At 42.7% G+C, this 72089-nt stretch overlaps 1 protein-coding gene across 1 annotated transcript; it reads right to left on the reverse strand.

The window, feature by feature from the left end:
* Positions 1 to 7857: 7857 nt before the first annotated feature.
* On the reverse strand, positions 7858 to 16905 carry LOC130077743 (E3 ubiquitin-protein ligase TRIM35-like). Its single transcript, XM_056243079.1, has 7 exons — positions 16365 to 16905; positions 15279 to 15374; positions 14851 to 15081; positions 14711 to 14733; positions 14519 to 14629; positions 8890 to 8897; positions 7858 to 8419 (listed from the first exon to the last, which is right to left on the reverse strand). Exons 1-7 carry the CDS (start codon positions 16758 to 16760, stop codon positions 7875 to 7877), a joined length of 1410 nt encoding a protein of 469 aa, XP_056099054.1. The 5' UTR covers positions 16761 to 16905; the 3' UTR covers positions 7858 to 7874.
* Between the last annotated feature and the right edge of the window lie 55184 nt (positions 16906 to 72089).

A 72089-nucleotide genomic window follows, 5' to 3' on the forward strand; every position in this document is an offset into this window, starting at 1 on the left:
GTAATTTAACGATGGTAACGTAAACATTGTGTAAAGAGTAATTGTATTTTGGTTATTTATATTTAAGTAAGCATTTTTGTATTTCTTTTTCAGTTTCACAAAATAATGTAATATTGAGAGACAACATGCACTCAAGTAAAGAAGACAATTTACATCCTCTGAGTGGTCATTAAAGCCTCTTCATTACGTTATAAAATGTTTAGCTATCTGTATATGCATGCCCAACGCACGCATGTAGAGGACAGAATACTCCCAGACATCAAAGGTTACCACGTCCTGATACGTTCGGACAATACATCAGTGGTAGCTTATCTGAACCGACAAGGGGGACTCAGATCGCGCCCTCTATCCAGATTGGCGCATCAAATTATTTTATGGTCCCAAGGGAAAATATTATCTATAAGAGCAATATATGTCCCGGGGGTTCAGAATCAGGGAGCAGACATCCTGTCGAGGCAGGGGCTGAGGCCCGGGGAATGGAGACTCCATCCAGAGGTGGTGGAGTTGATATGGCAGAGGTTTGGACCAATGGAAGTGGATCTGTTTGCGTCTCGAGGGATGTCCCACTGTCCACTCTGGTTCTCCCTCACTCATCCAGCCCCACTGGGGTTGGAAGTCATGGTACAGGCCTGGCCGAGGCTTCGCCTGTACGCTTTTCCCCCTATCGCTCTGCTCCTGGAAGTCCTGGAGAGGGTCCGTCAGGAGGGCATCAGTCTTCTTCTGGTAGCCCCGTTTTGGCCGGCCCGAGTATGGTTTTCGGACTTAATTTCACTCCTGATAGCTCCGCCATGGCAAATTCCTCTGAGGAGGGATCTGTTGTCTCAGGCGGAGGGCACTATATTCCATCCTCGCCCGGAGCTGTGGAAATTGTGGGTCTGGCCTCTGAGGCTCAGTACCTAGATGCTGATCTATCATCTGGGGTGGTCGGAACCAGATGTATCTCTCAGGCTCCGTCTACTAGGAGATTATATGGCCTCAAATGGAATGTTTTTCCACTTGGTGTAGAGAACATGAGTTAGGTCCAGTTAACTGCCCAGTGGCTTCAGTTCTGGAGTTTCTTCAAGATCGTTTTTCTGCGAATTTCTCCCAGTCCACACGTAAGGTGTACGTGGCTGCCATTGCAGCGTTCCATGCACCATTAAATGTTGGGCCTTTGGGAGGCACCAACTGGTTATAATATTTCTCCATGGTACATGGAGGATGAGACCAACAGTCAGATCCAGGGTTCCTTCCTGGAACCTGGCGGTGGTTCTCGAAGGGCTGTCCCTGGCTCCCTTCGAATCCCTCCAGTCGGCTTCACTTAGGTCCTCACGTTCAAGATAGCCTTTCTCTTAGCTTTTTCTAAAGAGATTGGGAGATCCCCAGGCTCTGGCATTAAAGCCAGCTTGCTTGAGGTTTGCTCCTGGCAGAGTTAAGGCCATCCTGCGTCCAAGACCCAGCAATGTGCCTTAAGTGCAATTTTTAAAGGAGCACTTCACCCATTTCAACATTAATCTTTATTGAAAGTGGGTCATATATGTAGTCGAAATGTAAAATACATTTTGAATTTGGTGCCCTCTTGACCGAGAAAAGACAGAAAATAACTTTTGGGCGCATTTGTATGTAAGACAACAACTCCCACAATGCACCACATTGCACAGCTCCGCAAGCCACTCCCACTAATCCAGAACAGCAGCGCAAACATCACAAATCCCTCTTCCGTCTACAAGGCTAACGTTAGCTGCCACCAGAGTTAGAAATTCATTTCACACAAAATTTATAGTTAGTTGGCTGTGGCGAGCAGGACGAGGGCGAGGGACGTGAGAGGACGATGGCGCGAGTGATAATGAATGACACCTGTGAGACGCGCCGGTCTCTCTCGCATCTCTCACGAGGAGCGGACGCATAAAACGAGGAGCGACGACAGGGCAGATCGAGAGAGGAACAGGCCTGATTTTTTGTTGTGTTTTGTTTCTGTTGTGTGTGGCCAGCAGTGAGGGGCTGCTGGCTTATACTTTTGTTTTGTAGTTGTTTATTTTACTATTAAAATGTTTAAATGTTTGCCGGTTCCCGCCTCATTCTTCCCACAACAACGAACCCCGTTACATTGGCAAACTCATTAGTGAATTACTCCTCGTTTGTATTTCTTTCTATATGGTGAATTATTGCATGATACCTGGATGTTCCAGTCAGAACATATGCGTTGCGACACTAGGATGGTTCACATCACAACACAAACGTCCGTGTGCTCGTCTGATTCAGAGATTTCGTCCAGGAGAAATTGCCGTCGTTGAAATTCTCTGCAGCAGACGGACTCTATCTGTGTCCATAGCGCACAGCGAGAGCACAGGCACCAGCAGTCCGCCCAGCTCGAGCCAGTCCGGGCTCCTCGTCCGCCTCCTGTTCCTCCATCAGCCTCAGCTGCTCTTCACTATATTGCGGCTCGTAAAGATAGCCACGAACACCGGATTCGAGTAGCAGAATTTCAAAATCCTCTTCTTCCATATCATGTTTAAGTTAGTTTCTTCCGTCATTGTCGTAGCTTCCTATCTCCACAGCGCTTGTTAGCTTAGCTTCCAAACAAGATGGCGGATATTGCTTTCTGTATCTGCAAGTGAAGTCCCACCCACTGATCTGTGATAGGTCTGTAGCGTGAGTGGGTCCCACACCCTGAATAAATGATGAGCTTGTGTTTGTAGTCTCTACACTTTTCAATGAAATGTGACTTCCTGCTTATTGTGACGCAAAATGACGATTTTTACGTCACAATAAGCAGGAAGTAAAACACTTAAATCCTTATTTCTCCCATCTCAGGGAAAAATAAAGGAAAAATCCACTATCATTATAATATATGACTGGGTTTCTAACAATACAAAGCTTAATGCAAATGGGTGAAGTGTCCCTTTAACATGGTTAGGTCCATGGTCCTGCAAGCTTTTCATCCTCCACCTCATGTGTCGGCAAAAAGAAGAGGAGAGGTAAGTCCCGAGTATTTACCTTGATTTACTTCTTGGAGGAGGTCGGAACTACTGTAGTGTGTTTTGGGTCACCTAATAAGGGGCTCCCGGCTAAACAAACCATAAGTAGGCCTACAAGGTGCGCAATTTGCCTTCACCTTTGGTCGTAAGGGCTCATTCTACTAGAGGTATGGATCCTCTAGGGCCCTCCTCTCGGGAGTGCCCCTCCAGGAGATCTGTGAGGCAGCCGGTTGGGCTACCCCACACACTTTTATCAGGTTTATAGTCTGCACCACCCTTGTACGCTTGGCGCACATGTGCTCTCGTCCAAGCAGAGTGCCTGAGATCAGTTTCACTGTAGGGCAGGCCTTTTTTGGTGTGTGGCCTAGTGGGCATTCGTTCCCCAAAGAGTCGTTTTCAACGACGCAGTGTTGAGTTCCCTACGATAGGGAACGTCTCGGGGGTTCTCTGAGGAGGGAATGAGACACTGCGTCGTCTTGCCACGCCCCTCGATGCCTAGGAGCGGCTTGCTTCATCACGAGGCTAATGTGTGTGTGTGCCGGCGTCACTTTTATGCATCCGGTTATGCCGTCACATGTTACGTCAGGATGCAACACCAATCAGGATTGGATTAGTTTCATTCATACTTCAGAGGCGCACGCTAAGGGAGCGTCCCCAAAGAGTCGTTTTCAACGACGCAGTGTTGAGTTCCCTCCTCAGGGAACAAGGGTTACAGTCGTAACCCGAGACGTTTTTAGTTAATGTTCAAATGTTGTTCTGAAGTTGTGTTTTCTTGTGTGGTTTGGTGGGTAGCAGTTATGAATTGATATACATATCTGTAGTGTTGACTCCTTATGTCATTTGGTTACCAGGTGTCTCTGGAGTCTCCAAATGGCCTTTTTTATAAAAAAATTTAAAAAGCCTAGACATTTCTTGAATAAAAGCTTACAGAAACTACATTTTTGGGCGTATCATCCTCAAATTTGAATGAAAACATGGTAAGACATTCAGTTTTATATTTATGGTATTTTCAGGCCTTTGACATCAAAGTCTCATCCATTTTCCCCTAAGTAAACCCCCGTTTAAATAACGGTTTGAAAGTATCTAGTTTGTTGTGTTATTCTGTCAATCATTATGCATGAATATATAAACAGCTGCTAGTACATTCAAATGTTTCTGAACTTGAGTTATAGGATAATATACATATGAACAAATGAAGATTTCACAGGCAAGAAGATTACTAAAATGTGTTGACACTTTATCTTGTCTTACATATTGAAAACATGAATTTAAACATACTTTCATTATTTTATGACTTGTTTAATGGTTACATAAGTATTGAATATAAAATAATGATAATTACTTTGGGATTTACAATACAATAATTTCTCTTTATCAACTATTACATGCACAAATACAATTTTTAGCACACAAACCTCACAGCAACACAAACACAAGTATTACACAATTATTTATCCAATTGACTCTAAAATGCAGAAGCAGAAAACAGGAAAAAAGCGAGTATTCAATTTATAGGCCAAACCTGAGAAAACGGCACCATCATTTTTTATTTTAAAGCCTTACCAACAGAACAAAAGCCTATTAACAAACACTGCATCATTTTATTAAATGGCTCTGGGATAAAAAGAAATAGCCAGTTTTAAAGGGTTTCAATGGGGACATTTTTGTCCTTAACCCTCTGGGGACCAGGGTGTTTTTGGGGCCCTTGGGATGTTTTGACATGCACTGATATTTGTGCTTTTTTCAGTTATTTATAAACATGTTAATGGCAAAGGTGAAAATTCACTCTATATAGCACAAACGGGGCTACCATGATCTGTTAGCAACATGTATGTACTTGTTTGTATTTTTGAGAGAATATTATGTATGCTTGGTTATTGAAAAAAATAAAAATGAAAGTTGCTGAAATAAGGCCACAAAACACATATTGATCATTTCTTCACAAGACTTTTGAAAATTGTATCACATAGTCTAGAATATTTGCTCCAAAACTATGTGAGAATCATCCTGACTACTCATTCAGATAAGTCAATAAAGTCTTTTACATTTTTAATGACGTGTTTTGTTTGAGAAAGCTTTATGCAAGGAGGCATGATCTCTCATTAATATGTGTGGCATTCCACACCAGAGAAAGACAAAGACCCTCCCATAATGGCCCTATTAGGTGCTATCAGGCCATATCATTATAGGCTAAGCCTTGCACAAAGAATGAGGAGATTTAAAAAAGAATGGCTTTTAGATTGTTTGGATTTATCTACAACACACACACACACACACACACACACACACTGCTTAGAATAAGTGAACACACCCATACTAAAGTTGACTAAAAAGAGGAATACAAAATCTTAATGCCTTAATTAAAAAAAATGAGGAAAACTCCAACCTTTAGGAACATGAATAATGTCCTTGAATTCTTTGTGAATGAATAATGTATCGCAAATACTTAAATGTTCTTCTTTAAAATACAGGGTGCATATGTCTGGACACTTCTATCACACACCCTTCACCATATAGACATGGTTTTATTTCAGTTCAAAGTTAGAGTTGGAAACATCTTGAAAAGAAATTTGTCTTTTCCCATAAATGTCTTAGTTTGATCATACATATTTCAAAGTTGAGGATTCATTATTTTGATATAGCTTGCATTGGAACAAACACTATAACATCTTAGTTGATTAGTTTATTGACAAAATAATACTATATACTATAATATAATAACTATAAATACTATATATTTAACATATGAGCAGAAACTGCTAACAAAAGCTTATTTGATTTCTATTTTAGACTAAAAACTTTATCCAAAACTAGTCGAAATGTTGTCTTTTATTTAGTCTGTAACAGTGCGTATCTGTACGTTCATTCATTCATTCATTCACACACACACACACACACACACACACACACACACACACACACACACACACACACACACACACACACACACACACACACACACACACACACACAACATGATTCACATTTAAACAGTATGCTATTTTTCCGTTTACAGACACTAACGTTATTCTATATCGCGATTAGAACAAAGCACTTGCATAAAACACTTACTTCTCAGCTGAATCTGTTGCAAGTCAAAATAAACCAGCACTTGTTCTGTGGTAAATGTCCCAGGATTGTTCCTCATATAGCCGCGCAAGACGACAGTAATCTGACTAAAAAATATATATGTTTTCAGAGTTTATGGGCGTTAACGCATCTCAATGTGTTGCTTCACATATTTGCGTTTGAATAGCGCGTGCTCTCCGTGGGCGTGTCACATTACCAGAATAATGAGCTGAGAGAAAGATAATGAGACGGGCTGACACATCTCTCTTTTTATATAGATGACATCAACGAATAATATTTATTTTAGTTTTGAATCGGATCATTTAAAAGTACAAACTCAAATGATTTAAAAGATATATTGCTTATGGCTGGGTGAATAGTATTAGCTGAGTTGTGTTGAAGATTAGAGACGTGCTCCAGAAAAAAAGTTCACGGTTACTGAGAAGCAGAACGCACACCCTGTTTATTTTTTTTAAAACCTGTTTACGAGTTCACATCTACATATAATTATTATGGTAAAGGTTATGCGTACTTGGCGTGCTGTCCGGGTGGAGGGCTCCGAGCTCGGGGTTTCTGCCCAAACCCAGAGTACTCCCCCTGTTGGTAAGAGTAGATGGAACTAGAGATGGAACTAGAAGTGTGGAGATGGGGTGGAGGTGGGATGATGATAAACTGACAAGGAACAAAGGAGGGTTATGCTGTTATTTATCTTGTCCTGAGTTGATCTCCACTTGTGCTGATTGGGTTAATTATCTGCACCTGCTCCTCCCCAACCTTGTTAATAAACATATGAGTCATGTTACAATACAATAATCATATGTTATATGATATCATATCGAACAATAATCGCTCGTATTACTGCTATACCTTACTGCGTCTGTATCACTGCCTGTGGGTATGGGAATCGGCCTTGTTCTGAGTGCAATATTGAATGAAGCCTTGTTTCAAATGGGTGTTACTAACGTGGCTAGCGTTGCTAACAGAAGATAACTAAAACATGAAATAAAGTGAAAATTTTAGAAGTTCAAATGGCTGTGTTTTGATAAGCGCCTGGTACTCGGCCAGTGTTACCATAGCAACAGCTTTCTGGGTGGTGTCCATGTTTTTTCTCCGACTCGGACGCGCAAAACATACCAGAACGCTTGAAGTGTAGAAGTGACGTCATATACGAGGGCCGAATCGGTTCGTTGACAAAAATCGGTTCGTTGACATAATAGAACGCAGTGTTATCTCTACTCTATCCTGTCCAGCGAGCATGGGTCTCCCAGCAGACACAGCATGTATCTATCTTCCCATTTCCTCTGCCTCACTGATGAGTCCTGCTGACTTCAACATTCACAGGAGACTCTGTACATAAACATGGTAAAATGAAAAATCAAACACCTCGGAAATGTACTATGGACAGGTATGTACTATGTTTCAGGAATGGCACAAAATTGTGTGACTGTTCAAGCCTCTGTCTTTAGATCAGTGTGTAAACAAAGTTTACCCCCCCCCCCGTTTTCAATAATAACATTGTGCACAAAACCCGCATAAATACGCCGTGAGCGCCATCATAACTATGCCAAACCTATGGGGGGCAGTGTAGGGAGAAGGATAAATCCATGCAAGCCAATCATAATCCTCAGAATCGACAAGAGAGAACCTAAAACCCCGTTTCTCCCAGTTGACACGGCAACACATAACCAGCGTTTTCAGAAATCTCCACTTTGGCCGGAGTTTTTAGAAATAATCGTTTTCTGTGATAAAAAAACTGAGTTTTCGTGTAAATGAGAGGCCAAACCGCAGGGAAATATCTGCGTTTTCCCTTCGTGTAAACGGGGCCTTAATCTAGAAGCAGAATCAGATTTAACTGTGATTTTCTTCTGTAATAAACAGTTTAACTGGTAAGATCCTCAGAGGAGAAGTTGTGCAGTGATTATATAAGAATGGAAATACAGTTTCTGTGAAGGATGTCCTGAATGTGAGTAAATGTGTGTTAGTTACAGGATCAGAGAATGACACCTTTCCTCTGTCATAGTCCAGCTGAACTCTCACACGCTGGAGCTTCTGTTTAACAGTAAAGACAGTCTCGGGTTGCTCTGGGGATTGTGAGCTGTATTTGCTGTTTATGAACCACACACACCAGACATTAGACTTAAAGCAATCCTCTCCCTTCCTTTGGATTGATGCTGTGGTTATTCCAAGACCCCAGTATGTATTGTCTCCAACCTCCACATCCCAGCAGTGTGTTCCTGAGTTAAAGCCCTCAGATCCCAGGACACATGGATAATAGTCAAACCTCTCTGGATTATCAGGAAGTGTTTTAACTTCATCACTGAGCGACACACTGGTCAGATCAGCAGAGAGTGTGAGACGAGGATTTGCTGTGTTTGGATCCAGAGTCAACGGAGCTGCAAAGAGAAGAACATCAGATTAGAGGATGAGATATGATGTATTAGAAATGTAAATGTAAAATACATATAAAGACTTTGTTGAAAGAAATCATAAATCATGCTATCATAACAATGGTCTCTCAGTTACTGTCAGAATGGATTGAGACTCCAGGTTTAATATCAGTATTCAATAAACACTATTGTATCGTAATACATAAACATAGACCATGAGGAATAGACTTTTCATTATGAGTTTGCTCTATGATCTGATGATTTTCTGAAATACACTTCAGATTCACTTAGTAATTTAATATGATATTTATTAGGTGTTTAAAATTTTCTGCTATGTCCAATTTTGTCCAAAACCTACTTTCGCTAACTAGTCCCTGGTTTTTCGCCCGGTCGGAACCAGACCAGTCTAGGACAATTCTCTGGACTCTCTAGATCAATAATTATTGGAAAAAGTTGAACTCTGCCCTTTGGTTCACTGTAACAGGGTCATTTAGAAAAGGGGGCGTGTCAAAATACACTCAAAAGCCTATAAATCATAAATAAAAACTCAGAACTTCACAAAAATTGATGAGCACATGTGTAATAACATGGTGAAGAAGCATGCAAAGTTTAATGGAGATCGGACCATAGGTGGCGCTATAACTGTCAAAAAGGTCGCCTATTATTAGGTGTTCAAGCCCGAAGTGCTGAAAACCTATTGTAATTGCTATAAAAAAATAAAAAATAAACCTAAAACGCATCATGCAGCCCAAACCGTAAGGCCTAGAGACTTGAAACCTGGCCAGGTGGTAGCTCCTCAGTTTGGGGAGAACCTATCAGAGTATGACCCCGATTGGCCCATAGGTGGCGCTACAGCAACCAAAAATACTAAATTTCTCATAACGCCTAGACCGTTTCACTTAGGATCAAGCTTCTTACACCACTGTGATCCTTGGCTCAAGGCGGTCAAAATGTATATTTCCAAAATCGATTTATGTCCAATTTTGTCCAAAACCTACTTTCGCGAACTAGTCCCTGGTTTTTCGCCCGATCGGAACCAGACCAGTAGTGATGGCCGGTTCGTGAACGAATCGTTCTTTTGAACCGGTTCTTTTTAGTGAACCGGTCAAACCAGTACACTAAATTGGACTAAATCGTTGGAAACAGTTCGCGTCTTGCGTCAGCGCTGATCCACAAGTTAAAGTTACTCACTTTCAGACAAGCCTGACAGTCCCTCCGAATCAAAATAACCCATATATTTATATATATAACCGGTATATTTTACTCCAGTAAATCCAACAGTTCACTGAACTGAGACATGTTGTGCTGAGAGAAATGATGAGATTGGGCACGAGCAGCTGATACCGCGCATGCGCGTTCTACTAAACGCACAGGTACACAGCGGATTATCACTGTATTATTTTAAAGTTTGGAAACACAACGAATGGATTGTAAAACTGTCAAACTAAACATTTATTATTATACTAAAATAACATTTTCAGGAACAGCTCATTTAATTTCTAAGTACGTTGATATAAATCTTTGATGTAAACTCTTTCCAAGGTTTTAATGGTGCACTGCTTAGTAAATGTTTATAATGTGTTAAAAACGTAACGTATTAAACAGGAGACATGCATCGATTTTTTAGTTTTGTCGACTGTATTCTGGTTTCAGCAGTTCTCAGCTCAGCACACACAGGCCTATGACGGTTCTTTAGTCAAGAACTGGTTGTTGCAGTTCTTGAATCACCAGTACAGAACCGAGAACTGTTTCTTTCGGACACGTTCGATACGGAGAACCGATGAGCTGGAGATACTGCGCATGCGTGATAACACCGTCTCTAAACAAAACTTTATTTCGGCCAACTGATGCTGTGCTGATACATGAGCACGCAGCACGGGTGAACCGAGGACTTAAATGAGGGGCCGAATTTGGCAAAATGTAAGTTTATTTAATAACAAAATAGAATGATGATCTTTAAGACATGTAAAACATCCGTGTTTGCACATCGCCTGTAGGCTGGGTTCGTTTGCAAAACGTAAATTTAAGAAACTTATCCAATATGATTATGACGATGAGTACTATTATTTACACTATGAGTTATGATTTCAAATGCCTTTAATTTAAAGTATTTTTATCCACCGGGATGATAGAATTGACGTCATTACGTGATGACGTAAAAGAACTGGTGAACCGGTTTTTTGAACCGGTTCATTGAAACGAACTGTCCGAAAGAACCGGTTCGCGGAAAAGAACCGGACTTCCCATCACTACAGACCAGTCTAGGACAATTCTCTGGACTCTCTAGATCAATACTTATCGAAAGAAAGTTGAACTTTTTTATTTTTCGCATGGTATTAAATGGTTATTTAGAAAAGGGGCGTGACAAAATGCACCCAAAAGCCTATGAATCCTAAAGGAAAACTCAGAACTTCACAAAAATTGATGAGCATATGTGTCATAACAGGCTGAAGAAGCATGCAAAGTTTCATGGAGATCGGACCATAGGTGGCGCGATAACTGTTAAAAATCTTTAAAACCATATATTTCCTATGGTAAATTGCCTGTATTGGCTGTAAATGGTGTTTTCCATCTATGATCATATAATGTTCATATCATAATGTTCTAAACCAGTGCAGTACAATTCTCTGGACTAGATCAATAAATATCAGAAAAGGTATAACTTTTAAGCTATTAAGCCAATAAGTGGTATTCTACTGCCCCCTGCTGTTTAAAATAGTATTTTTGTCATAATGGTAGTATTATTGTTCTATAATTCATATTTAGATTTTATAAAATCACTATTTTAACATTGACACTCACATTTAGTAAAAATTCATTGTCACATTGACAAATGTGAACCCTGAATGAGACAGTTTAATCTACAATAGAATGTGTGTGTGTAGTCCCATGTTTCTGTATAAATTCTGAATAATCTGATTAATAGCTTGCAAAGACATGAAATGCTTATAGACCATTAAAATATATTTTCATAATGACTTTGTGTGTGTGTGAGCAAATGTCTACATATGAGTGCAAAAGCACCCGTGAAACCACTTTATTAATAAGTAGAGTGGTCAGCAGAGGGCAGTAGAAGACCACTTATTGGCTCACTCTCATTTTGACACACTTGATTTTCACCATTTTTCTGCACTTAAGTCAAACCAGTTTTTCCATGTTAACTATTATAACACAATCATTTTTTATCAGAGTTTAACATTTTATTTTTATTGGCACTTCACATCAATGCAGCAATGTGGGAAATCATGGTAAATCACAATAGAAACATGGTAAATCATAGTAAAAAATACTATTACATGGTGTATCATGGCAAATCATGCTAGCAATGTGATGAATCATGGTAAATCATGCTACAATCCTAGTAAATCATTCTAGAATGTGGTGTATCATGGTAAATCATCCTATAACATGGTAAATCATGGTAAACTGTGGTAAATCATGCTAGATTCATGGTAAATCATACTGGAACATGGTAGATCATGAAAAATTACACTAAATTTGGTATTGTCACGGGTTGTGGTGCGGGTTGAAGAAGAGTCTGAGGCAAGAAGGCTCCAATTTAAACATTTACTGATAACAAACTAAAAACAGGTACAGGCAGGATGACAAAACTCACACTACTACAACTATACATTGACGACGACCGACCAAGACTGAATGAACAGAAGCAAACTAAATACAGAGACAAATGAACACTAACGAGGTGAAGACAGGTGACACAGATGATGATGACGAGGGACAGGTGGATAATGAGGGAGTGAGTACAGGTGTGGAGACAAGGAGGATTCTGGGTAGTGTAGTGAAGATGACTAAGACAGACAGGTGCAGACGAAGACTGTGACAGAACGCCCCCCTTCAACAAGGCGCGACCTCGCGCCGTAGAACATTAATGGGGTGGGGGGGCGGGCGCCCTGAAGGCTGGCCAGGGCGTGGCCAAACTGGGACGGGAAGCCTCCAGGGCGGATCAGGAAGTGCAGGCGGCCAGGGCGGAGCAGGAAGTGAAGGCGGCCAGGGCGGAGCAGGACGTGGCCAGGGCGGAGCAGGACATGGGCGTGGCCAGGGCGGTGGAGACCCTTCGGGCGGCCATGGCGGTGCGGACCCTTCGGGCGGCCATGGCGGTGCGGACCCTTCGGGCGGCCATGGCGATGGAGGCCCTTCGGGCGGCCATGGCGGTGCGGACCCTTCGGGTGGCCATGGCGGTGCGGACCCTTCGGGTGGCCATGGCGGTGCGGACCCTTCGGGTGGCCATGGCGATGGAGGCCCTTCGGGCGGCCATGGCGGTGCGGACCCTTCGGGTGGCCATGGCGGTGCGGACCCTTCGGGTGGCCATGGCGAAGCCCTATGGCCCCCCCCCAAAAATTTAATGGGGAGAGTGACAGAGTCATTACTAGTCTCTGGGCTGGACGGAACCAGCGGTGAAGGGGTCTCTGGGCTGGACGGAACCAGCGGTAAAGGGGTCTCTGGGCTGGACGGAACCAGCGGTGAAGGGGTCTCTGGGCTGGACGGAACCAGCGGTGAAGGGGTCTCTGGGCTGGATGGAACCAGCGGTGAAGGGGTCTCTGGGCTGGACGGGACCAGCGGCGAAGGGGTCTCTGGGCTGGACGGGACCAGCGGCGAAGGAAGCTCAGGGCTGGACTGGACCAGCGGCGAAGGAAGCTCAGGGCTGGACGGGACCAGCGGCGAAGGAAGCTCAGGGCTGGACGGGACCAGCGGCGAAGGAAGCTCAGGGCTGGACGGAACCAGCGGCGAAGGAAGCTCAGGGCTGGGTTCATGGGCTGTAATGCATGTGTGTGCTGCCCACACACACAAAACAGCCATGGATCCCACAAGGAGCACTGCGTCCTCCAGAGCTGGCTGGACGGTCTCTGGCTGGACGGTCTCTGGCTGGACGTTCTCTGGCTGGACGGTCTCTGGCTGGACGGTCTCTGGCTGGACGGTCTCTGGCGCAGGACCGTGGAGGATGTGAAGCTCTGGCTGGACGTGGCTGACGTGAAGCTCTGGGCTGGACGGGACCAGCGATGAAGGCTCGGCTGGGCAGATGACAGGAACTGGCTCAGATATTTCTGGATCAGCTGGTGTTACTGTGAGGGAAGAACCACAAACCCACAGAGCTCTGTCCATAAATTCAGCAAAAGAAAGATTTAAGTCTTCTAGCAGCAGTATCTGGGTTAGTGGATCATCCAGTCCTCTCCAGAACCGCTGCTTTAAGAACTCCTCCTCCCAGTAAACGTCCTGATGCAGATGCAGGTAAACTGCAACAAATTCCTCCAGAGAACTCCCATTTAGATTAAATAGAAAAGCCTCCATAGCGTCCTCCATATTTTGGTCGGTTCTTCAGTTATTTTGTGGTCGGTCGTTCTGTCAGGGTTGTGGTGCGGGTTGAAGAAGAGTCTGAGGTAGTGATGGCCAAATGAAGCTTTTGTGAAGTACTGAACCACTTGAGCCAATTGGTTCGAAAATGGGTTCATTACTCGAAGCTTCAGTTGCAGCGACCTCTCCTGGCGAAAAGCAAGGCTGCAGTCAAATTAATCAGTGAGCAGTATTGGCAGGGGCGTAATTTGTGGGGGGGATGGGGGGGATATAACCCCCCCAATATTTAAATCTATGCATTACAACCCCCCCATTATTTATACCATAATCACAATATCAGGAGGCATACCCAAACTTCAACCCCCCCAATGTTCAAACCAAATCTACGCCCTTGAGTATTGGAGAAACTACTTTAGTTCTGAAGCATCTTTGCTAAGATCACCCTTGGATTTTTAACTATATTTCCTTTGAAAACTCTTTGATGCACACGCTAATACTGAGCATAATGTTCTATTTACAAATAAAAATTGATAAATGTATGTTTTGTGTTATTTAGGAGAGAGTGCTGGGAAAATATGGCATAGGTTGGGTGTGCTTGTGTAACCATGGCAGGGGGTGATTTTTGGGATGGGGAACACTCAAAGATTTTTATTGAGGTACATTATTTTTTCAACAGTTTTTGGACTGAGTCGGTTTCTTTTTTTGCTCACAACCTCTCCAGACTTGGAAAACACTCGCTCATAAGGAACAGATGATGCTGGCGAACATAAATTTTTTTTAATGACTTTGTGTTGGACAGTTTCCAGCATCTTCTTCCAGACTCTGAACGGCAGGTTACCCAGATAACGCCACACATGAATCAAAGCTCCAGAACTCATCTGTGGATCCGGCTGTGAGATCTGGACTCTGAGGAACATTCAGGAGTCAGAACTGCAGTGAATTTGAGTTCAGATCCACTGAGAGAAGAGATACGAGCAGCTCACTTACCTTTCCATCGAGACTTTATAGTTCTGGAAAATATAGAGTTTGAAAACATTTTAATATCTTATCAAACACTCTCACTGTCAATGAGTCTCTCTATACAAGTTGTTTTATGCACAGAGAATGAAGCCAGATTGATTTGTAACCTTTAGAAACGAGACGTCATTGTCTTTCATTATCTCCTCCATGTCTCTGAGTGTGTGTGAAAGAGCTGAGATGTGTGTGTTCATCTCCTCCAGCTTCTCCTTCATCCTCTGCTTCTTCTGCTCCTCTTCCTCCCTCAGTGCAGTGATTGTAGCTTCTTCTTCGTCTCTGAGAAACTGATGAAGCTTCTCAAACTCTTCTTTAATCTGACGCTCTGTGTGCTCAGCTTGAGACTGAAATCAAATCACATTCACTTCAATCATCTCAATCAAGACAAATCTCAGATACCCGACATATAGCGGATCCAGGAGCAGAAGCTGCTTGTCATTTACAGAAATAATCAACTTGAATTAATTATATTAAATATATCAATTCATAATGGTATAAAGTGATCCTACAGCTGTAATGAAAATTGATTCTGTTTCCTCACATCGATGTGTTGAGCTGTTTTCTCAAACTCTCCTTTCTTTTCTTCTTTGTGTTGAAGTTTCTGTTGTAAGGACTGCAGTGCTGTATCGAGCTCCTCCTAGAATTGAACAAAAATACATTAAACACCATATTACAGTGAAGAGAAGAAAATACAGTGATATGATCATACAATACTGGCAAAATTATTTACCGCCACCCTGATATCTTCTGTTTTTGTTTAAATCTCATGCTAAATTGATAATGTTGTTCAGCTGGACTAAACACAACCAGTCCTGATCACTGCAGATGTTCAATCAAATAAACACTTAAATAGGACTTTTTCAACAGCATGAAGTTGTTTAAAAGGTCTTAAACAGTAACACACTATAACAAAGGTGAAAGAAACTCCAGGAATAATGATGAAGAAGACGGTGATTGAAATACATCCGTCTGTGATGGATTACAAAGCTTTTCCAAAGGCTCTTGGACTCAAAGAACCACAGCGAGAGCCATTATATCCAAATGGAAAAAACTCAGGACAGAAGCAAACCATCCCAGAAGTGGCTCAACGTCACCAAAGGCCAAGAACAACATCGTATAAACTGTTTTTTCTGCTTTCTATCAGAAAATGCTAAAGGACAATATCCTATCTCTAGTCTGCAAACTGAAGCTCAAGCAACAAGACAATGATTCAAAGAATAGTGAGTAAATCCACCTCTGAACGGCTCAAAAAAGCACAATTACAGTTTTGGAGTGGCCTTGTCAAAGGCCTGAGCTGAAACCAATTGAGAAGATGTGGCAGGACCTTAAACAGGCAGTTCATGCTTGAGAACCCTCAAATGAGGCTGAACTAAAGATGTCCGCTCAATTGTGCTCATTTTTCCTAAATAATGATATCTATGAAAATGTTCAGTCTGGATTCAGACCTCCCTATTTAGTATGAGACACAAAAACATAAGAAATCAGGATGGGAAAATAATTTTCCCGCACAGTAAATGTCATATAAAGTTTAAAATGACATTGAAATAGTAATGCGTGAATGTGATGATATCTATGTTTATGACTAATTATTGTTCTTTACATGTGAAACAAGAAACATTTGTCTTACCTTATATAATGAAACCACTTTACTGATGGGTCTGAATTTATGATTGTCATGTTTTTGTGAATTAATACACACTAAACACACTGGCTGTTTGTCCTCCAGACAGAAGAGTTTGAGTTTCTCACTGTGTAAACTGCAGATCTCCTCAGATCCTGATGAACGTTTCTCATTTCTCTCCTTCAGGAACGACTCGCACAAGTTTTTTAACACTAGATTGAATGGAGGTTCACCTTTTGAGGATCTTCTCCTGCAGACAGGACACTCCTGAGTTTTCTTAGTTTTCCAGAACTGTTGTAGACACTCTTTACAGAAACTGTGACTACAGGACAGAAGAACAGGAGCCTTGAAGATTTCATAGCAAACAGGACAAATATACTCATCTTCAGCTGCTGAAGCCATTTTCACCGTTTGAGTCTTGCAAACTAAACTTTACTTTCACTTTCTGAACGACGGTTTTCAAAAGTGAATCACAATAAGAATCAAAGATCTGCTGTCTGTTCAGAAATGAACTTCACAAAAATCCTTCTGTAAAGTTTTCCTCTTTGTTCTTGTTGTGGCAAAAATGAATCTCAAACAAACATCACTGCGTAAGAGACACTCAGAGTCAAATTATATAAAATAGAAGTATTTATTCTTGCAAGAATAGGAGCAGTCTAATACACAGTTGTTACCCTGTGCAGAAGAGTGACACACCCCCAGACAGACTGAACTAGCTTTTATCTTAGTTTCAAGGCCTTCTTCCCCCCAGAGCCTTCCTCCCAGTAGTTTTCCATAGACGTCACTAGTTGGCCCACTAAGCTCCCCTGCACCAAATGGCCTTCTGACATCTAGGTCAGAGGTCCTTGTTCGTCTGTTCTCTGGAGTGTCTCCCTCTTCTGCCTCCCCAGGTACATAAACAGAATCTTCTCTCACTACAAGTGAGAGACACACATGTGACATTCTTTGAATCATCTATATTTAACTAAAGATCAATGAATATCATTAAAATTGCCACCACAACTCCTCACTTTTTATCATTCTGATTACCCATAATCACAATAATAAACAATAAGACAAATTTTAAGTCATATCATCACACTTATACTCTTCATCTCTGATTTTTGCATAAATGATCACTCTCCTTCAACCTGTGAAGAAAAGTTTAGAATGAAGAAGCATAAGGCTGTTTTTGTGGGGGAAAGGCCCCGTAATATTTTAGCAAGCAAGTAAACATGTTTACGGTGCCGGGCTAAGTGAGAAATCACTGTTCCTGCGCTCCTGTAAACAGACCCTCAGTCACGCCAGTAAGGAAAAAGGTAGTTATAACATAGTAAGGAAACAAACAGATAAAAGTATAATAAAAATCACTCAGTTTCAAACCCTATCTTTGTACACCATCTCGTAACACGGATGACCGCTGCTTTTAACCCTCTTTAAATCTTTTGCCCTTAATCTTTCTCAGAAAATAAACAAATAGAAGAAAAACAAACAGAACATACATTTAACACATATCTCACTGTAGCTCCCGCTACCTGTATCGTCACATAATTTTGTTCATCCTTGGGATAGACTGTCATTTTCACCAATTGAACAGACAGCATGTTTCACCTGTCACTGTTATCATATTCACCCATGAATAACAAAATTATTAGAATAACAATCCTAACTCCTATCATTAAGCCTTTTCCATTAATCTACGCCCATCTCCATATTTCACCTCGGTTTTCCTAACCATATTGTGTTCACTTCTAATTCAATTTAGTAAGCTCTATTTAATGCCATATTTAACAAAATCTAACCAGAGAAGTCTTATAATTTTATCCATTATTCTAACCAATGCAGTTGTTCAATATTAACTCTAATATTTCCATTACAGACACAATCAATATATTTTCTACATTTACAATCAAATCAATACCTAGTTTGATTCAATCAAACAAAATCATCACAAAAACAGATTCTTCTGTTAAACTTAAACCATCAGTTGTGTTGATCATCTCGTTCGCCCCACGGACGTTCCCTGTTCTTTTACCTTTAACTTTTAATTCAAACATGCTGTGGTTCTACTTAATAAGCTTCAACAATTATCCCTATAATTTACATTAATTAATAGATCTTCTCTTCCCAAAAACATTTTCCTTAAATATTTCCTAATGAATAAGTAACCAATCAAATCTTTTGATCTACTGTATATCAATACTAAGCCCTATTTTGATTTAATCAAATAAAATCCTCAAAATAATCACAAAACCACATTCTTAAACCATTAGTTGGTTCACATCCTCCTCCAGGCGTGTTGATCATCTCGTTCGCCCCATGGACTATGGGATGGTTGTGGTCTGTTGGTGTAGGTGAGAGAGGCTTGGACCCAGGTGTCACACTCTCCAACCATTTTCTGATCCTTATAAGGTTTTCCCTTATATCACGACCGCACCCCCACTGGAGTGAACTGTCACCTGTGAATGGAGACCTTAAGTATTTTGTTAGTGACCGCTTGACAGCCCCTCGTCCCCTTTGGTGTGACCTGTGGAATCAACAACCTGAAACATTATCTCCGGATAATTTCTTGCTCACTTAATAGCACTCGGGGTCCTTTTACCCTGAAAAACACTCAACCCACTTTGCTCATGTCCACACAATATTTATACATTTGGAACAGAATTAGTTCTGTTTGATCCAATCCATCCTGACATTCTGTAAAAGGAAAATTTTAAGTTATGCGCTGCGCAGGTGTAGCACCTTTCTGCCACAATAATAACCCAGGCCAGGACAGTTAGCCAAATTCATCCATAACCATTATTTTATTGGCACATTTTGCCCTGTCTCCCAATCCTGCATGCTCTCTGTAAAGAGAAACAAATTTCGAGGTTATTGTCAGATAGTAAAGTACGTAGTTTCTTTTGTCTACTGTTCTCCCGTGTCCTTCGATGCCCTGGCGTTTCCTGTTGAAACAATCTTTGTTATTGGTGTGTGTGGCACACTCACAGACATCAATTTTGTTAGGCAGAAAAAATGGCTTCTTTCAGGGCTTTTATCAAATTACCCCTAGTGCTCTCCCAACATTTATTCAGCAAATGTGAACCCCTTAATAAACCATATTTGGCAATTGTTATACCATCTCCCTCTTGATGCACGACACAACTCGAGCATCAATTTAACATAACATTTAACATAGTGTTTTTTATAAAGTTTGCCATCAACACTAACCCAAACGTTGTCCTTCAGACAAATTTCTCTGCCTCTGAAACAAAAATATTACATTCTTCACTTAAAGCCACAATCTCATCTTCTTCTCGAAGTATTTGAAAGGCAACGGCCCTCAGTCTCACAGCGAATCTTGCTTTTCAGGCCTGTTGTTTGGTCTCTCAAGTCAGTCATCTACAAACATTTCCAAAGTCATCAATTGTTTCTATCAGGTCAGGTCGTGCTGTGCAGACTTGGTCAATGTCAGTCAATCATTTCTCCCCCTTTGTTCACAATAATCATAAATGTGAGGGGTTCTCTTGATAATTTCATGTTGACTTAGCCAATATGTCACTTTGTTGTTTCCCTCAAATCTACAACATTTTCATTTATCTCAGCCCATGCCAGATGGTGATCTACAACTACACAATTCCAATTTACTGATCTTCAAATCTACATTATGTATGACAAAATTATTACTACCAGACAGAGCTTGATGGCCAATCAACTTAAAGCTTGTCCCATGTTCTGTATTGTCTTTTCATCAGAATTATCAGCTTCTTTAAAATTTGTCATTTGCCTTAACCCATCTGTAATGATAAACTCATTCCAGAGGTTAATGACGCAATATACACACCATTCAGGCGGAATATTAGTGCCCCAAACTAATACATACAAGACATAAAGTGCTGTCACCATCACACACACTCGTACTAGACACACATATGTTAACTGCTCATTCTCAATGTTCACTTTTCTTTATATTATTGCTAAAAGATTTAAATTTTAAATAAGATTTTAACCTTACCATTTTTCCTGTAGCTTCTACCTAATTTTACATGGTATCTTAACCACTTTCAAAGCACGTCTTGTTCATTATTCATTTGATTTTTAGACAAGTCAGCTGGGTTGTTTTGTTTCATTATCATTATTTTGCTTCAGCTTGCTCAGGCAGGCCGATAACAGAAAGACAGACACAGTTACCATCCCTTCCTCCAACGCAGGCAGTCTCTCTCACTATAAACAAATAATTTTTCCACCAGCCTCCTAAGGCTGTAACTTAGACAAAATTTGTATTCATTACAATAACCTTTGACCATTCACCTTTGTTATCCAGGCTTTTCTTAAATCAAAAGCTGTCTTCATCTTTAGCCACCACCATGTCTAACGACCTTCAAGAGTTAAAACTATGTCATAGACCTATTAGTTCAAAATCAACACTATGATTTTCCTTGCCCATAAGGCAACCAGTACATAAAAAGTTTTGCTACTGTCTCCACAACAACTAATGGGAATCACTTCATGGCCTCAGCTGGCTCTTGAAAGCCCACTCCTGTTAGCCCTTTATCTATAATCTCCATCAGGGTGTTTTCCCCTGGCATATTTGCAGACGCTTGTCACAATAAAAAAAACCAAGCCATACAACTAATGCGGTTTCTTGTGATTGGTATAGAGGAACATTCACGTTTCTGGGTCAGACTGCCTGTAACTCCTCACAGCTCATCCGCCCTAACGATAAAGGATGCTGCTGGCCTCACAGTCATCCGCTCCACTCTCATACCTTTCTCACATAAACACCTCCATCTTGAGATGCCCAGTGACTTTACGTGATCCACTCTGGCTTGGGTTGCCCCCTGTCTGGCCAAAGAAGGTCTTACCCGTCATAGAGATGGTCACTCGTGCCCACTGGTGACCGCTCTTTCCAATCACACAATCAGTTCTCTTCAACATAACTCAGCTGTTTTCTGGAGCTTAGGAAAGGCACGTTCAAGAGTCACCAGGGCCATTCGGATTGCCTAGTAGTGTTCACACAGGGAGACAGGTCAATAACAACAGTATTTAATCACTTAAATCCATTAACTATCTTAAAAGCAGCAACCTAGCTACTTGGATTATACTCAGTGAATTTAGATCACAACCATACATTCAGTGTACTTCATCTGTAGCCGGAGCCATCGGTCCTGAATGGTGGAGACTAAATGAGACAAAGAAGTTACTGGTCCTAAAATAAGCTGATCAAAATGTCATCTCTATCTGTATTATTATTTTAAATACTTCTTTAAAGTCATTCAGTTTTATTTTTAAAACATCTCTGTGTCTATGATCCTTCAACTGAAACACTGTGCTTTACTTATTATCACAGATACCAGCTTTTAGCTGACTCATTGAATGAGAGAGACTCTGAGACTCTATTGGATGGTACACTGCTATCTCATATACTTCTAACATCAAACTTTTATCTATCATCTTTTAACTCTATCCCAGCTGAAGGCATCTGTGCCAGAAATTACATACGGTTTCAAATAAACATATTATTTATATTTGTCTTTTGCCCATCTCAGGGAATTTAGACATTACAAATTTCCACTCAGATTGAGTCTCTGTCGCACTGGCTGTTTCAGGCACAGCACACATCAGATTTTAGATAAGCGAACTGTTTCAATACAGCCCATAACAAACTTATCTTTTGAAAGCAAAACATCAGCTTCTAGTTCTTTCATGGTCAACTTTTCAAGCTGTTTGTTTAATCAGATGCCTTTCAACACATTTTACATTTAGCAACTGTTAATTCAGTAGCCTACTGCTTCTGCTTATTTGTTCTTACATAATGGTAATTATTCTAGTTCTCAATAACGTTTCACATTTCTCAATCTCAATTTTAGTTGTCAAGTTCTCAATTACCATAACTTAATATCTGACTTCAAAAGTTTTTTTTTCTAGGAGTTTATCAGTCTCCAATCAGGATTCACACTAACTTTGACAAGGCTACTCTGCCTCTTTTGCAGTTATTATAAATCATCTTTGAGATCTGTCTCTCTATATTACCTTTACATATTTTGCAACTCACATTTGTTGGAGTCACAAAAGGATTCACTTTAAGACTTCAATCTTTTGACCTTGTTTTTTATCTCTTATTTCTCAGACCAAAAATTGTCACTGTCGTCATTTAAACACTGATCTATTTTCAACCCCACATTATTATCAGAAATGTGTCACGTGTTAAATGGTCCTGCTGACCACAATCAAGACACTCTCTGTCATCTGGTTGGTTCGTGTGTCAGCCTCAACTACAGCATCAGACACCTTGCAGTTTGATCACTGTGAGCTTCCAAAGGGCTTCAACTAACTGCACACCCTTGAAGCAGTGTGTGTCCCATTCAGGAATGTAAACAGACCCACTGATAAGCAGTTCTCTGTATTCCTTTGACCATCCACCAATGGCGGATTCAATCACAATAGCCAAATCATACTCTTCATCATTATTATTGGCAGAACATAATTTCATGAGCAGCACAGAAAATGCTCAAAATATTCGAATTTGTTTTCTGTCTTTACCTTACTAATTTGGTATTATCATCAACAACACTAATTACAAGTACTGTTGCTGTTATCCCAGCTTATCTTTTACAAAACATCATCTGCAAATCTCTTCAAAGTGAGATCTTCAGAGCAGAGCTGTTTACAGCATTTGCTCTCTTCTGTCTCACTATTTATTTACTTATTTATTTTCCCGGACTGTTCCGTTACTCTTCATAAAGTGTAACAATTTGTACATCATTATTTTCATTTCCACTGGTTTGAAGCCTTTTTTCCTTCCATCACATTATTGTCTCAGTCTTATCTCTACTGTTTCTCCAAAACAGATTATATTACTCAGTCCGTAAATTACACAGACAACCATTATAGCTACTTGCTTCAATACCCTTATTTTCTTAACATTAATAAAATAAAGCAGATATATCATCATTTCAATCATTATTTTATCAAAATCTAGAATTGTTCCCCATTCTGCTTAAAACATTCTTCATATCATGTTAATCCCTGTCAATCATACAATGCCTTATTTTATTCTAAAACTTTTCATATCATTTAAACAGTTAATTTGACTTCCATAAATTCTGTCAGACCATGTCTATTTTCATCACATATAGTTGTCTACTATATTTCTCCTTTCTTTTCCCTACATGCCAGTTCCTTCATTATCCTCTCCTTTCTTTTCTCAAACATGCCAGTTCCTTCATTATCTAACCAGTACATGATTGTTTGAACAATCCCCACACACACATTTTTTACACACATGTTGAACGCAGCCACAACAACCTTTTGTCCCGCTGCCCTGTTCCACTGATTCTCGCACACTCTTAGTCTATTTGTGCTCATGGTAGCTCATGATCATGGTATTTTCTCAGTTTTTTTTCCCAATATCTAAAACATACATTTCCCCCCATACTTTCCTAGTTCTACAGAAAACCGGTGTATCAAATTTGGCATGCTTACTCTGAGATTTTCCCATACTGGCTGTTTTCTGTTCCCTGTGGATTTCTCTTCAACGCGCGTTTTCTTTAATTTGTTTAGGCGTCCCTAACAAATCCGACTCTTTTCTTTTAACCCAAATCGGTCGGGTTGCACTATTAGTGCCCTCCTAATTATGGTTTACCAAAAAATTCTGGTTCCCCCTAATTAGCCTCAGTACCTAAAAACAATTTGCTCCGTCGTGGAACAACTAATTTTCAGGTTACCTATCTGTTTGAAATCTCTTGATCTGTTACAGTTCTCACTTAATCCCAGATTATTTATCTGCTTGAAATTTCTTGTTCTGTTACAGACCTCAATTAATTTCAGATTATTTTCCCTCGTATCTGTTTGAAATTTCTTGATCTATATAGATCTCAATTAATCTCAGATTACGTACCACAGAAACAGCCTTCAGCCAATATGGTTCAATTTCACTCTTCTCCCCAATTAAACTGAATTTAATTAACTTACCCAAAAGAAAATAAATTGAACTGTCTCTTACCAGAGATGCTTCTGTTGCCACCGGGTTCTTTAGATTCCAGTGGTCGATTCTCCCGGCCCTGACATCGGTCGGCCCCTCTCTCTCAAGTTTACGAGGTAGAGCTGGAACTTACTTAGTCCAGGTGGCCAAACACCGTCCGATCTCAGGTCCAGGAGGCACGTCCAAGGAATCCCACTTCTGACACCAAAACTGTTGTGGCAAAAATTCATCTCAAACAAACATCACTGCGTAAGAGACACTCAGAGTCAAATTATATAGAATAGAAGTATTTATTCTTGCAAGAATAGGAGCAGTCTAATACACAGTTGTTACCCTGTGCAGAAGAGTGACACACCCCCAGACAGACTGAACTAGCTTTTATCTTAGTTTCAAGGCCTTCTTCCCCCCAGAGCCTTCCTCCCAGTAGTTTTCCATAGACGTCACTAGTTGGCCCACTAAGCTCCCCTGCACTAAGTGGCCTTCTGACATCTAGGTCAGAGGTCCTTGTTCGTCTGTTCTCTGGAGTGTCTCCCTCTTCTGCCTCCCCAGGTACATAAACAGAATCTTCTCTCACTACAAGTGAGAGACACACATGTGACATTCTTTGAATCATCTATATTTAACTAAAGATCAATGAATATCATTAAAATTGCCACCACATTCTCTATTGCTTATTCTTTATTGCTTTTGTTAAGACAAAGTCGGTGTGACAGAAAGAAGAAATAACAAGTCTCTTCCTGGTTAGTGTTGTAAGAAGGAGGAGTTTATGATCACCTTTGGGTGTGTACAAACAGGTCAAACAGAAACGTCAGGATTTCTTCAAGTAAAATGTATTCAAAATGAACCTGCATTGAAATGTTAAAAAATAATGCTGTAAAACTTTGAATAAAACACAAAAGAACAATACAAAACTATTAATTATAAACTACCTCAAAATGCTTATACATGTTTTATTTATTGCTCTATATTTGTCAGAGAGTTTCTCCAGGGTCTGTCATGATGAAATCAAATCAAATTTTATTTATGTAGCACAACAAAAACAACAGTAGTTGGCCATTGTGCTGTACAACAGAACAAATATCTAAAAAACAAAAAAAAAGAGCGCAAAGGGAGTTTACATCAAAAATACCAATCAGAACATTCAACATTAATTTTCTGTCATGCTCAAATCTTCAATACGACGGGTGCATTCCCTGGTCTGGCAAAGAGCTGACCCCAACCTCCTCCAAGTGTGACGACAGCGCAGTATAAAGGCCTGGGCCGAGGGAACGGCGGCATCGGGTTCCTGAGAGGGAAACAGAGGCGGGTGGTAGCCCAGATAACAAGAAAATGGGGACAAGCCAGTGGACAACGATGGCAGAGAATTATGAGCGTACTCCACCCATATCAATTGCTCACACCAGGAGGTGGGGTTATGAGCCGTCAAACAGCGGAGCATCGACTGAGGTCATGATTAGCGCGCTCAGCTCGGCCATTACTCTGTGGGTGAAACCCTGACGACAGACTGGCAGTGGCACCAATCTGTCGGCAGAATTCCCTCCAAAAGTTAGAGACAGACTGGGGTCCCCTGTCCGAAACCACATCGGAAGGAAGCTAGTGAATCCTAAAGACGTGGTCCACAACCGCCCGCACAGTTTCTTTAGTCGACGGAAGCTTAGAGAGAGGTATGAAATGAAACGCCTTAGAAAAACAGTTAACGACAGTAAGAATCACTGTATTGCCGCTGGATTGGGGAAGCCCCATGATGAAGTCTAGGGCAAAATGGGACCAAGGGCGGGAGGGAATAGAGAGGGGACGAAGCAGACCATCAGGAGGCGAATTACTGGACTTCTGTTGGGCACAGACAGAACACAATGCAACATATCGACGTACCTCACGTTCCATGACAGGCCACCAGAATCGCTGGCGGACAGCTGCCAGCATATACCCCATCCCCGGATGAGCGACCGATTTAGAGAAGTGACCCCAACGAAGAACAGCCCGACAAACAACCTTAACGAGAAATAGAGAAATAGATGATGGCTGGTCTTGGCGCAGGTGGTGTAGCTGACCAGTCAAGTCCGACACCTGCAACGAGTGTATCCATGGCGTGCTTAGCGGCAGCTAATTCCTCGGCATGTCTGCCCAGCAGTTCAACAGACTCCCTGCAGTTCAACAGATGAGCGGATAGTCGTCTCGTTCACTGGGTCCATCATGGTTGGTTTATTCTATCACAGTGCGAAAAGGACCCAAAAGTGAAAGAACAAGATTAAGCCTGGTTCACACGGCAGGATAATTAGGCCGATTTTAGCCCCGATTCACCCCTTCCGACAATCTTAAGGATGCTCCGATTATCGTAAAATAATCTGATCAGATATTCCTGTCGTGTGTGGTGTGTTAAGACTGCTCTCGTCTGCTCGGAAGGACGTCGGGACCGCTCCGATCTCAAATCGGGGATATCCAACATGTTGGATTTTTTGGGCCCGATTTCTCCTCGTGTGTGGTCTCCCCAGATGCCAGCAAGGTTTTCCAGCCCAAACCTCGTCAAAAACCGCGAGAATGTTGTTTTCTTGTTTTCTCATTTAAACACATTGAAATCATGAACAAGCTTTAAAATTACCCATTGGTCCGTGTACTTTTGCGTCCATTCGTTTTTCCTTTTTTAACCCGTAATTGAGAAATGAACGGTTGTTGTAGGCCTATTTCTAAAGCGTAAAGTTGAACACCAAAATTTTAATTTGAACTGCATAGGCTACACCAAATGCTGCGCAAAAAAAAAAAAAATATTGACGTATTTTCAGATTTTTGTTTATGACTTTTTGCCCCTAAATGAAACATTTAAAATATTCACAAATTAATATGGAAAAAAAATAGATTTTACTGGTTTTCTAAGGCCAAACGCGGAAATTATATTTTTCCCGCAGTGCTGAAGACCCGTGTTTCTGGAACCATAGGCCTACGAAAGCTGATTTAGGCTATAGATGATTTATAGGCTAATAATAATAAATTTGTCTGAAAAAGTAACGAGGCATTTTAATTGTTTATTAATAAACTAGCCTAGTATTTTTTAAATCGGCTGGAAACATATCTCCATCTCCGCTGTAAAGCGGATGCGCCTTTAGATGAGAAATTCATATGGATTACATAATCAGACTGCATTTGCTTTCGATTCGAATTGGTTCGTTTAAAAATGGACATTTCAAGCTTTAGCCTACATATACACTCACCGGCCACTTTATTAGGTACACCTGTCCAACTGCTCGTTAACACTTAATTTCTAAGCAGCCAATCACATGGCGGCAACTCAGTGCATTTAGGCATGTAGACATGGTCAAGACAATCTCCTGCAGTTCAAACCAAGCATCAGTATGGGGAAGAAAGTTGATTTGAGTGACTTTGAACGTGGCATGATTGTTGGTGCCAGAAGGGCTGGTCTGAGTATTTCAGAAACTGCTAATCTACTGGGATTTTCACGCACAACCATCTCTAGGGTTTACAGAGAATGGTCCGAAAAAGAAAAAACATCCAGTGAGCGGCAGTTCTGTGGGCGGAAATGCCTTGTTGATGCCAGAGGTCAGAGGAGAATGGCCAGACTGGTTCGAGCTGATAGAAGGGCAACAGTGACTGAAATAACCACTCGTTACAACCGAGGTATGCAGCAAAGCATTTGTGAAGCCACAACACGCACAACCTTGAGGCGGATGGGCTACAACAGCAGAAGACTCCACCGGGTACCACTCATCTCCACTACAAATAGGAAAAAGAGGCTACAATTTGCAAGAGCTCACCAAAATTGAACAGTTGAAGACTGGAAAAATGTTGCCTGGTCTGATGAGTCTCGATTTCTGTTGAGACATTCAGATGTTAGATTCAGAATTTGGCGTAAACAGAATGAGAACATGGAACCATCATGCCTTGTTACCACTGTGCAGGCTGGTGGTGGTGGTGTAATGGTGTGGGGGATGTTTTCCTGGCACACTTTAGGCCCCTTAGTGCCAATTGGGCATCGTTTAAATGCCACGGCCTACCTGAGCATTGTTTCTGACCATGTCCATCCCTTTATGGCCACCATGTACCCATCCTCTGATGGCTACTTCCACCATGTCACAAAGCTCTAATCATTTCAAATTGGTTTCTTGAACATGACAATGAGTTCACTGTACTAAAATGGCCTCCACAGTCACCAGATCTCAACCCAATAGAGCATCTTTGGGATGTGGTGGAACGGGAGATTCGCATCATGGATGTGCAGCCGACAAATCTGCGGCAACTGTGTGATGCCATCATGTCAATATGGACCAAACTCCCTGAGGAATGCTTCCAGCACCTTGTTGAATCTATGCCACGAAGAATTGAGGCAGTTCTGAAGGCAAAAGGGGGTCCAACCCGTTACTAGCATGGGGTACCTAATAAAGTGGCCGGTGAGTGTATAGGTAGGCTATATTTTGTTTGTTCATTCTTGAGACGCGATCCAGTTCACGGAGACCATGAAAGCGCGCCTGATTGTTTTCTTTTATTTTACAAAAGCACAACGTTTTCTTGTTATTGTGAGTTTACACAAATAAAAGTAGTTGGGAATGATGTATTTTTTATTTTCTGTATGACCAGAAATGATAGAGTATTTTAAGATGTTTCCACTGTTGATAGACAAATGCAAGTGTTTGCGCCGGTGCCTCCGTGCCATGCAGTGCGCGCTCCACACTCCCACAAACCCTGGATATGCGTCAAAATCTTGTGTTCATTTGTGATAATCTTAGCCTTGTATTATTATTGTCTAACCAGTATTATGACTGACAAATTGCTTTGTTCCTTTTTTGGATAAAAGCGTCTTCTAGCCAAAATGTAGGCTAATAATAATGACAATTATTATTTGCATTTATACTACTATCATGTCCCCGCCCCCTTTCCAAGATGGCTGCATGTCTTTCTGTCTGCTCTTTGTCTGTTCATTTTTAACTTTTTTAAAGGTTTTTAGAGCACCTTCCACTGAAATAATCCAGACAGTGCCTTCATTTAACCTACCCTGTTATATTTGTGAGCTCTTGGCCTATTATTTGGTTTGAGGCCTATCTTCATACTACAACCCAGGGATCTGCTGCAGTGTGGCTTGTTTTCAGCCTAGATCTGTGACGGTTTCTTGAAACAGGACTTACAGCAAGATGACAACATCTATCTCCAGCTGCATTGTTGTTCGCCTCCAGCACACACTAAAGCCTATGCTATCTGGCTACAGCTATTCTGAGAGGTTCTCGGCCTATTCCACCTGGTCTGAGCCCTACCTGTTTGTTTTCGAGAGGATCTCGGCCTACTCCACCTACTCCAAGGCTTGTTTCCAGCACACATTGAAGCCTGTGCTACACTACTAAAGAATCATGCTTTACTTTATAAAAATCCTACTGGTTCTCGGGATTTTGTCATCCACCCTTTTGCTGCATGTACAGTATCAGGACCCCGGGCCTGTTGGTAAACGCAATCTAGGATTTGCCACAGCATTTCACCGTCGGGGAACATTAGACTTCATTCTTCAATCAAGAGATGTCACATCCTATTGGATTACTAAATCTGTTGGACTTTCTGTCACCCAGGTATTTCGAACCCTTCCATATTTTTCAATTATGGTTCTGCAGGAGCTGTTTGACTCTAACTTGTTACTGGCTCTGCCCGTTTGTAAAGGACAAGCAATGGATTTGTTCTGGTGTTGCTTTTAGACGCATGTTAATTATTCTCATGCTATTTATCTCTGGTAATGTTCATCCAAATCCTGGCCCAGCTAACTCAGTTACTGCCCAGCTGTCATTTGGTGAATTTTGTGACCCCAAATCATTGGGTTTTCTACATGTAAATATCTGCAGTCTGCTGAATTCTAAGCATTTTGACACTTTAAAAACATTGGTGCACACAGCTAATCCTGATGTTCTTGCTATCTCTGAATCCTGGCTTAAAAAAGGGAACACTAATCTTGACATCTGCATACCAGGCTATAATGTGTTTCGTCAGGATAGAGTGGTGGTGGTGTAGCTATGTATGTTAAAGATAATCTGCAATGTACTGTTGTTCTTTCTAAGTCAGTTCCTAAACAACTTGAACTACTGGTACTAAAGCTTAGGCTTTCAACTACTTTCTCTATCTCTGTTGCTGTTTGCTATAGAGCACCTTCAGCTCCAGCTTCTGCACTTACAGCTTTTAGTCAACTCTTAGCTCCTTATATATCCTCTGAGTTTGTCCTGATGGGTGATCTGAACTGGGATATGTTCAATCCCCCAAATACAGTTTTCCAACAGTTTGACGCTCTAAACCTTACTCAGATGATATCTGAGCCCACCAGACCTAACCATAAATCTTCCGCATCATCCACTCTGATTGACCTTATTTTGACTAACAATCCATCTAGTTATCAAACAGGAGTGTTTAGTCAAATAAGTGATCATTGCGCTATTGCATGTATACGTTCTGGCCCTTCATTCAAAAGGCCCCCAGTAATTGTAACCAAGCGCTCTTTAAAAAAACTGGATATGCAAGCCTTTCTCCAAGATGTTGCGGCTGTGCCCTGGGATAGAATTAATTCCTTCCCTTGCCTGGAAGAGGCGTGGTCTTTTTTTAAAAACACTTTCAGTCTGATTATGAGTAAGCATGCCCCTCTGAAAAAATTTAGAATAAAAAATCGATATAGTCCATGGTTCTCCAATGACCTGGCTGAGATTATTCATCGTAAAAATGCCCTCTGGAATAAGGCCCGTTCTAACCAATCTCCAGTTGACTGGCTGGCCTTCCGTCAATGCAGAAATAAAGCAACACAGGCTATCAGAAATGCCAAAATCTCGCATTTTAAAGAGAAACTTACCACATGTGGCACTGATGCTAGGGCATTCTGGAAAACAGTCAAGGTAATGGAAAATAAAGTTATTTCCCCTCATTTACCAGTTTCTATGTTATTTAATGATATTATTATTACTGAGAAGTCTCGGATGGCCTCACTTCTAAACCATCACTTTATTAATGCAACCCATACAGTTTCAATGTCAAACCCTAATCCTGAATCAATGGACACTTCAGTTACAACTGATGCAGATGCTCAACTTTCTCCATCAGACAAGAGGGGCTTCTCCTTTATGCCTCTTTCCACCTCTGAAGTCCAGGATGAACTCACCAAGCTGACTACAAACAAATCTGCTGGTCTTGATGGTCTTGATCCCATGTTCCTAAAAGCAGCATCCCGCATAATTGCCGCTCCCGTCACTAGACTATTTAACATGTCCCTACAGTTCTCTGAGTTCCCTATTGATTGGAAATCAGCCACAATTTTCCCCCTCTTCAAAGGGGGTTCTGAATCTGACCCAAATTGTTACCGCCCAATTTCCATCCTTCCATGCCTTGCCAAAGTTCTGGAGAAACTCGTACAAAAACAGTTAAATGATTTCCTGGATAAAAATCATATATTATTTGACATGCAATCTGGTTTTCGGACGGGACATGGGTGCATAACAGCCACCACAAAGGTCCTTGATGATGTAATTACAGCTTTAGACAGCAAACAGGTCTGTATTGCCACCTTTATAGACCTCGCCAAGGCCTTTGACTCTGTCGACCATAGGATCCTCTTACATAAGCTCTCCAGTATTGGTCTGTCCTCCTCTAACTGTGATTGGTTTGCTAATTATCTCACCAACCGTGTCCAGCAATTAAAGGTTGACAACATTATGTCAGACCCACTCACTGTCTCTAAAGGTGTGCCTCAAGGCTCCATCCTGGGTCCAATCCTTTTTTCTATCTACATCAATGATATAGCCAGAGCTGTTGGTACCTCTCGGATTCATCTTTATGCAGATGATACCATTTTGTACTCAGTTGGTTCCTCTCCCAATTCTGCGGCTTCCAGTCTTAAACTCAGCTTCACCTATATAGAGCAGTTCTTTGACAGTCTCCAACTCCGTATTAACGCCAGTAAGACTAAATGTATCCTTTTTAGCCGAAAACAGGTTACAGAGACTCCACCTACAATCACCTGCATGAACGGTATGTCTCTGGAGTATGTCAAAGAATATAAATACCTAGGTATCTGGTTGGATTCATCCCTGTCATTCATTACACACATCAATAACCTTCAAACAAAAGTCAAAGCTAGACTAGCCTTTCTTTTCCGTAATAAAGCCTCCTTTACCCATGCTTCCAAATGCACCCTCGTTAAGACGACAGTACTGCCAATTTTGGATTACGCCGATATTATCTACAGAATGGCACCAAACACAGCTCTAAAAAAACTTGACACAATCTATCATTCAGCCATTCGTTTTGCCACTAATGCACCCTTTCACACTCATCACTGTGACCTGTATAAACTGGTGGGTTGGCCCTCCCTTTATACCCGGCGGCTCCATCATTGGTTTCTCTTCATATACAAGACAATTCTGGGCAAGGCACCTCTCTATTTGTCATCCCTACTTCATGCCGCTCATAATACCTATCACACAAGATCAAGTAATTTGATCAAATTAAGTACCCCCCCTACTTCTACTACCTTTGGACGTAATGCCTTCCGCTTTGCATCAGTACATGACTGGAACATACTACAAAATACCCTGAAACTTACATCTCTGATCCCAATCTCCACCTTTAAGCAAAAGCTCGAAAATTACATAGTTGACTCTTGTTCCTGCTGACAATCATGAACCATATTTATACACACATATTTAAGCACTCTATTCCTTTTCTTTTTCCCCTTTGTTGTCTATCTTTTTTTTTAATTTAGTTACTTGTTCTATGTGTTGTGTGTTTGACTATGTACAGCTGTACAGTATGTTCTTATTTATTCCTGTAGCCTCTTGGCCAGGTCATGTTTGTAAATGAGAAGTGGTTCTCAAACAGTTTACCTGGATAAATAAAGGTTAAAAAAAAAAAAGTATAACTATACATGAGTTCACTTAAGACAGTAATATGTTTATCAAAAAATAATTTATTAATGTTTTATTTTTATATTTTACAGTTTTTTAAATGTTTTTGTTTTAGGCTACCCTATATTAATTTTTTATATGTGAAGTATTTTATTGCTTATATTATACTGAGCTTTTTCCTCCCAAAAAATTGACTTTAAAAATACAAGTAGGCTAAATGTCGTTTTTTAGAAAATTCAAGAAATTATCCATTTTGAAAAATTAAGTTTAAACACAATGGTATCCCGTGCATCCCGCACTTTTCTTTTGATAACTTTTTTTTTTTCCGGTTAAAAACAAACTACAAACTATCGTCACTGCATCCTCTTCGTCCGCCATGATTGTTTACTCTGAAGTCAGGTTTGATCTTGAGGGATTTTGCGAGATTTTCCGTCTGACTTGGGAATGCTCGGGAGTCAAATCGGTTCGTGTGTGATGTGTTGATTTTGCCGTGTGGCTGCGCACCACACACTGTACGACCAAAACTGTTAGACCCGTGATTTTTTTCCGCTGTGTGTGGGGTCTCTCAGGTTTGTAAAATCGGCCGACAATTTTAAAATCGTCCCGTGTGAACCAGGCTTTAGGCAGAGGTAACTCACAATGATGAGGCGTATGTAAAGGGCATGAATGAACAAACAATAAACAATAAACCAACAATGAGTGGAGAAGAACACGAGATCTAAATAGCAAGAAGATTAGGGCAAACAGGAAACAGGAAACAGGTGTGGGAAGATGAGTGAGGGCGCGAACGCAGATTAACCCTCTGGGGACCAAAAACGCGCCCCCGTGTTTTGGCAGATTTTTTTTCACATAGACTTAAAGTACTCCATCATTTCTGGTCATACAGAGTTAAAAAAATATGAGAAAATAAACTGTTAAATGTCTACTTTTTTATGTGCCCACCTACAATCGAAATAAAATATTGTGCTTTTGTAAAATAAAGAAAATAAATAGGGCGTGCGTTCTGCCTCTCCGTCTCCGTGAACTTTTTTTCTGGAGCACGTCTCTAAACTTAAACAAAACTCAGCGAATACAATTCACTCAGACATGAGCAATATATCTTTAAAATCATTTAAGTTTGTACTTTTAAATGATCTGATTCAAAACTAAAATAAATATTCTACGTTTATGTAATCTCTATAAAAAGAGAGAGATGTCAGCCGTCCTAATTATCGTCCTCGGATCTCATTATTCCGCTAATGTGACACGCCCACGGAGAGCGCGCGCTATTCAAACGCTAATGATCTGAAGCAACACATTGAGACATGTAACCGCCCATATAAACTCTGTAAACACACTATATTTAGTCAGATTGAATTTGAATTTGATTTTTTTATATGGGATAATGCATATTCATGAACGTACAAATCAAAGTTGAACGTAAATGCGCCAGATTTAGCACAATGCTAATTTCCATCCGTTGTCCCAAACATAGACAAATACAAACCAAAAAAACAAACAAACAATATACATATCAACACAACACATATGGAGCTAAAAAAAAAAAAAACATAATACATAAATGCCTGTGCGTAGACATCCCAAAGTGCTTATTATAAATATATAAATCAATCTACCTATCAAATTCTACCTTCATACCAAATGATTACATTTTTGATTATTATTCAGCCATCTTTTAAGATGTTTCTTAAATGAAACAAAAGTGGGGCTATCTCTAATTTCCTTTGGTATACTATTCCAATTTGTGCAGCCTTTAATAGAGAGGACATTTTGTGCAAACAAAGATTTTCTAAAAGGTACTTCACAATCCCCCCGGGTAAATGATCTAGTCCTAGTGTCACTATTTCTCTTTTTGATAAAATCCCCCAGGGGTGGTGGTGTGATTCCATTCATAGATTTATAAATTAGACAGCTACTTTTAAAATTGTTTAGATTTTCAAAATTTAGGAGTTGATACTTCTCCAGAATTGGACAAAAGTGAAACGACAAAACGTCAAAAACCTTAACTGCTTTTTTATATAGTTGATTAATGGGTTTTAATGCAGTAACTCCAGCAAAAGACCAAACTGTAAAGCAGTATTCAATGTGGGATAAAATCATACAATGGAGATAGGATTTAGCAGCGTCGGTTGAGATGTAGGACAGAATTTGTTTATAGTTTTGTAGATTAAAGTGTATAGCATTGGTTACCTTTTGTATGTGCTTTTTGAAAGTGAGGTTTGAATCTAGTATAACCCCAAGGTACTTGAACTGGGCTACCAACTCCAATTCCTCCCCTTCCAAAAACACTGAAGATCTACTTCCTGTTGGCAATTGTTCAGTGAGTGTCTTACATTCAGATTTTAAAATATTTGGCTTCACAGGGTTTTTTTTTTTTGTAAACATCATCACAACAGTCTTTTTGGTATTAAGAGTGAGACAACTTTGATTTAGCCAATTTTGAACCTTAATTAGTGAATTTGTAAGATTTGTAGCTATTATATTTTTATCTTTACCATGAATGAAGATCACAGCGTCATCCGCATACATCTGCACATTACAGTCCAAACAAGCAACTGGTAGATCATTAATGTACATTGAGAACAATAGAGGACCGAGAATTGAGCCCTGTGGAACTCCAACATGATTGCTAAGGGAAGGAGATTTAACACCATCTATATTAACACATTGTATTCTGTTTGATAAATACGATTGAAACCATAATATAGCATCTCTAGAAAAGTTAAAATGTGTAAGTTTGGTCAACAGTACTTGATGGTTGACTGTTTCAAAAGCCTTTTTAGGGTCTATAAATACAGCTCCTACGCAAGGACCCCTATCCAATAAAAACTTAATCTGTTCTATCAGAAAGCAATTTGCTGTCTCAGTGGAGTGATTAGGCCGGAAACCGAACTGCATACGATGCAGTGGGGTAAAACCTTTATCCAGATGTTCAACAAGTTGTTTTGCTACCCATTTTTCAGAGACTATTGGCAGGATGCTAATTGGACGGTAGTTGACGACCTGTGTTTTTGATCCTGATTTAAAGATGGGTGTAATAATAGCCTCTTTCCAAGTTGACGGAACTGCCCTTTGACTGATTGATTGATTAACCATAAAGGTAATAGGTTGTACCAAGGAATCGTTATGGGTTTTTTAAAAATTAGTGTCAAGACCATGGACATCCCATCCCTAGCTTTGGAGTTTCTGAGAGCAGCAATGATCTTTATTACCTCTGCCTGTTTTATTTTTATATTTTACAGTTTTTTAAATGTTTTTGTTTTAGGCTACCCTATATTAATTTTTTATATGTGAAGTATTTTATTGCTTATATTATACTGAGCTTTTTCCTTCCAAAAAATTGACTTTAAAAATACAAGTAGGCTAAATGTCGTTTTTTAGAAAATTCAAGAAATTATCCATTTTGAAAAATGAAGTTTAAACACAATGGTATCCCGTGCATCCCGCACTTTTCTTTTGATAACTTTTTTTTTTTCCGGTTAAAAACAAACTACAAACTATCGTCACTGCATCCTCTTCGTCCGCCATGATTGTTTACTCTGAAGTCAGGTTTGATCTTGAGGGATTTTGCGAGATTTTCCGTCTGACTTGGGAATGCTCGGGAGTCAAATCGGTTCGTGTGTGATGTGTTGATTTTGCCGTGTGGCTGCGCACCACACACTGTACGACCAAAACTGTTAGACCCGTGATTTTTTTTCGCTGTGTGTGGGGTCTCTCAGGTTTGTAAAATCGGCCGACAATTTTAAAATCGTCCCGTGTGAACCAGGCTTTAGGCAGAGGTAACTCACAATGATGAGGCGTATGTAAAGGGCATGAATGAACAAACAATAAACAATAAACCAACAATGAGTGGAGAAGAACACGAGATCTAAATAGCAAGAAGATTAGGGCAAACAGGAAACAGGAAACAGGTGTGGGAAGATGAGTGAGGGCGCGAGCGCAGATTAACCCTCTGGGGACCAAAAACGCGCCCCCGTGTTTTGGCAGATTTTTTTTCACATAGACTTAAAGTACTCCATCATTTCTGGTCATACAGAGTTAAAAAAATATGAGAAAATAAACTGTTAAATGTCTACTTTTTTATGTGCCCACCTACAATCGAAATAAAATATTGTGCTTTTGTAAAATAAAGAAAATAAATAGGACGTGCGTTCTGCCTCTCCGTCTCCGTGAACTTTTTTTCTGGAGCACGTCTCTAAACTTAAACAAAACTCAGCGAATACAATTCACTCAGACATGAGCAATATATCTTTAAAATCATTTAAGTTTGTACTTTTAAATGATCTGATTCAAAACTAAAATAAATATTCTACGTTTATGTAATCTATATAAAAAGAGAGAGATGTCAGCCGTCCTAATTATCGTCCTCGGATCTCATTATTCCGCTAATGTGACACGCCCACGGAGAGCGCGCGCTATTCAAACGCTAATGATCTGAAGCAACACATTGAGACATGTAACCGCCCATATAAACTCTGTAAACACACTATATTTAGTCAGATTGAATTTGAATTTTATTTTTTTATATGGGATAATGCATATTCATGAACGTACAAATCAAAGTTGAACGTAAATACGCCAGATTTAGCACAATGCTAATTTCCATCCGTTGTCCCAAACATAGACAAATACAAACCAAAAAAACAAACAAACAATATACATATCAACACAACACATATGGAGCTGAAAAAAAAAAAAACATAATACATAAATGCCTGTGCGTAGACATCCCAAAGTGCTTATTATAAATATATAAATCAATCTACCTATCAAATTCTACCTTCATACCAAATGATTACATTTTTGATTATTATTCAGCCATCTTTTAAGATGTTTCTTAAATGAAACAAAAGTGGGGCTATCTCTAATTTCCTTTGGTATACTATTCCAATTTGTGCAGCCTTTAATAGAGAGGACATTTTGTGCAAACAAAGATTTTCTAAAAGGTACTTCACAATCCCCCCGGGTAAATGATCTAGTCCTAGTGTCACTATTTCTCTTTTTGATAAAATCCCCCAGGGGTGGTGGTGTGATTCCATTCATAGATTTATAAATTAGACAGCTACTTTTAAAAATTTTTAGATTTTCAAAATTTAGGAGTTGATACTTCTCCAGAATTGGACAAAAGTGAAACGACAAAACGTCAAAAACCTGAACTGCTTTTTTATATAGTTGATTAATGGGTTTTAATGCAGTAACTCCAGCAAAAGACCAAACTGTAAAGCAGTATTCAATGTGGGATAAAATCATACAATGGAGATAGGATTTAGCAGCGTCGGTTGAGATGTAGGACATAATTTGTTTATAGTTTTGTAGATTAAAGTGTATAGCATTGGTTACCTTTTGTATGTGCTTTTTGAAAGTGAGGTTTGAATCTAGTATAACCCCAAGGTACTTGAACTGGGCTACCAACTCCAATTCCTCCCCTTCCAAAAACACTGAAGATCTACTTCCTGTTGGCAATTGTTCAGTGAGTGTCTTACATTCAGATTTTAAAATATTTGGCTTCACAGGGTTTTTTTTTTTGTAAACATCATCACAACAGTCTTTTTGGTATTAAGAGTGAGACAACTTTGATTTAGCCAATTTTGAACCTTAATTAGTGAATTTGTAAGATTTGTAGCTATTATATTTTTATCTTTACCATGAATGAAGATCACAGCGTCATCCGCATACATCTGCACATTACAGTCCAAACAAGCAACTGGTAGATCATTAATGTACATTGAGAACAATAGAGGACCGAGAATTGAGCCCTGTGGAACTCCAACATGATTGCTAAGGGAAGGAGATTTAACACCATCTATATTAACACATTGTATTCTGTTTGATAAATACGATTGAAACCATAATATAGCATCTCTAGAAAAGTTAAAATGTGTAAGTTTGGTCAACAGTACTTGATGGTTGACTGTTTCAAAAGCCTTTTTAGGGTCTATAAATACAGCTCCTACGCAAGGACCCCTATCCAATAAAAACTTAATCTGTTCAATCAGAAAGCAATTTGCTGTCTCAGTGGAGTGATTAGGCCGGAAACCGAACTGCATATGATGCAGTGGGGTAAAACCTTTATCCAGATGTTCAACAAGTTGTTTTGCTACCCATTTTTCAGAGACTATTGGCAGGATGCTAATTGGACGGTAGTTGACGACCTGTGTTTTTGATCCTGATTTAAAGATGGGTGTAATAATAGCCTCTTTCCAAGTTGACGGAACTGCCCTTTGACTGATTGATTGATTAACCATAAAGGTAATAGGTTGTACCAAGGCATCGTTATGGTTTTTTTAAAAATTAGTGTCAAGACCATGGACATCCCATCCCTAGCTTTGGAGTTTCTGAGAGCAGCAATGATCTTAATTACCTCTGCCTCTGTTATATTTTGTATCTGAAAAATAGGCTGATCTTCATTTAATAGTCGAGGTAAAATTTTAGAAGGAACGAAGGACCTTGTTATTTCAGATATATTATCTGTAAAATAATTATTAAAAATGTTTGCCACGATCGAAGGATCTCTAATCAGGGCATTATCCACGGCTAACTCAATGGCTTTAATTTCTTTTTTATTGTGTTTACCTAATAATTTATTTAAGATTTGCCAGGTTTTTTTTCCCATTACCTCTTGTACTTTCTATAATGGAAACAAAAAAGTCTGCTTTAGCTTTTCTTAAAGTTTGTGTAACTTTATTACGTGCATGTGTGAATTTTTCCCTGTCAGTGGCCAAACCATTCAGATTTCAGATATTGTTTAAGCAACACATCTCTTATTTTTAATAAATTTTTACAGGTTGGATTTAACCATGGTAGATTAATTTACTGTCTAGAGATGCACCGATTGATCGGCTGGTGACCGGAATCGGCCGAATTTCACGTGATCGGCGACCGGCCGGTCAGTCTGACATGTCGATTTTATGCCGGTCAAATGCACTCAGGCGCCGCATGATTAACATCGCGCAACATCAGCTTCACACGTGCACACGGAAACCTCGTGAATTACGACCGTTTCACACCGCAAGCGTGAGCAGCAGGGTTTTTTTTTCTTCGGCGTGCATGTTAATCAATGAGTGCATTCACACCGGGAGCCAAGGCAGCGCGTGAGCGTCAAGCAGGAGCGTCGCGTGAGCAACAGTGAAGCGGGGGTTTCAACGCCGAGTCTATTCTGCTCGCGCTCAATTAAAGTGAAAGCATACTTTTGATGGACAAAATAAATATGATTTCACCCCAAAAGTGCCCAAAATGCACAGAATTTGCACGTCTGGTGTGTTTTAACAAGAACTGAAGTAGCCAGGCTATGTCAGAAAAGAAAATTAAGACTCAAAAATATTTATAGAAAATAACTTGTTTTTATTCCCAATCGTTTCCCTGCACATGCTCCACTTGTCCTGTTTAGCCGGGGGGAAACAACAGAAGCATAATTCAGCATGACTAGATAAGAGAGCGCCATCACAGTGTTGTGTCAGCTTTTGTTTGCAGACGCGCATGTTATATAACAGGTGCATTGCTGCAATATTGACATTTCCAGCCACTCGAACTCGGAGGAGCTGAGAAATGTTTGAGTTTTACTCGAGTCTCTGGCGTGGGTGTCTTAGTGTTAGAGTGAGTCACGCGGGGCGGGCCGGCGTGGGCTCATCTGTTTGAGACACTCATAAATACTCGAGCCCCGCCAAGGAACGGGAGGGCGCGAGGGCGCGTTCGCTTAGAGTGAGTCACGCGGGGCGGGCCGGCGTGGGCTCATCTGTTTGAGACACTCATAAATACTCGAGCCCCACCAAGAACGGGAGGGCGCGAGGGCGCGTTCGCTTTCTGTACGTAAGAAAGCTGGGCGCGCGCTCAGAGAGAAGAGCATAAATTTTATCTGCTGCCCGAGCCGGGATTCGAACACGGGTCTCTGGTGCGAAAGCTTTGTGTTTAGCCACTGAGCCACAGGGGGAAACAACATAAGCTTGATTTAGCACAAGCAGATAAGAGAGCGTCATCACAGTTTTGTGTCGGCGTTTGTGGCAGGCGTGTTATATAACAGACTCATTGCTGCAAGATTGACATTTCCAGCCGCTCGAACACGGAGGAGCTGAGAAATGTTTGGAAAATGGGGGTTTGTCCGCGTCGGTGGGAATAAACCACTCTCTTTCCCCTTTTCGCCGGTGAGTAACGCATGCACATGGGGCGCGGGGGCGGGGTAGCTTTCTTGTAACGTAAAGAAAGCTAGACGCAGTTAGAACAGCTGTCAGCAGCGGGGACTTGAATGCCACGTGAGGCTCCGGCAGTCTCTGTGCACGACACTTCTTTGAGCGGTCCAGCGGAGGGCGGAGTGACAGCTTCAGAGGTCGAGTCAAGCCCGCAGGGTCGACATCGACAACTCTTCGCAGCCGCACGCGCAAGAGCGAGGGCTGCGTGACTGGGCCCAGGCAGAGAGCGCAACAAAGGCGGTCTCCAGCGCTGAGCGGGGCTCGGACGAGCCACAGGAAATGCGAGACATCTTTATAAAGACGTCTTGCTGCTTTTTTAGGAAGGGGTGTCGCAGCGGCGGACACAACAGGATAGAGCTCAGAAAAAGGATATGTCGCCGGATAGCGTAGCTCGCACGGATGGCTGAAGGCCGTGACGACCGGCTTCTTCAGGCGCTGTCCTAAGCTGGCTTTTCACTTCCTCAAACAGCGGCGCAGCTTCGCTGAAGAGATGAAAATCAGAGAACCAGCCTCCGAGCCCTGCTTATATACGCTAAGCCACGCCCATTCTGGCGGGCTGTGGCGCTTTGAAGGCGCGAGCGCCCTTCATTGGACGTGACGTCGGGCTCACTGGTAGGCTGCTGCAGTTCCCGCACGGCAGCCTATGAGGGCGCTAGACACCCTGCTCTAGGTCTGCTAGCTGGTGCACTGTGTTGACAATGAATACAAAATTAAGGATAATTTTTTGGCTTCAATATCTCGAAAAGATGAATCTTTCCCGTAGCGTAAGCTAACTTACGCAATACGAGAGAACCTCTCGTAAGAGAACTACCTGTATTTACTACATTTACTTACACTTTCTAAGTGATCTTATGAATCACTGACAACTCCTAAAAAACTGGTTTGTAAATAATTATCAATTTATCATTTCTAAATGAAGTATAGCATTAAAGGTGCATGTTATGGGAATTTTATTCTTTTCTGTTTCAAACCAATAATGCTGCTGCTACTGATTGATGTGAGCAGGTGAGATGGGTGGACGGGGAGAGACGGATGGACTTTGACCCCAAAGGTCAGAGGACAGGCCAGTTTTAGAGCAAGCAAGAGAGCATGACCAAACCCTAAAGTTCAGGTTATTATTATTATTTCCTGACGGTAGAGGACTGAACTTTAGTCTATCTATGGGCAGAAGAACAGACCTTGAGATAGTTGTATAAAAACCGCTCTCTCCCTCCTTTCCGGGTCTCACTTGCCTCACAGAACTGTACACTGTCTACCTCTGTGGGCCAATTGAACCTTTCTTATAAGAAATAAATAATTTTAATTCTCAGACTGTCTCTTACGCATTGATGTTTGTTTAGTGAATAAATTTTGCAGTTACAGTGCAGTGTGTGACTTTTAGCGACATCTAGCGGTTCGGTTGCGAGTTTACACTAAGGGCTCAGCCCACCGCTCACCCCTCCCTTTCGAAGAAGCTACGGTGGCTAAAACGGGACAAACATCGTCGTCTGAGACAGCAGAGAATAGCCAGAGTAAACCAAGTTTCTGTACCACAGTCCAATATAAACCACATCATGGATAAAGTTTCAGGTGAGGATCAAGGGTCTTAATACATAATATAATAATAGTAATCAGCTGATTGTCTCACGAACGTAACCAGCACATTCTCCCCACATAGCAAACCCATAATACAGCGAGGGAGAAGAACCACATGAAACTATGCAACTATATATTTTTTCTAACAGGGTAGTAAAAGTTTAGCTGGCTAATATGAGCTGTTACTGAGCTGGTTAAAGCGTAAAGCCTTGTTTGAACTCGAACATGTCCGCATGAGTCCAAAGGTGCGCGCGGCAAAAATGACGTGATTGTAACAACGCGCGCGCCTCCGCGTCCCCTAGACACCATTTACTACACACAATAGGCTTTTTTTCTCTGATTTTGGAAACTCGATCGACTTAAAATGCTGCCAAGATCGACGGGTTGGTGATTCCTGTAACTGTTTTATGGTCAATGACAAGAGTAGCCTACTAATCAGCTGTCTCACGAACTTAACCAGCACATTTATCCCCACATAGCAAAGCCATAACACAGCGAGGGAGAAGTTACATGAAACAATCCAACTACATATTTACACCACTGACAAGGATAAAGTCACTACTCACGGTGTTAATGACTAGCTTCTAGGTTTCTGCGGCTTCTCTTTCAAGGTAGTGACGAAACGCGCTCTGTAGCGCTGTGTGTTCGCGTTCGGTTACTGTAGAAACATGACGTCACAATATGGCGACCTTCATAGAAGGGGATTCCCGCGCCTATGTAGATATTAATGCCTCATTCTAAGGTAATAAAAACATTACGGTTTATTAAGTAAGTTCTTTATATACCACTGAACACATAGTTATGGATGTCATATTGCATTTCTGTTAATAGATACTCAAAAATGTTACACATTGCACCTTTAATTGACGACGGGCCGTTGAATTATTAGAAAAATAATGCACACCCGGGGTGCGGTCACAACGCGAAGTATATATTTTTCTAATAATTCAACGGCACGTCGCCAATTATTCCGCGTACAGTTACCACACCTCGAAACATGGTTCAGATGATGTAATTCTAGACGTTTGTCAAGTTTTTGTCATTAAAACGCTCTTGTATGTAGGACTAATTCTAATCCCATGCCTCCGTTGCTAATTCCAAAACGTAATTTTAGAGTTCGTAACGGAGGTTTGATCCACTGACAGCAGACTAATGATGGGGACACACTTAAAGACTTGCTGAAACATTCGAAGACTGACTGTTTCCATCGACTGTAGCAGGTTTAAACACCGACTGTGAACACAGACTGAACGCTCTGAACATGCATTTGGGCATATGATACTTATGATACTTAAAGTCATAAGTATCAAATTACATTCATAACCGGCCTTACAGTAAGTGTGTCCCCGGCTTTATGTAGTTATTAATGCAGTTATTTTAGAGAGAGAGAGAGAGAGAGAGAGAGAGAGAGAGAGAGATGTTGCAAATAACGAGACAGAAAAGTATGTGCGTCAATATTATTATTTATTTATTAATTCAATTCGTTTTAATTAATTCGTTCATTCTCTTTTTTCTATTATTGACAGTAGACTAGCCTAATAAATTGAACACAAAGCCCTTTTAACAAGTAGGCCTATCAATAATTATTTATTTGTATATTATCTGGAATAATTACGAAAACCCGTGCAGCAGGACTATCAATTTATTTATATATTCAGTTGAATTTTTTATTACGGTTAACTACGCGCAGTGATATGGAACTGTAATGCGGTCAAACCTGCCTGGAACTACTTTAGCCGTGCGTTTCCCTGAAAATAATTGCACACCTAAGAACGTTCTTAACCAATCAGAATCAAGTATTCAACAGCCCTGTAGTATAATAAAGTTTATAAAACGGTTAGTTCCAATCCTTGATTCTGATTGGTCAATAGCTGTGCTTTATTCACGATAAAACACGGCTATGACCGCTTCACCCAACGGTTCTATTTATCACTGCGCAACACTGCAGTTCCTATGTTGTTTTTATTTGAGCTTTCATACATATATTACACATTGGAACGTTGTTGCTGTTCACGGTCAGGGACTATTTTTTTCTAGCGGAAGGAAGGCTTTTAGTGATTTTACTTCATGAAAGTTGCACTAATACATATTTATTTTTACTTTAATATTTTTATTGTGTGGTAACCGTTTTATAAAAGCAATAAGGTACTCGAGGCAAGTGCTGTATCGTGAATAAGTAACAGCTGACTCCGCTTCGCGTCGTGCCTAACAATGCCCTTCAGCCGTTACTTATTCACGATACAGCACAGCCTCTCGTACCTTATTGCTTACATAATACAATTATTAAACACAGTATAGTTATGCTTATAAATCAAGCATAAAGCATTTATAACTGCATTTATAAAATGTCTATTAATGCTTTATAAATAATGAATTAACTGATTACTAATGCTTAATTAATGAATTATGAAATTCAAATACAAATACACACTTGTGCCAAAATGGATGCAGTTGGCATTATCAAAGGAAAAAATTATTACAAAAACTGAAAGAGACAAACATGTCCTTAAAGTCCCACTCTGATCATATTTTGAGCTATTTTTAAACATTCCCAGTGGTCTTTAAATTATGATTATGCCATTTTTAGCCAAAATCACAAAACCTGTGCCGTTTTTTGGGACTTCGCTTCAGCAGAGCGGCAGTAGCTCATTAGCAATTCGCCTCTGCGTTGTGGGCGGAGCCGTTGGCACGGAGACGACCCTCCCCCTGCCCGTTGCTGAGAGCTCTGTCTCTCCCGCTAGCTTACACCCCCAATACCGGTGGGGCAACAGTATAATATACACGTTAATTATTATTATCCGAAGTTAATCAAAGTTATCACTGTAGGGTGCTGCCCCTTTAAGGATGTGTATTCGGTGGGCGCGTGATCGCGCATGTAAAAAAAAAAAACTGAACTGAACCAAGTGAATTGAGAAAGCACTGTTGATGCTAATTTGCAGATGTTCTATAACAATTTAGATATAATCTAACTATTCTATATAATCTATAACTATATTTCCCAGCGTGGTGAGTAACATTTTGTTGTTTATAAATATATTGATAGATCTATGTAGATCGCTAGGCCTATTTGCGATTAGCGCCTAAACGCCTAATGTTATTCGTTTGTTTATTATGTTTGGTTAGACATTTACGGTTTAAATTGCATATTGAAATATTCGTGCTATATGTGTTGCATTTATTTGTTAAAGTTTAATATATATTTGTAATACAGTGACTGTTTAGACTGTCTGTATTGACAGTTGTATCACACATAGCCTATGTGATAATGTTTCATGCATGCTAATGTGATATTTGCGTTGTAGTGGAGATCTTTGATTTATAAGTAAATATATTTTAATGTTTATCATTTAAGCTGATGTTATGTTTGTAGAAATTTATTTGGAGAAGTGAAAACATTACTGGATAGTACTAATTGTGAATTGTTTGTGTGTTTACAGTTTGACCGCAAATACACTTACTCCCAACTACAGCTAAATTACAACAAAAAACGTAATGTGTACATTGTGAGTTCTGCACAAGAGGAATAAAAGAAACAAAACAAGATCCAAGCTAATGTTATCATTTTATGGGTAACATTAAAGTCAAACACGAGGAGTTAAGAAGATTAATGACAACATGGACCAAGATTCAGAAACAAGTGTTACTCCTGATCAACAACAAAAATGTCTCAAGCGTCAACGTGGAAGTGCAAAGGCTGCAGTGACACGCTTGATGACACAGATTACAACTTCTATGAACTGTAACCAGCCCAAAGAAGTGGAGATGAAACTTCCTGCTTTGGATGAGGCGGTTTTGCGGTTTAATGAGATTCATGACATGTACCATAAAACATTAGAAGATGATGATGACGTTGATGCTTCTAAGGGCTATTTAACATCGGTCCTGCGTGATGTTCAAGACTTGCAGCACACAGTCTTGAGCTGGTTTGACGACTTTAAGCCATCAATGGAGGATCCAAACATAGAATCTTCAGATGCACTTAACTTCCAAGAGGAAGAGCCAATGTTTGATGAAGCCATTAAACCTCCAATGTCTTCTGTAGATCAGCTGTCTACCCAGCTTCAAGGGCTACAAAATCTAAGACAGAAAGAAAAGGAAGAGTTTTCCATGCTTATTGCTCGACAGGAAGAACGCCTACGTGCAGAGTTTAAATTACACTTTCAGCATGCAGAATTTGAAATGGATGGACTGAAAAGCTTACTGAAACTCAAAGACGCTGAGATGGAGGAAAATCGTCGAAAGGCTGAGTTAACAACAATAAATAAAGACTTTTCCACTCCTGTCTCAGGTAACCCATACCTTAACTTTCGTTCCTCACTTTCAGCAGTGAACGAGAATTCTTTATGCCAACTACTAGACCTGTCAAGGCAACAATATCAGTCACACATCGATTCCATGCATCTACCACCAGTTGACATCATCAAGTTCGATGGAGAACCCTTAAAGTACTGGCAGTTCATGAGATTGTTCTCCTCTGTGATTGATAAAGAGACAGTGCCAGATCAAGAGAAACTCACTCGACTGCATCAGTACACTGTCGGCCAAGCTAGAGATGCTATCTCACATTGCTTGTACAACCCCAACTCTAGCCTGGGCTATGCTGAAGCCATGGCCATTCTGAAGAGACGTTTTGGCAATCCATATGCAATATCACAAGCATGGGTTGACAAGGTGCTTAATCACAAAGATATTAAAGACAACAAGCAGTTGCAAAGCTTTGCTGACATTCTGTGCAGCTGCCGAGACACTTTAAAGGCAATGAAGTGTGAGGAAGAACTGAATGGTGGACGCACTTTGCTACAAATTGTGGAAAAGCTACCTGAAGACATAAAGAAAAGATGGCTCACAATAAACTATGAGATCATCAAGTCTGGTCGTTTGCCAAAGTTAGATGACATAGTCAGTCTTGTTCAATCAGAAGCTGCTAAGAGAGCAGATCCTATCTTTGGGAATCTTCTTAGCCCTGTCAGTCGAAATTCTCCAGCAAATTCTAAACCAAGTGCTAAGCCAACTTTCAATAAGAAAAAGCAGACATTTGCAACAGTGTCAGTTGCTAATGAATGCACCACACCAAAGACAACATCAAGATTTAAGTGTCCAAAGTGCACTGACGGACACTTTCTGAACCAGTGTCAAGCCTTTAGAGCTCTGTCTGTTCAAGAGCGTTTGGCCTTTGTTCAACAAAAGCAACTCTGTCTGAACTGTTTCATGAAAGGTCATCGCAGCGCAGTCTGTACTCGTAGCTGGGTATGCAAGGTGCCTGGATGTGGGAAAAAACACAACAGTTGGCTGCACTCCGCCATCGTAGCTTCTGACAACGACTACAAAAGCCAATCTACTAATCAAGCTACTGGAGGTGAACCAGCTGCTGACCCGCCTCAAGCCATTCAAGCACTTGCCACTAGAAGGAGCATTGAAGCCAGTCGAAAGAAGATTGCACTTCCAATCTTGCCAGTAGTGGTTTCAGACAGACACAACCGATTTTCTATGAATGTCTTTGCTTTGCTTGACAGTGGCTCTAATGGGACCTTTGCTTCTAAGAAGTTAGTTCACGCTCTTAAACTGGAGTCACGCAAAATGAACATTAAACTGAACACCATGGAGACCAAAAATCTCAACGTAGTCACCTTAGCAGTGGACCTACGAGTTGAAGATGCTCAACAAAGGAACTCTTACTTAATGAAAGGAGTGCTCTGTCGGGATCACCTGAACATAAGTCTAGACAACTTTGTCACACAGCATGAGGTGTTCCAGTGGCCACACCTGAAGGAAATTGCGGATGAAATCAGTTTACCTGACGTTGATCTAGCTGATGAGGTTCACCTGCTGATAGGTCTAGACCAACCAGACATACTTGCTCCTCGTGAGACACGCTGCGGTGAGTCAGGCGAACCTTATGCGATTCTAACTGGCCTGGGGTGGACACTTCATGGGCCAGTAGCTGATGGTTCAACATCTATTTCTGCCAATTTCATTCAAACTGACCGCTCTCTACAACAAGCTGTTGAAAGATTTTGGAAACTGGATGATCCAGTGCATGTGAACAATGACTCACTGTCAGTAGTCGATGAGCAAGTTGTGGACCTATGGAACAAGCAAGCAGTCAAAGAGGAAGGTCATTATACACTACCAATCCCTTTCAAAGAACATCCACCAAGACTGCCCAATAACTACGGAATGGCTAAACATCGATTAGACCTTCTAGGAAAGAGGTTAAAGAAGGACCCGATTTTGCATCAGAAGTATACAGAAGGTATCAGAGACTCTTTGCTGAAAGGATATGCAGAAGAGGTCATTGACATTAACAGAGACGATGGTTGCGTGTGGTATCTGCCACATCATCCGGTGCTACATCCGCGCAAGCCTGGGAAGGTTCGTATTGTCTACGATTGTGCGGCACGGTACCAAGGTACTTCGTTGAATGATCATATTTTTCAAGGCCCAGACCTTACCAATAAGCTACTAGGAGTTCTTCTCAAGTTTAGGCAAGAACCTGTTGCTCTGAATGCGGACATCGAGAGTATGTTTTATCAAGTCCGAGTGCCATCTGATGAAAGAGATGTGCTTCGCTTCCTGTGGTGGGAGGATAACAACCCGGACAAACCACCTAAGCATTATCGTATGATGGTTCACCTTTTTGGAGGTGTCTGGAGTCCTAGTGCTGCCAATTTTGCCTTGCAACGAGTGGCTGAAGACAACCGTGGAAGCTTCTCTAATGACACCGTGGAAACATTGAAGCGAAATTTCTACGTCGACGATTGTCTTAAGTCGGTACCAACAGTGGAGGTCGCCATTAAACTTGCTTCCGAACTCTGTGAGCTACTCACCTGTGGAGGCTTCAGATTAACCAAATGGTTAAGCAATTCTAAGGAAGTGATGAAATCAATACCAGCTGATGATTGGGCAAAGTCATTACATGAGGTCAACCTTGACCAGGAGGATTTGCCATTTGAACGAACACTGGGTGTCCTCTGGGATGTTGAAAGAGATTGCTTCACATTCGATGTCAAGGCAGTGGACAAACCTGCAACAAAGAGAGGAGTATTGAGCACTACCAGTTCCATCTATGATCCTTTAGGATTTGCAAGTCCATTCGTGCTCAAGGCAAAGGCAATCTTTCAAGAGTTGTGCCGCATGAAAGTCGACTGGGATGAGGAGGTACCGGTGGACATAGCAGCACAATGGCATAGATGGTTAAATGACTTGCCACTGTTGTCTGAGCTGAAAATTCCGAGATGTCTCAGACCAACATCCACTAGTTGCTTGTTAGCAACCCAGCTCCATCACTTTTCCGATGCTTCGGAACTGGCTTACGGCGCTGTTTCATACATCAGGATTGGTGACACCTGCAGGCTGGTGATGTCAAAGGCCAGACTTGCACCAATCAAGCCAATTAGCATACCGCGTCTGGAGCTACTTGCAGCTGTAGTTGCTACGGAGCTGGACCAGCATATCAAGCGCCACTTGGAGATTCCAATTGAAAAGACTTTCTTTTGGTCAGATAGTACCATCGTACTTCAGTACATCAACAACAAGCATTGTCGTTTCCAGACATTCGTCGCCAACCGTATTTCAAAAATACATGAGCGTTCAGAACCATGTCAGTGGAGACACATTGACTCTGCTTCTAACCCTGCGGATGATGTCTCTCGAGGAATGACTATGGGAGAGATTTTGTCGAGTGAACGATGGGTAGCTGGTCCGCACTTTCTTAAACTTGAGGAGGAACATTGGCCTGCTCAACCTATCATACATGATTTGCCAGAGGAAGCAGAAATTAAAAGAGCCAAAGAGGTCTATGCAGCTAGCATAACAACAAACCAAGTGATGAAAAATGCAGTGGACAGACTACTGGAACGATACTCCAGTTGGCATCGACTGAAAAGGGCTACTGCTATCCTGTTGCGTGTCAAGGCTTTGTTACGCAAGAAAACAAGTGTGCATCTATCCGACCCTGTCACTGTAAGTGAGCTCCAACAAGCAGAGTTAGCTATTCTCAATTACATACAAACTGCATCTTTCGGACTTTCTCAAGCAAAACCCAGTTCTCTTCTCAAGCTTAAACCCTTTGAGGATGAAAACAACCAACTCCTTCGTGTGGGAGGCAGACTAACAAATGCCCCAATTCCCTTTGAGGCAAAACATCAAGTGATCCTACCTAACAACCATCACGTCACCCAACTGATTATCAATCACTACCATCTTCGCCTGGGTCATGCAGGTCCAGAGCGAGTACTTGCAGAAATTCGTCAACGTTTCTGGATTCTAAAGGGTCGTCCTGTCATTAACCGAACTCTCAAGGCATGTCTACAGTGTCGCAAGTTAAGAGCCAAGCCGCAAACTCAGCAAATGGCGGACTTACCTGATTCTAGAGTGACACCAGGTGAGCCTCCATTCACTCGTGTGGGCACAGACTACTTCGGGCCATTCTTGGTTAAGAAGGCACGTAGTGAGCTCAAGAGGTACGGATGTTTATTTACATGTCTCACTACGAGAGCTATCCACTTGGAAGTTGCGCACACCCTCGATACCGACTCGTTTATCAACGCCTTACAGCGATTTATCTCCAGGAGAGGCCCACCCACAGAAATACGATCGGATAACGGGACTAATTTCGTCGGTGGATTACGAGAGTTGCGGAAGGCCATCAGTGAGTGGAATCAACAAAGGATTTCAGATTACCTGCTACAGCACAATGTAAAGTGGATCTTCAATCCACCTGCCGCCTCCCACATGGGTGGTGTTTGGGAGAGGCAAATTCGCACCGTTCGTTCCATTCTAAACACTGTCCTGTCACAGCAGGCACCAGATGACGAAGGTTTAACAACACTGTTTTGCTGCGTTGAGTCTATTGTCAATGGTAGACCAATCACTAAACTATCAGACGACCCATCAGATCCTCTACCACTCACACCAAATCATCTGTTGTTGCTTCGTTCAGGTCCAACTCTACCTCCGGGAGCCTTCGTAAAACAAGACCTTTACCGACGCAGATGGCGCCAGGTGCAATATCTGGCAGATGTCTTCTGGTGCAGATGGCTCAAGGAATACTTGCCTACACTGCAACAACGCCAAAAATGGCTGCAACCAAAGAAAAATCTTCAAGTAGGAGATCTTGTGCTTATTCTGCACGAGAACACACCACGCAATCACTGGCCTCTAGGTCTGCTTACTCAAGTCTATCCAGGTGCAGACGGACTTGTGCGTACTGTGGAAGTGAAAACACAGGCAGGTGTCTTCATCCGTCCTGCGGACAAAATCTGCCTTCTGGAAGCCAGTCTTCTCAGTTGAATTAGTTTAATTGACACATCATCACCCTTACTTTGTTTGAATGACCTGTTTGGGTCATTGGGGCCGGGATGTAGGGTGCTGCCCCTTTAAGGATGTGTATTCGGTGGGCGCGTGATCGCGCATGTAAAAAAAAAAAACTGAACTGAACCAAGTGAATTGAGAAAGCACTGTTGATGCTAATTTGCAGATGTTCTATAACAATTTAGATATAATCTAACTATTCTATATAATCTATAACTATATTTCCCAGCGTGGTGAGTAACATTTTGTTGTTTATAAATATATTGATAGATCTATGTAGATCGCTAGGCCTATTTGCGATTAGCGCCTAAACGCCTAATGTTTTTCGTTTGTTTATTATGTTTGGTTAGACATTTACGGTTTAAATTGCATATTGAAATATTCGTGCTATATGTGTTGCATTTATTTGTTAAAGTTTAATATATATTTGTAATACAGTGACTGTTTAGACTGTCTGTATTGACAGTTGTATCACACATAGCCTATGTGATAATGTTTCATGCATGCTAATGTGATATTTGCGTTGTAGTGGAGATCTTTGATTTATAAGTAAATATATTTTAATGTTTATCATTTAAGCTGATGTTATGTTTGTAGAAATTTATTTGGAGAAGTGAAAACATTACTGGATAGTACTAATTGTGAATTGTTTGTGTGTTTACAGTTTGACCGCAAATACACTTACTCCCAACTACAGCTAAATTACAACAAAAAACGTAATGTGTACATTGTGAGTTCTGCACAAGAGGAATAAAAGAAACAAAACAAGATCCAAGCTAATGTTATCATTTTATGGGTAACAATCACCGATCACCGATCATTATTTCACTCCAAGACGTTGCGTGTGGAGACGCCCAGTGGAGTTACTACGTCACAACTCCAGTCTATTTTAGCCGGCATTTTAGCGTCTGCTACTGATTCACAGCCATTTGAATGTAGAAATACTCAGAAATACAACTTTGAGCTTATTTTTCTCAAGATATGTCCTCTAACAACAGAAAAATGCCACAAGAACATGTTAACACCTAGAAAAACATTATTTTCATCGGAGTGGGTCTTTAAGGAAACACAAATTTGACATAAGTGTGATTGATCAAGGAGACCCTTTGATTACAGTGTTATTGTTATGTGGATGCGGGAGAGAACCCAAACGCAGACACTCAAGGTTTAATATAACACAAAAAAGAAAGCAAAAACCCACGAGGGGGCAAAACATAGACAAGACTAGGTGATACTAAACTTTGACTAAGTGTGGCGTGATAGTAAGGCGGAGAGCAAGATGATAACTAAGATAAGCAGAAATAAAACTCACATTAAGGTACTCAAAATCTTAACTGTAGCCAACTACGCCACCTAGGGACTTTCACCCCAGGATATAACAGTAATCAGAGTCAATCAAAAACCCCAGGTTCGTTCTCCCCAGAGAGGACTGAGACAGTTCTGCCAATTAAAACAAATTTTTATTATAGTAAAATATAATTCACATGACAATCACTAATAAGTACCCTCAATACATTTACCTTTTACATTACCCACACATATGAAAAAAAAGGTACTTGAAATAAAGATTCAACACAGAGGGCAGCACCCGGGTCATCAGAGACACTAACAGGGAAAAGGAATCCGGCCCCACCCCAACCAGTAATCACTCACTACAACCACACACACACATTGGTGTTGCAGACTAGAAAGGAAATGAGAAACACACTCAAGTGTTACACACTACACCCCAAATAGAGACAACGTACCATTGGTAAGCGATAGGGGGGTCACCTAAATTACAAATAACAAAAAAAAGAAACCTTTTTAAATAAACCCCAAGGGCAAATGTAGATACCCTAAATTATTGTACAAACAATTGCTTGTTCTTCAGTAAACTTCCCCAATAGGAAGCACTTCGTCTACAAAATACAATTTATATAGATATATAAAAAAAGGAAAATCAATACTAACAGAAAATACCACAAAACAAATTAATCAAAATAAAACACAATTCACAATGGAAACAAAACAGCAGCGTAATCCGGGTCCGTGTGTCCTGCCATTAAAGATATGTTTACACCGCTCAGAGCTGGGAGCAGGCCTGTTACGTCCCTCCGACTGCGTTAACAATGATTCTAACACGACTGGACAGGCTCTCGCTGCACTCAAACTGTGTAGTTGTGACAGTTTATAGAAACACTTGCTGTAATGTAATGGGCAAAAAGAGTTTTAGTCAATTAATAGGATGTGAGGATCTTAAAGTATCTAAGATTAAAAAGACAATGCATCCAGTAGCCTACTAGTAATAGGGATTGAAACAATTCATATAATTTCAATTCATATAATTGTGTTAAAAAGTTCCAATCTGACATGTGTACAAAGGGTAAAAATTAATAGAGGAATGTAAACGTTAGATTGATTAATTCATTTTGTAGTGCCTAATTTATGGGTAAAAAGTGTTAATCTGTGATCGCCAAAGTGATCTTAATCTATGCGGCGTGATCGATTGCTTTTGTCTTCTAACCAAGTTTCCGGGGAAATCGCGGTCTTTTCCTCATAACACTAAAGTTTTCAGTGAGGAAACCTGACTCTATCACTCTCGTGATTATTTCTCCCCTTTCCCTTTCGAGAGGTTCCTCCTATTGCGTAAGCTTACGCTATGGGAAAACTCCTTTTCTCGAGAAATATTGAAGTCTTTATGTAAAACGCATTGCAGCTGCACAGCATACAGCAATGAGCGAGGCAGCTCGGTCATTGGCTGTGCTGCGGCAACTTGCACTAACCAATGACGGGGCGACTCTGAACCCGCTTCCAATGAGCGTGCTTCGCGCCCACGCGCGTCAGAGCCCGCCAAGATGGGCGTGGCCAAGGGCTATATATTGGGCGCCCCGTCGTCTGAGTTCTTTAGATTTAATCTCCTTCAGCAAAGAACCTTCTCTTCGCTGGATCCTCCGGATTTGTTGGAGTCTTTTCGCCACCGCCGTCGACAAGCCTACAGCAGGACTGCTTCGAGGACGCCGGCGCCTTCAGCCGCCTTCGATCGCCCTTCTGCTAAGCCATCCGGCGCGCATCATCTAATATCCTTTCAAAAGCTATCAGTGTTCACCCCCGCGACACTTTCTAAAAGAGCAAATTTAACAAGGCGTTGTTTCAAATGCCTTCCTGCGCCTCGTGTCGAGGCCCTCTTCAGGACGGGGATCGTCACATCATCTGCGCCCGCTGCCTGGGACCGGACCACGCAGAGGCTGCCCTCACTCGAGGCGGATGTCCCGAGTGTGACGCCCTGGGCCTCACCGAGCTGCGCGCTCGCTTCGCCGTTTTCACCGTGAAAGAGCCCACCTCTTCCGTGCTGCCGTCTCCTCTAGTCGAGCCGCGAAAGAAAAAGCGCCGCTCACAGAGGCTGCCGGAGCACGCGGTTTGCAGTGATGTCACGCCGGGCCAATCCCCGCGTGCTTCACCACCACCCGAAGACTCCCCGCCACCAGTCCAGTTCACACAGGCGGACCAGCACCCCTCCAGCGGAGCGATGGGGCTCGTCTCGTTTGGCGCGTCAGGGGATGACGATGATAAGGATGACAGTTTTTCCTGTGATGCTGCATCCGACGACTGGCCGGGCTCGTCCTTCGACCCCGCTCCATCGACATCAGCGGGCACGAGCGCGGGCTCCAGCATGGACTCGGAGATCGTCCGCATTCTCTCTAAGGCCGTGGAAGACCTCGGGCTCGATTGGTCTTCCCCGGAAGAACCCGCCCGCAGCCGACTGGACGAGTGGTTCCTGCAGGGGCGCCGACAGGCCCCTCGACAAAGACCCTCCCCCTTCTTCCCGGAAGTTCACGACGAACTCACGAAGTCGTGGAAAGGCCCGCACTCCGCTCGCCTGAAGCCTTCTTTTTCTTTGTCGCTCTCCTCTGTGGATGGCGCGAAAGAAAGAGGCTATGAGGGGACTCCGCCCCTCGAGGAGGCTGTGGCCAATCATCTGTGTCCACCCTCCAACGCTGGATGGAAAGCTAAAGCTTCTCATCCCTCGAAGCCTTGCCGGTCTACTTCAGCTCTCTACGCCGCCGCCGGCCAAGCTGCATCAGCGCTTCACTCTATGGCTGTCCTCCAGGTGTTTCAAGCCAAACTTCTCCGCAGTATGGACGAGTCTGGACCCGATCCTGAGGCATTTAAGGACCTACGCAGCGCCACTGACATAGCGCTGCGAGCTACAAAAGCCACCGCCCAATCCATCGGCCGTGCTATGGCTAACCTGACTGTCCTTGAGCGCCATCTGTGGCTGACGCTAACAGAGATGAAGGATGCAGATAAGGCGTCATTTCTCGACGCGCCTATCTCCCAAAGCGGCCTGTTTGGACCAGCGGTGAAGGAGTTCGCCGAGCGCTTCACCGAAGCCCGTAAGGACTCACAGGCTATGCGTCACTTCCTGCCCAAGCGATCTAGCTCATCGCAGAGCCGCCAACGGCCGCCTCAGCAGCAGCGAGCTAAGACGGCGCCTCCCGTCTCTCAGCCCAGACCTGAAACGGATTTTCGACGCCGCTCGCGCTCTGCCAACAGGAAACAACCGCCCGAGCGACGGGGACCTCGGCCCAGGATTGTGCTGAACCCAGAGCCTCGTAAGTCCTCCTAGCTACAGGGAGGAAAAGGGAGAGCGCGTGTCTCGCAAGAGCCGGACCGTTCTCTCCAAAACGTTTAAAGCATTACCCAGTCCCCTTACAGGCGGCTGGAAATGTCTATACAGCAGCCAATGTGCCAGCCACACAGCTCGCCCACCTGCAAACAAACGCCGTTTTTACGGCGACACACAGAAATCACATAAAGAGCTATTTTCTGCCTGTGTCATTAAAGGGTCACGTGTCCACACCAAAGTGCGCATTCCCACATATCAAAACTGTCAACGCAGTGCCAAATGTTTTCCCAGCTCAGGCTGGACGCCCCATAAATGTAGATTGTGTGCCAACTGTCACGTATGCACCACTACACACAAGCACTGTTCCCACAGTTATAAACACTTCCCCAGTAAAAGCGGGAAGTTTTATAAGAGTGGCGCGTGTGCCCGCTGTTATGCACGCACCCCAACTCACAAACACTGTTTATATGGCCAAAAACCTCCCGCCACGAGCGGGAAGTTTTATGAAAGTGGCGCGCGTGCCTACCACAGTCTATGCACCCCCACCCATAAGCACTATACACACAGTGTTAAACATTTCCCCATCTCACTCTGTGAGCATTACAGCGAGCGTGCCTGTAATCTCACACGCACCCCTGCACTCGGCATTCAACAGAGCTGCTCAGCGCGCGCCCGCGCCGCTGAGAGCTGTAAGCTCGGTATTAACACAGAACGATTCGCTGGCGGGAGCCATACGTCACTGCGACACGCCCCCGGCCAGCATTCAGCCCATATCTGTGCGAGCGAAAGCTTGGGAAAATATCCCCGACATGCCGAAATGGGTTTTGAACATAATAAAACACGGTTACTCGCTTCAATTCGCTCGCAGACTGCCCCGCTTCACAGCAGTGGTAGAGACGAAAGTGAGAAAAGATGTTTCACATGTTCTACGCACCGAGATGCTCAAACTGATAGAGAAAGGCGCTATAGAGACAGTCCCTCCCTCTATGAGCGAGGCAGGTTTTTACAGCCGCTATTTTCTCGTCCCGAAAAAGGATGGCGGTCTCCGCCCCATTCTAGATCTCAGACATCTGAACAAAGCTTTTATGATTCGCTCGTTCAGAATGTTAACAACCAAGCATATCCTCGCGCAAGTTCGCCCGGGGGATTGGTTTCTGTCAGTGGATCTGAAAGACGCTTACTTTCACATTCCAATAGCGCCTCATCACAGGCCATTTCTGAGATTCGCTTTCGAGGGACAGTCATACCAGTACACAGTACTACCATTCGGCCTGTCACTGGCACCCCGTACATTTACGAAATGTATGGATGCAGCACTTTCCCCCCTGAGACAGCGGGGAGTGCGAATACTAAATTATCTCGACGATTGGCTAATCCTAGCACAATCAGAGAGCCAGTTAGTGACACACAGGTCTTGGATTATCAGTCATCTAGAGTGCCTGGGTATAAAAAACAATTTTGCAAAGAGCATGCTATCCCCCAGCCAGAATATTTCTTTTCTGGGAATAGTGCTAGACTCAGTGCAGATGACGGCGCGCCTCTCATCAGAGCGCGCGCTCACTATCCGGCACCTTGCAACATCGTTCAGAACGGGTGCGCGCGCCCCCGTCAAGCGATTTCAGAGGATGCTCGGTCTCATGGCCTCAGCATCAGCTGTACTCCAGCTAGGATTGTTGCACATGCGTCCTCTCCAACGCTGGCTCAAAAGCCGTGTCCCCACTCACGCGTGGCGCTCGGGCCACTTTTTAATCAGAGCAAATCACGACTGCATAAAAGCCCTGACGCCCTGGAAAGCTGTCGACTGGTATCAGTCCGGCGTGAGTTTGGGCGTGAACACAAGGAGAAAAATGATCACGACAGATGCCTCCAAAATAGGCTGGGGGGCCCTTTACGAGGGCAGGCCTGTCTCCGGCTTGTGGTCAAACCCGGAGAAGCGCCTACATATAAACTGTCTGGAATTGAAAGCGGTCGCTTTGGCTCTCAGAGCCCTGCTCCCGTACCTGAAGGACGAGCACGTCCTAGTCCGAACGGACAACATGACGGTAGTCTCGCATATAAATCGTCAGGGTGGACTCAGATCGAGCTCCCTGCACTCGATGGCCAGGGAGCTCCTCCTATGGTCCCAGCGCAACCTGCGCTCGCTGAGAGCAGCGCATGTGCCAGGTGTTCTGAACCAGGGAGCGGACATGCTGTCCAGAGACAAAGTTCTCCCAGGAGAATGGTCTCTCCACCCCCTGACGATTCAGTGGTTATGGCAAACCTTTGGCAGAGCAGAGGTCGACCTCTTTGCCTCCAAGGAAAATGCGCACTGCCTTCTCTTCTTTTCAAAGAGCACAGACGCGCTCGCCCAAGTCTGGCCGAGCCGCCCGCTGTATGCCTTCCCTCCGGTCGCGATGCTACCTCAGGTCATCAGTCGGATCAGGGAGGAGAAATGTGCAGTGCTCCTGGTAGCCCCACTCTGGAAGAACCAGACGTGGTTTCCAGAACTGATGCAGATGATGCCATCTGCCCCATGGCCGATTCCACTGAGGCTAGATCTCCTCAGGCAGGCCAACGGGATGATCCTCCATCCCCGCCCCGATCTGTGGGCCCTCCATGCGTGGCCCCTCAACGGATTCCCGGGAACCTCCCCAGTGGAGTGTTGAGAACCATCACTGAGGCGCGAGCGCCCTCTACGAGGCGCTTATATGCCCAGAAATGGAAGGTGTTCAGTGACTGGTGTAAATCCAGGAACCTGAATCCTGAGACATGCGAAGTACCGAGTGTGTTCGTTTTCTTACTAGAGCTGTTGGAGGCAGGCCGCACCCCCTCCACGCTCAAAGTATATGTGGCTGCCATAGCGGCATCACATGAACCGGTCGAAGGACGCACACTAGGGAAAAACTACCTAGTTGTTCGTTTCCTGAGGGGCGCCAGGAGGATAAATCCCCCACGCCCCCCCTCGGTGCCGATTTGGGACCTGGCCACGGTCCTGGACGCACTTAAGCGTGCCCCGTTCGAACCCCTCCGAACTGTGCACCTCAAACAGCTCTCGCTCAAAACTGCTCTCTTGCTGGCTCTCGCCTCGGTCAAGAGAGTGGGCGACCTGCACGCGCTGTCATCAAGCGCTACCTGCCTGGAGTTTGGACCTAACGACAGCAGGGTTGTCCTCAGGCCAAAACACGGGTATATTCCTAAGGTGCTCTCTACTCCTTTCAGAGCACAGGTGATATCTTTGGCCGCGCTATCGTCCCCAGCAGACGAAAGTGACGCTAATTTACTCTGCCCAGTCAAAGCACTCAGAGTATATTTGGAACGTTCTGCCCTGTTCAGACAGACAGAGCAGTTGTTCGTATGCTTTGGCGGCCGCACTAAAGGTCTGGCTGTGTCAAAGCAAAGAATATCGCGCTGGATAGTTGATGCTATAGCGCTGGCTTATGAAGCCAAGGGCCTTCAGTGCCCCTTGGGCATCAGAGCTCACTCTACAAGAGGCATGGCCTCCTCGTGGGCGTGGTCGAGTGGGATACCCATTCAAGATATTTGTGCGGCTGCAGGCTGGGCCTCACCGTCCACATTTATCAGGTTTTATAACCTACAGGTCCCCTCATTGCACTCTAACATACTGTCGGTCTAACTATGCATAGGCTGGGGTGTGTACATGCTAGGGGTGGAACGGTACACAGAAGTCACGGTTCGGTTCATACCTCGGTTCAGACATCACGGTTCGGTACGATTTCGGTACAAGGGAGTGAAAAGCAAAGCAAAAATGCAGAAGGCATTTTTATAAATGTCTTAAGCCTTGTATTTTTTTAAATAAGTTTTATTAATAAAGGCATAGAACCAGTTTATTTGTAGTGCACTGACAGTAGTTTTATATAATTAGTTTATTAATTAAATTATTAAAAAGACGAAAAGACCTTGAGATATGTTTGGTAATTGTACCTGAATGAATTTAAAATTAATTTGCTATTTCAGATCAAGATATTTGTTTTCCTTCATTTTAATTAACTAACTTTATTCTCATCTGAATTATAAATAATTGATATCCGTATAAAATAATACTACCATAAAAACTTTTGTTAACAGGTGTAGGTTACAGTTTGACAAGAGTTTAGAGTGTGACAAAAGCACAATGTTGTGTTTTATTGCGAGTGTACACAAATATAAGTAAACAATTTGCAGTTTTAATGATGTCCTGTATGAAAAAAATGACGGAGTATGTTTTTACGTTTCCACTGTTCGATCGCCCGTGCCTCTCTCACACACACACACACACACACACACACACACTGTTCATCGCGCGATTCGCGCCCGCGCCTCTCTCTCTCTCTCGCACGCGCGCGCACACACACTGTTCATCGCGCGATTCGCGCCCGCGCCTCTCTCTCTCGCGCGCGCGAACACACACACACACACCGCGCCTCTCTCTCTCGCACGCGCGCGCACACACACACACACACTGTTCGATCGCGCCTCTCTCTCTCTCGCACACACACACACTGTTCATCGCGCCTCTCTCTCTCTCTCTCTCTCGCGCACACAGACACACACACACACTCCTGCATTGCAATCTTCTCTCTCGCACACACACACACTGTTCATCGCGCCTCTCTCTCTCTCTCTCTCTCTCTCTCTCTCGCGCACACAGACACACACACACACTCCTGCATTGCAATCTTGATCGCAGCCTGTTCATTGCTGCGTTCACAGTCACACCAAAAGCGAAGTGAGCGAAATTCATCGCTATTTAAGAGGTTTTTTTTATTTGTACCGTGTATTCTGCGTGCAAATTCGTGCACCGAACCGTGACGCCCGTACCGTTTCGGTTCAATACGAATACATGTACCGTTCCACCCCTAGTACATGCTGAGCATTGTCTCCTCCCTCATAGAATCACATCTTTGAAACTGATGTGGAGGATTTTTCATACATGACAGTACATAAAAATGTGCTTGTGTGTGTCTCTGGACGCCCATCGGGCCGTTCCACGTTGTCCTTTTATAAAGCCCGCCTTCGGCTGGCTCGTTGGATAATTACTTCGCTCAAAGGCTCAGGCACCGGCCTCCGGCTTAATAGAAGCGAAGTCAGCACGCACGGCTTTTTACATGGCGTTCCCATAGCGTAAGCTTAGCGTAAGCTAGCGTAATCCAGCCACAACCTCTCGAAAGGGAACGACTTGGTTACTAACGTAACCTGAGAGGAGGGAACGAGTATTGCGTAATCTGCCGTGCTTGTGCTTGGTCAGTTTGCTTCAGTCGATTGAACCTAAAGAACTCAGACGACGGGGCGCCCAATATATAGCCCTTGGCCACGCCCATCTTGGCGGGCTCTGACGCGCGTGGGCGCGAAGCACGCTCATTGGAAGCGGGTTCAGAGTCGCCCCGTCATTGGTTCGTGCAAGTTGCCGCAGCACAGCCAATGACCGAGCTGCCTCGCTCATTGCTGTATGCTGTGCAGCTGCAATGCGTTTTACATAAGGACTTCAATATTTCTCGAGAAAAGGAGTTTTCCCATAGCGTAAGCTTACGCAATACTCGTTCCCTCCTCTCAGGGAACCGAGGTTACGTTAGTAACCGAGTCGTTTTCAGGTGCGTTGTTGATTATAAAACTGAGTTGAGTAAATGTAATGATGATTTAACATGTTAAGAGTGTTGAAGGTGTGTTTTAGTAACATTTTGAGTAAGTGAGAGAGTTAAGTTTGCCGAGTTTAAAATGTACGTGTGTGAGCGGAGCCTTCGCTCGGTTACAGTTAAAAATAGCTTCGTAATGAGAGCAGCCGCCATTTTATGTCAATTGTGAAGTAACAGATACCTATATAATATCTATTTTGCTGTGTTATTTGTATGTGTTTCAAGCACTTTATCGATATTTTTGGTAAATGTAGTAATGTTTATTGAGCTAAAACTACTTTGTGCTTGATTGACAGCTGTTATATTGGAAAAATGAGTTTATGTTCCAGTGAATTACAGAGTATGCTGTTGTGACTTGAATAAGCCCTATAAAGCTACTATTTTCTGTAGATCTGTAAAATGTATTATTGTTGAAATGATAACACTAAAGTTTTCAGTGAGGAAACCTGACTCTATCACTCTCGTGATTATTTCTCCCCTTTTTCAGGGGTGTAACATTTTGGAGGCCCCGCTGGGATTGCTGTTCAGATGTCCGGTGGCCACATACTGGTCGCTGAATTCAGAGCCAGCTAAATCCCCCCATAACAACCCAGGCAGGGAGGAAAGTGTTGCTGTTCGAAGGGACCTGGATCCTGGTGGTGAAGTACATGTCAACTGAGGCCATTAAGAGATCATCAGAGACAGTAAAGACCATCGGGTTCAGTTTCAAGTCCTGCACGGTAAAAGTTCCTCCTGTCCTGTCACCATGACAACCACCTTGGAAGAGGTACAGGGAGAGTTAGTAGGGAAATTGCACATCCTGACCAAGGACAACTTACTAGAGATATGTGATTTTCTTGGCATATCAGGCGAACAGAGAAGAAATGTCCAAGACAAATCCCGCATATCATTGATGACTCACATTATGATGTTCCTTGAAAGAGAGGAATTGGCAGAGTTAGAAGATGACGGCATGTCAGAATTATTGCTACTTAAAGACAAAATGGCGGAGATTATCAGCGGCATGGATAACAAAACAGAGCAAACGGAACATGACATGGAAACAACAGGAACACATCACAGAACAGAGGAACCGAGAGCTGTAACCTTGCAACAAGGAGTGAAAACCGAGCAGATTACTGCAGTCAATGCAATGATCAGTGATTCTCTGCACCAGCCCCAAACCCCTGTCCATCGTCAGGTGAGCATGCAGCCCTCGCCCAGTCAATACTGGCGCAAAGAGTTTAAAATTTCTGGGTAGATAGGTGAACCGGGCCAGAAAGATAAACTGATTTTTTCCAGCCTTGCCCATCAGATTGAGAATGGACTTAACAGAGGTTATCCTGAGGTAGAGATTGTAGATGCAGTAATCAGGGCTATTTCTCCAGGCTCACAGCTCCGCAGCTACTTGGAAGGTAAACCCCAGCTAACTCTTCCCACACTTCGATGCATCCTACGTACCCACTTTCAAGAGAAAAGCGCAACAGAGCTTTACAAACAGCTAACTTCTGAATCACAGCATTGCAAGGAGACCCCTCAAAGCTTCCTGATGCGTGTCTTCGATCTGAGGCAGAAAGTACTGTTTGCATCCCAGGAGTCAGAATCAGGACTTAAGTATGACCCGGCGCTGGTCCAGCGCATGTGTTTACACACCGTCCTTACAGGTCTCCAGAGTGACAGTATCAGGATAGACATGCAGCCCCTCCTGCTAGATAGTGAAACGTCAGATGAGGTCTTGTTAGAGAAGCTTAACATTGCTGTTGCTAATGAAATAGAAAGACGAAACAAAAAGCGGTTTAATGCCACACAGCCTTCTACAACTGTCAGTGTAGTCCAGTCAGAAGATACGCCATCTGCAAAGTGTTATGTGAAGGAAGTCAAAGCGAAGAGACCCGCAGAACTATTAACAGAGTTAGCTGAACTTAAGACGGGTGTAGCTTCTCTAAAAGGTCTCAGTGCAGAGATATCTCAGATTAAGGAGACATTACAGCAGCCTATGTTTCAGTCACAGCCTTATGTTTATGCCCCACCTCCAGTTAGGAGGCCCGATAGGGAACCCCAGCCACCTCTGCCCCAGCAGCAGTATTACAGCAACTACAATCAGTCCCAAGCACCATCTGACCCTGCACAGCATCAATATGCGCCTAACTGGTATTCAAACCGTTCTGCTCAAGCTACAAGGAGGTGTTTTGTCTGCCAGCAGGCCAGAACAGATGAACGCTGTTCACACTGCTTCCGATGTGGGAGTGGAGAACATTTTCAAGCTGGATGTAAAATCCAGGGAGTCAGACCATCAAGAGAGGCCCCTTTAAACGGGAAAGGGTTACCGCTGAGGGACGAGTGTTAACCATAGCTATCGAAAAGTCCCAGAAATGTGCAAATTGTGCCAGAGAAGATTCAATGGAGAACCTGAAACAATATTCATCATGTAAAGAGACACTGTATTGTTCCAAAACATGTCAAAACCAACATTGGACCAAACATAAGAAAACATGCACTCACCTGGAAATTGACTCTACCGCTGAAAAGCTTTGCTGCACAGAGGAAAATGCCCACTCTTTATCATCTCTAGCACAGGTTTGCCACCCCCATAAGGTCACCTCCCTAGTCGGTAGACAGTGCCTTGTTGAGTGTTACCTGAATCACCAACACCTCCAAGCTCTATGGGACACAGGCTCTCAGGTTTCAGTCATTGATGAACGATGGAAAGAGGAATCCCTCCCAAACGCAAGGCTGAGGGATGTTTCAGAAATCCTGGACTCACCTGATGAGCTAAGATTGACTGCAGCAAATGGGACTGAAATGCCGTACCTGGGATGGATTGAGACAACTTTTCGGCTAGCCTCTGAAACTGACCAAACAAATGAACTGATCATCCCAGTGCTGGTGATGAAAGGCTGTCACCTATCTCATCCCATCATAGGTTTCAATGTTATCGAGCACATCCTGGTAATGACCGAAAAGACTAAACGGTACAGTACAGTGAGAAAAGCTTTTCCAAGCCTCAAAAGAAACAAGGTGAGCGCTTTCATACAGGCTGTTAGTGCAGAACAGACAGATGAATATGAGGTGAAAATAAAGGAAAAGAAGGCTGCTGTACCAAAACACAGTAGTATTCAGATTGAGTGCCGTGTAGCTTCCCAGCCTTTCAAAGAGGACACGACAATGCTTTTTCAGCCAGACCTGAACCCTCAGTGGCCAGATGGACTTGAGTTTTTTGACACATTAGTCAGAGTCAGGAAAAGTGCTTGTCCAGTCATTATGCTTGATGTCTCTAACCCCACTGACCACGACATTGTCCTGCTAGGACGCACAATAATTGGTACAGTACAAACCATAATGACTGTGTTACCTGCCCAAGTCTTTGAAAAAGCTGTCACCTCAGCCACAGTGAATCATACCAGCGTTCAAGCCCCATGTAGTTTTAGTGAACAGTGGGATCCACCAGTAGAGTTAAGTCACTTAGCCGAAGAGCAGAGAGAGGTAGTTAGGCAAATGCTTAGAGAAGAGTGTCACTCCTTCTCCAGATCAGACAATGACATTGGCTGCATTGAACGATTGGAAATGACTATTTCTCTAAAGGACTCGGAACCAGTCAATTGCACATACATGTCAGTGCCCAGGCCACTGTATCAGGAGATGAAAGGTTACCTTCATGACCTCATAGCTCAAGGTTGGGTTAGGAAGTCAAACTCTTCATACTCTTCACCGGTTGTGTGCGTCAGAAAAAAGGACGGGACCCTCCGGTTGTGTATAGATTACAGAGAGCTGAACCGAAAGATGCATCCCGACCGTCAGCCAATCCCTCGGGTCCAAGACATCCTAGACAGCTTAGGTGGTAATTCCTGGTTCTCCCTCTTAGATCAGGGGAAAGCATATCACCAGGGGTTTATCTCTGAGGAAAGCAGACCACTGACAGCATTTGTGACCCCGTGGGGACTCTATGAGTGGATACGCATGCCATTCGGTCTCATGAACGCTCCTGCAGCTTTTCAGCGTTGTATGGAGGAATGTCTGGAAGGGCTCCGGGATAATATCTGCATTCCTTATCTTGACGACACACTAGTTTTCAGTAAAACTTTCGACAGCCATGTGAATGATGTACGTAAAGTTTTACAGCGCCTCAGAGAGTATGTCATCAAACTCAAGCCAAGTAAGTGTGACCTCTGTAAACCCCAGGTCCGTTATTTGGGAAGAATAGTGTCTGCGGAGGGCAGTAAAGTTGACCCAGCTGATTTTGAAGCAGTAAGAACATTGAAAGAAATCAGACCAGAGACGGTGGGCCAGCTCAGTAAAATGCTTGGTTTACTCACTTAGTACAGACAGTACATCAAAGACTTTTCTAGGAAGGCCAGCTGTCTGTATGACCTCCTGAAAGCAGATTCAGAGAAAGTTTCTGACCACCCACGGAAAACAAAACCAAAAAAGTAAGTCATGTGGTGCCCTCAAACAAGCCAATCCTGTGGACTGACCAGCACCAACAGGCACTTGAACAGCTGATTGACTGTTTGCTCCATCCACCAGTCTTAGGTTTCCCTGACTTCACTCAGCCATTTGTTGTACATACTGATGCATCACACCAAGGCTTGGGAGCAGTTCTTTATCAAAAGCAAGATGGGAAGCTTAGGGTCATTGCTTATGGCTCTCGAACCTTAACAGCAGCTGAAAAGAACTATCACTACCACTCTGGCAAGCTAGAATTCCTAGCTCTAAAATGGGCAATCACTGATAAGTTCCGTGATTATTTATACTATGCTCTGACATTCACTGTGTACAGTAATAACAACCCGCTCAGCTACATTCTGTCTACTGCAAAACTGAACGCAACTACTTCCAGGTGGGTCGCAGAATTGGCTGACTTCCACTTCACAATAAAGTACAGGCCAGGTCGAGAGAATAGTGATGCAGATGCTTTGTCAAGGATGCCACTGGATGTAGAGTCACTGATGAGAGAATGTTCTGAAGAGCTTCCACCAGACACTATTGCCGCCACGATACAAGCAGTAGAGGTACAGAAAGAGTCTGTTGCAACTTGGTCACTTTTGGCTGCATCTATGTCAGTATCAGTTGAAGGTGAGACAACCGCTGCATCAATCAGCTCGATTCCAAAAGATGAGATAAGAGGAGCACAAGAATCTGATCCGGTCATCCGTCCTGTGCTCGATTTCAAATGGTCTGGTTCCAAACCGCCAGTTAAGGAGCAAAAAGAATCCAGTTCAAAGACAAAATGCCTATTCCGAGAATGGGACAAATTGACAGTAGACAGTGATGGCATTCTGTACAGAATCACTACAGCCCGCAAGCAGTTAGTTCTACCAGAGCAGTACAAAGGTAAAGTGATGAAAGAGTTACATAATAACATGGGACACCAAGGTACTGACCGCACTGTATCACTAGTACGTGACCGCTTCTTCTGGCCATATATGCAATCTGACATCGAGCACTATGTGACTCAAACTTGTAGCTGTGTCAAACAGAAAAAGCCAAGCCATGAAATAAGGGCTCCTCTGACGAACATTGTGACAACACAGCCATTTGAACTGGTATGCATAGACTTCCTCCATCTTGACAGATGCAAAGGCGGATACGAGTACATCCTCGTTATTGTTGATCATTTTACACGTTTCACGCAAGCCTACTCAACCACGTCAAAGTCAGGAAAAACTGCTGCAAATCTCACACTTTGCCCTGAAGTTTGGGTTCCCTGTCCGCATCCATCATGACCAAGGGGGAGAGTTTGAAAATCAGTTGTTCCATCAGTTAAAGAAACTCAGTGGCATGGCAGGGTCCAGAACAACACCCTATCACCCGATGGGTAATGGTCAAGTGGAACGTATGAACAGAACTTTGTTGCAAATGTTAAAGACACTGACTGAGACACAAAAGTCAAATTGGAAAGAGTCTCTGCACAAACTAGTTTATGCATATAACTGCACCCGTTGTGAAGTGACCGGCTATTCACCATTTTTTCTTCTGTTTGGGAGATCACCCAGGCTTCCAGTTGATATGCTCTTTGGATTGTGCACAGAGGCAGGTCCCAGTAACCAGCGAGACTACGTGGAGAAATGGAAACAAGGGATGGGAGAAGCATACGCCATTGCAAATGAAAATGCTCAGAAAAAGGCTGAAAGAAGTAAGAAGTATTATGACACCAAAGTTAGGAGTGCAGTGCTACAGCCTGGCGAGCGAGTTCTGGTTAAAAACCTGACACCAAGAGGAGGACCAGGTAAACTCCGTAACTATTGGGAAGATACAATTCACACAGTAGTGAGACAAATGGGTTCAGACCTGCCGATTTATGAAGTGAGACCAGAAAAGGGTAGGGGCCACTCCAGAGTTCTGCACAGAAATCTGCTCATGTCCTGTGACCACTTACCTTTTGAGGCACAACCAGAAATGACTAACGAGGACAAAAGTAAGAAAAAAAGGAGACATCAGCCTGCATCACAGTCTCTCGACTCTGATGAAGACAGCGGGGATGATAATGACCTTCATCATGAGCCGCTACAGGTCCCCACATACACTGAACCAGCGAGAGAGTCGGAACACAGGCCTCCACCACTGAAAGAGACAGTTGTAGTGCCAGTTCCTGATATGCTACCAGCACAGCTCTTTGTTGAGAAGCAGTTGGAGGGGACAACAACCGTTAAAGACCTACCTGCTGAAGAGATGAACTTGCCTGATGATCGTCCACCAAGGGCTTTTCCTTCATTAACTACTGTTGCTGAACCTGAGGACACTACTGTTGCTGAACCTGAGGACCCAGCCCATCAGCGGCCACAAAGAGAAAGACACCCTCCAAGACGTATCACCTATGATCAGCTTGGTAGGCCTTCCTTGTACAGTATCCAGCCACAACCGCAATTGTTCTCGGTCTACCCTGCACCAGGACTGGTTCCGTGGTTGCCATCACCACACCAATATTACCTTCAGCCACCCTGCATGTATGGACTTCAGCAATCATAATGCTAGGGATGACAGGTTTGACTTAATTCACAGAATGTTGCAAGAGACAATTTTCAGACTATGCATAAAGATCATTGAGCCTGATGGACTGTTGAATTAACAGTATGAGAAAAGACTGCTTATGGACTGTATATACAGCTGGTCGACAGATATGGACTGTGGATAATGCGTTGACTTTATTTGAGCTGTTACCTTTGACCTCTGCTCAAGTACGGACTCACAGAAGATGATTTTCTAGGTCCAGTGCATAAGAGACTGTTTAAGATGAATGTTGGTAATGTCGGGACGACATTTATTTTGTCGGGGAGAATGTGACAGTTTATAGAAACACTTGCTGTAATGTAATGGGCAAAAAGGGTTTTAGTCAATTAATAGGATGTGAGGATCTTAAAGTATCTAAGATTAAAAAGACAATGCATCCAGTAGCCTACTAGTAATAGGGATTGAAACAATTCATATAATTTCAATTCATATAATTGTGTTAAAAAGTTCCAATCTGACATGTGTACAAAGGGTAAAAATTAATAGAGGAATGTAAACGTTAGATTGATTAATTAATTTTGTAGTGCCTAATTTATGGGTAAAAAGTGTTAATCTGTGATCGCCAAAGTGATCTTAATCTATGCGGCGTGATCGATTGCTTTTGTCTTCCAACCAAGTTTCCGGGGAAATCGCGGTCTTTTCCTCATAACACTAAAGTTTTCAGTGAGGAAACGTACTCGGTTACTAACGTAACCTCGGTTCTCTCTAGAGAGGGAACGAGTACTGCGTAATAGCTTACGCTAGGGGAAAACCTCTTTTCCACGAGATATTGAAGCCAAAAATTATCCTTAATTTTTTATTAATGTAAAACGCTTTGCAGCAGCAAGCAGACACAGGCGAGACAGCTCGCGCGCCTATTGGCTGCTCTTGCGGCAAATGCAGCAGCCTATCGAGAGAGACTCTGCGTGGCGTAATGACCAATGGGGGCAACTCGCGCCCATATCGTCACGTCCCGCCAGAAAGGGCGTGGTCTCACTCTATAAATATGCTCGTTAGGCTGGTACAAGCTGGTTTTCATCGCCGAAGCGAACCAGAGCGTATTCCAAGCACGGCAAGATACGCAGTACTCGTTCCCTCTCTAGAGAGAACCGAGGTTACGTTAGTAACCGAGTACGTTCTCTTACGAGAGTATCTCTCGTACTGCGTAATAGCTTACGCTAGGGGAACACAATGCAACACGCCGTGTGTACAGGGATCTCTCTCGCACACACACACACTGTTCATCGCGCCTCTCTCTCTCTCTCTCTCTCTCTCTCGCGCACACAGACACACACACACACTCCTGCATTGCAATCTTGATCGCAGCCTGTTCATTGCTGCGTTCACAGTCACACCAAAAGCGAATAGAGCGAAATTCATCGCTATTTAAGAGGTTTTTTTTATTTGTACCGTGTATTCTGCGTGCAAATTCGTGCACCGAACCGTGACGCCCGTACCGTTTCGGTTCAATACGAATACATGTACCGTTCCACCCCTAGTACATGCTGAGCATTGTCTCCTCCCTCATAGAATCACATCTTTGAAACTGATGTGGAGGATTTTTCATACATGACAGTACATAAAAATGTGCTTGTGTGTGTCTCTGGACGCCCATCGGGCCGTTCCACGTTGTCCTTTTATAAAGCCCGCCTTCGGCTGGCTCGTTGGATAATTACTTCGCTCAAAGGCTCAGGCACCGGCCTCCGGCTTAATAGAAGCGAAGTCAGCACGCACGGCTTTTTACATGGCGTTCCCATAGCGTAAGCTTAGCGTAAGCTAGCGTAATCCAGCCACAACCTCTCGAAAGGGAACGACTTGGTTACTAACGTAACCTGAGAGGAGGGAACGAGTATTGCGTAATCTGCCGTGCTTGTGCTTGGTCAGTTTGCTTCAGTCGATTGAACCTAAAGAACTCAGACGACGGGGCGCCCAATATATAGCCCTTGGCCACGCCCATCTTGGCGGGCTCTGACGCGCGTGGGCGCGAAGCACGCTCATTGGAAGCGGGTTCAGAGTCGCCCCGTCATTGGTTCGTGCAAGTTGCCGCAGCACAGCCAATGACCGAGCTGCCTCGCTCATTGCTGTATGCTGTGCAGCTGCAATGCGTTTTACATAAGGACTTCAATATTTCTCGAGAAAAGGAGTTTTCCCATAGCGTAAGCTTACGCAATACTCGTTCCCTCCTCTCAGGGAACCGAGGTTACGTTAGTAACCGAGTCGTTTTCAGGTGCGTTGTTGATTATAAAACTGAGTTGAGTAAATGTAATGATGATTTAACATGTTAAGAGTGTTGAAGGTGTGTTTTAGTAACATTTTGAGTAAGTGAGAGAGTTAAGTTTGCCGAGTTTAAAATGTACGTGTGTGAGCGGAGCCTTCACTCGGTTACAGTTAAAAATAGCTTCGTAATGAGAGCAGCCGCCATTTTATGTCAATTGTGAAGTAACAGATACCTATATAATATCTATTTTGCTGTGTTATTTGTATGTGTTTCAAGCACTTTATCGATATTTTTGGTAAATGTAGTAATGTTTATTGAGCTAAAACTACTTTGTGCTTGATTGACAGCTGTTATATTGGAAAAATGAGTTTATGTTCCAGTGAATTACAGAGTATGCTGTTGTGACTTGAATAAGCCCTATAAAGCTACTATTTTCTGTAGATCTGTAAA

The sequence above is a fragment of the Rhinichthys klamathensis genome, unplaced genomic scaffold (assembly GCF_029890125.1).
Source record: "Rhinichthys klamathensis goyatoka isolate OS25496 unplaced genomic scaffold, OSU_Roscu_1.1 h1tg000775l_1, whole genome shotgun sequence".
Taxonomy (NCBI): domain Eukaryota; kingdom Metazoa; phylum Chordata; class Actinopteri; order Cypriniformes; family Leuciscidae; genus Rhinichthys; species Rhinichthys klamathensis.

Coding starts and splice junctions, on each gene's coding strand:
- LOC130077743 (XM_056243079.1), bottom strand. CDS start 16,760: ATGGCTTCAGCAGCTGAAGATGAGTATATTTGTCCTGTTTGCTATGAA. Junction 14,734..14,850: donor ATGACGTCTCGTTTCTAAAG/GTTACAAATCAA, acceptor TATATTTTCCAG/AACTATAAAGTCTCGATGGA. Junction 14,630..14,710: donor TATAAAGTCTCGATGGAAAG/GTAAGTGAGCTG, acceptor AATGTTCCTCAG/AGTCCAGATCTCACAGCCGG.